Source organism: Centropristis striata, chromosome 13 (genome assembly GCF_030273125.1).
Source record: "Centropristis striata isolate RG_2023a ecotype Rhode Island chromosome 13, C.striata_1.0, whole genome shotgun sequence".
Lineage (NCBI taxonomy): Eukaryota > Metazoa > Chordata > Actinopteri > Perciformes > Serranidae > Centropristis > Centropristis striata.
Window position 1 is genome coordinate 18,343,013 of NC_081529.1, and position 72,089 is coordinate 18,415,101.

General features: G+C 39.6%; 2 protein-coding genes and 2 long non-coding RNA genes across 7 annotated transcripts in view; 3 read left to right on the forward strand and 1 right to left on the reverse strand.

Annotated features, from left to right (window-relative positions):
* Positions 1–501: 501 nt before the first annotated feature.
* On the reverse strand, positions 502–35,735 carry fbxl16 (F-box and leucine-rich repeat protein 16). Of its 4 annotated transcripts, none has more exons than XR_009395464.1 (8): positions 35,388–35,732; positions 17,479–18,193; positions 14,022–14,264; positions 11,673–11,938; positions 8,493–8,577; positions 7,973–8,036; positions 4,788–5,496; positions 502–4,595 (listed from the first exon to the last, which is right to left on the reverse strand). XR_009395464.1 is itself a non-coding variant. In XM_059347964.1 (8 exons), exons 3-8 carry the CDS (start codon positions 18,184–18,186, stop codon positions 5,348–5,350), a joined length of 1,515 nt encoding a protein of 504 aa, XP_059203947.1. In that variant the 5' UTR covers positions 18,187–18,193; positions 35,388–35,477; positions 35,553–35,735; the 3' UTR covers positions 502–5,347. The 4 variants fall into 4 exon arrangements, 2 of the variants coding, with proteins under 2 accessions (XP_059203947.1, XP_059203946.1); XR_009395463.1 differs by having other exon boundaries at positions 4,777–5,496; XM_059347964.1 differs by having other exon boundaries at positions 502–5,496; positions 35,388–35,477; positions 35,553–35,735.
* Positions 21,191–28,578, forward strand: LOC131983266 (uncharacterized). The gene is made up of 3 exons (XR_009395466.1): positions 21,191–21,606; positions 25,703–25,778; positions 28,282–28,578. It is a non-coding gene; the product is annotated as an uncharacterized LOC131983266 (long non-coding RNA).
* On the forward strand, positions 32,795–40,645 carry LOC131983265 (uncharacterized). Its single transcript, XR_009395465.1, has 3 exons — positions 32,795–33,525; positions 33,610–33,692; positions 40,595–40,645. It is a non-coding gene; the product is annotated as an uncharacterized LOC131983265 (long non-coding RNA).
* Positions 40,646–55,644: 14,999 nt separating this feature from the next.
* smg1 (SMG1 nonsense mediated mRNA decay associated PI3K related kinase) overlaps positions 55,645–72,089 on the forward strand; it is a 49,755-nt gene continuing 33,310 nt past the window's right edge. Inside the window, exons 1-16 of the mRNA XM_059347626.1 lie at positions 55,645–55,867; positions 57,190–57,338; positions 61,690–61,842; positions 62,552–62,688; positions 64,135–64,193; positions 65,195–65,408; positions 65,618–65,743; positions 65,824–65,896; positions 67,135–67,232; positions 67,443–67,616; positions 68,534–68,755; positions 69,033–69,134; positions 69,979–70,269; positions 70,519–70,649; positions 71,063–71,221; positions 71,907–72,025. Of these exons, the coding sequence (XP_059203609.1) occupies positions 55,791–55,867; positions 57,190–57,338; positions 61,690–61,842; positions 62,552–62,688; positions 64,135–64,193; positions 65,195–65,408; positions 65,618–65,743; positions 65,824–65,896; positions 67,135–67,232; positions 67,443–67,616; positions 68,534–68,755; positions 69,033–69,134; positions 69,979–70,269; positions 70,519–70,649; positions 71,063–71,221; positions 71,907–72,025 (2,284 nt within the window). The 5' untranslated portion in view covers positions 55,645–55,790. The remainder of the gene's footprint in view (positions 55,868–57,189; positions 57,339–61,689; positions 61,843–62,551; positions 62,689–64,134; positions 64,194–65,194; positions 65,409–65,617; positions 65,744–65,823; positions 65,897–67,134; positions 67,233–67,442; positions 67,617–68,533; positions 68,756–69,032; positions 69,135–69,978; positions 70,270–70,518; positions 70,650–71,062; positions 71,222–71,906; positions 72,026–72,089) is intronic.

The following is a 72,089-nucleotide window of genomic DNA, read 5'->3' on the forward strand; positions in this document are numbered from 1 at the left end:
CAACAAAAGGGTGAAACATCCAAGGGGTATGAATACTTTTATAGGCAGTGTATGTGACTGAGTGAGTTACCTACTTTGTTTAGGGAGCCGGGCTGGGGGATCAATCATTATATATTGTGATTGTTAACTATTTTGTTCATTATTTTTCTATTTCTTATTATTTTCCTACATTGTGATTGTTTCTGAAATTGTTTTGGAAGCTTAGGAGCAATCTGGAACCAGAATTTCCTCCGGGATTAATAAAGTTCTATCTTATCTAATCGTTCTTATCTTAACACAAATCCAAACCACTTGATGACTTCATCAGCTTATGACACTTCTTGTCAACAGACGTGTCTGTGTGATGTTGATATGAGTCGGCGTCTGTTTTGTATTGAAATAGTCTGGAACATCAAAGCCGTAAAGCCACTGATCATTAGCGTCCATACGGTCCTCAGTCAGGCACAGGTTGGCTAAACACACTCAAACCCAAAGAGCACACACATTCTGCCAATTTCAACATTATCAGTAAACTGTCAGTATTTATTTTACTGCTTACTTGTACTTAAAGTTGTGCTGTACAAGGGTTGTAACAAAACGGTGACAGATGTAGACCAAAGACTGCAGACAGGAGTAGAAGTGAACGGAGTTATTCGCCTTAGAAAAGGTTTGTTGTGAGCCGTTTGGAGCAGAGAGTTCATGATATGTTAACTTACATTTGAATCCTTTGGAAGCTCATTAAAAGGAGCAGAGTTGTTTGTGGAGAGCACATGTGTTGGACTGGGGCCAATTAGTGACTTATCAATTCATTATTGACAACTCTTTAATATTGATATTTAAATTAATTACATTTTTACACATGAAAAATGTTGCATGCTGTTCTGACACTGTAAAATAAACAAAAACAAAGTAAATGATTGCTTAATGAAAAAACATTTTGTGTAGTAGTTATTTAAAATAATCTTATTAGACCTTTTAGTCTCTAGCATCCCGATCAAAGACTTCAGTAGAAATGTATCAGATGCAGCCAATTAATAATACATAAATGAGGACAGTGAAACTCTTGGTTACAGGTTTGGCAAAGTTACTCTGCAGAGGGAACAAGTGTTCTTCTATGTGATGACTCTGGTGGATAGTTAGTCAGAACAAAATCTGTATCTCTGCACGCTCGCCATCCTCAGCTTCATATGTATCATGATATCATCATAAAGTTCCAATAAAGTCTTGAGCTTTTCCAGCTAGTGAGCACAGATCTAAAGCTAGCCTGCTGGATCATGCTCAGACTGTTTTAATTTGATTTCATTAGTCAGAAATAAGCTTCCAGAGAATCCTCTTCTTCCAGGTCTGGTCCTTTGTCATCTCAGCAGACAGTGTAAACATTGCTTAGCAATGACAGAGGTCAATCTCACACTTCAAATGCTTTTATGTATATCATACTCTGTATTTCCACATTCAGGACAATGACAGTAAATATAACTTGTCACCACTGTTTTGTCCCCGTATTCTTAATGATAGACCCGACAGCAATACAAAGTTGACACACACTTGCACAGAGGAAAATATATTCTTGCGCATTATGACGATTTAAAAACTTTTAAGTCAGTGTTAATGATGTTAATGGTCACTGGTGTCTAAAAGAGTGTATGTTAAATGTGTAATAAGTAGTTTATTATTTCACTTAGGGGTCTGAAATGTCAGAAAAAAAAAGAAAAAAAAAACAGCAATTAAGTTAATCCAGGCCCAAATTTGAAGCAATTCCAAAAAAACAAATCATTTGAAGAGTGTCTCTTCAATAAATAAATCACGTAAATAAGACACAAATTAATTTAAATAAATAGATAAATAAATAAATATACTTATGTACAACAAAGAGATTCAGAACAACCTCTGAAATGAGCCTCCTGGAAACACAACGCAGACCAACTAAAAACATGCATGGTCCGCCTGTCCGTACATACACACTCAGTCCGTTCAGTGCAGTCAGCGATCACTTGGAGGCAGCCGCGCACATTTCATGTGCTGCTGCAGATGCATTTGGCACAACCTAATACTGGCTGACACTGATCCAATCACTTCAGTTGGCAGTCAGCACATCTGAGGACACACAAGAGGCAAAAAGCAGCACGGCGGCTCGCTGTCGGGCTCGTCCATCTCCTTTAATATCAGACGATCAAAGACGACTACTGGCTTAAAGTCGTTAGTTTCTCCTTTATAACTTATTTCCATGTTTAATAAATACTTTGGTTCGTGGGAAATGTTACTGTTTTGCCTTCTCACCCCGAGTCAGACACAAGAGTTGCTTAGATGGCCGTAAACATTTTTCATATTAATTTCATGACATTTAAAGTCCCAGTGGGTCAGCTCTGTGTCAGCATTGGCCTTGCAAGCTTCCTTTTCAACCAATTAAATGCAGATTTTTATAAATTTGAAAATAATTGTGCAAAACTAGCAGGATGTAAAACAACTTCTTTCCCTGGGCTGTCAGAACTCTCAACGCCCACACAGGATAAATAAACAAAAATTAAACCAGGATGCAAAAACTGCATTAATAAATGACCACTGTGCAATAAAACTGATATGTGCAAGACACACTATCTGCCTCGTCTATAACATTTGTTGTATTTTCAGTGGTCCTTTATTTATTTTTATATTTATTTATGACATCACACGTCCTTGTCCTTGTTTTAGCTCAGTCTTCTACCATATTTTTAAATGTTTTACTAATGTAAAGTTTTAATGTTTGTTTTGTTGTTATGACTGATTTAACTATGCACCTCAAGCAGCAGTTGTTTAGTTGACTATATAATGACAATAAAGGCTATTTAATTTGATATTAACACAATAATCAACAAGTTTTATCGCAGCCATATAATTTAGTTTGCAGCTAAAGAGAACATGTTCAAGTGTGCAGTACATCTTTAAAGGCTGCTGCAAAATGTTGACATAGCACAACAGTCAACAGGTAGAAAAGCAACCAAAACAAACTCTTATTTGTGCAGGCAAACAGATTGCATCTACTTTCAAAGGCTGGTTTGCTTTTAAAAGGCATTTTTCAGTTTTACGTTCTGTATTTTATATAGCTTACAGCAGTGGTGGAAAGTAACTAAGTACATTTACTCAAGAACTGTACTTAAGTACAATTTTGAGGTACTTGAGTAGTTCCATTTTATGTAACTTTATACTTCTACTCAACTACATTTAGAGGCAAATATTGTACTTTTTAGGCCGAGATTTAACACAATAAATACATTGAAATTGATTCGACTTGTTGTTGTTTTTTTAATTAAATCTCATAACAGTATATAAAGTAGTTCAAATGAGCCCTACCTTGATCAAATTAAATGCTGCTTACATAAATGCATCAAAAAATTAATTCAATAATATATTTGGAACATATAAAACAATCTGAGTGTATCCATTCTGCACAACATGTACTTTTACTTTTGATACTTTAAGTACATTTTGATGCTGATACTTTTGTACTTTTACTTCAGTAAGTTTTGAATGCAGGACTTTTACTTGTAGTGGAGTAAATTCACAGTGTGGTATTAGCACTTTTACTTAAGTAAAGGATCTGAATACTTTTTCCACCACTAGCTGACAGTTATATTAAGAACACTGTAATATAAACGAGGACTGTAAAATGCTGCAGTTTAAACATTTAGTGTAGTTTGAGCAGCCTGAGGACAGAGAGGAACTGTGATGTAATGTCATTAACATTAACTAATTGAGCTAAGCTACACTCAACATGATTCAAGGACGTAAAAAGGCCGTTCATATGTCACTCGGTCTCTGGGGTTTGTAGGAAAACTTGTAAAATTCCCCAAAACTAAATTATCTTTCAAAAACTGCCACAATAGAACTGCTCTAATATGAAATACTAAAATCTCCTCGCCTCCCTTTTTTACGTTTGAAGTAATTTGACTTAAGCCGAGGGGGGTCACACGATGCTTTAGCAGCTTCAGAAACACAAACATTAAACATCATGAGTTTCTATCAGCATTTGAAAGATGTAGAGAAAAGGGAGATTCATTCTAAAACCACAATTTGGATCATTTGGAACTTCCTCACCAAACGAAAGGTCGCTTCTAAAACTCCCCCTGCAAACTGAAGTTATTTATGAGTTTGAGAGCAGAAGTAAGTCAGCACTGTCACTTAAAGCCCTATAGTCGCCTTCCTGATTATTTTCTTTTAGTCATGTGAGAAAAATTTCCTCCTCAGCAGAAACTTTCAGGCAGTAAAGTCAGATACTTTGTGCACCCTCTGCTTTCCATTTGACTAACTGCCTCAGCGACACGTTTCCCCTTTAAAAACACAACATTCACAGTTTACGACTTATCCTCCAGATCTGTAAATTAAATAATATGTGTACAAAAATGAAGAAGAAGAGAGAGGGGGAAAAAGTGAAACAATGAGCCAATCAACTCCAACACAAAAAAAATGTAAACTGTCGTTTTTCAAATTTTCTCCTTTTTTTTGTATATTTCTGATAAGACACAGAAATGGGAAAAAAAGATGGTGGTAATCCCAAAAATACGGGAACCTGTGAGTCCATGACACACACACTTCACACACAGAGGAAAAGGGAGAAAAAGAGAGAGAGAGAAGTTCCTTCCCTGTCGTTAAACCTCATGAACTGCGTCTCTCTGACTCCTGTTTGTCCAGCTGGCACATGATGTCTCTCTAAACAAGAGAAAATGAAACCTTTGATACCTTCTAAGAAAAAAAATAACAGCAGTTATATTACACAGAGTGATGGGAATAGAAACGTCAGTACTCATGGTCTTGAGGACTTACATTTGTTTCACTTATACAGTATGTGTGTGAGTGTGTTTACAGTGTATGAGCGCATGTGTGTGAGTTCCACCACTTAAGCTCAAACACAAAAGTCTTTATTTCCCTTTTCCTAATTTCTCTGCATCTGGATATGCTGCATGTCAGTCCCTTCAGTATCCATTCAGCTAAAAAAAACAACAAGTCTTTAGAGAAGCTCTCCCCTGTAAACAAAAACCTTCTGTTAAACCTGTAAAAAGAAACTTGCTGTCAGACAAGACGTCACACCAAGCTCTTCACTCCGGCTTCTTCCTAAATGGAGCTCAAAGGCCATCCCATCATCCTCTGGGGCTGGCATGTACCATCACCTGCCTCCCTGCCTCTCTGTCCGTCTGTGGGCCAGTCTACTCAATGGGGTGTGGAGGAGGAAGATGGGTGGGGGGAAGGGGGTCAGGTGATGAGGAAGGGGGGGGTGGTACGGTAGGAGCAGTTCAGGCTCCTAGGCTAGCATTTTTGAGAAAAAGAGTGAGGACGAGTAAGGAGGAGGAAGGTAGAAGTATGACGGTCGGTCAGTCAGCGGGGCGGGTCAGTGGTCTTACTCGATGACCATGCAGTGGGGCAGGTGCTGGGAGTAATATTTGAAGAGCTCGGCAGTGGCTCCAGGGCAATTGGTCAGCTCCAGCTCCTCCAGCTCCTGCAGCTGAATGAGGCCGGACAGACCGGTGGTGGTCAGCAGGGGGCAGCCTGGGGGGCACAGCAGGAGGGACAACAGTCAGCTTACAGAAAAGAAGAAGGGCACTTCTCCAGACAAAAGTGTATTTGCAGTAGGGATAAGCGTTTGGAAGAAACCTGCCAACTCGAGCATCTATAACGATCAATTAATCGATTAATCTATGTTTTCATACATAATCCAGTATGTGTAAAACCATGTATACATGGGCAAAATAAAAGATATACAGTCATGGAAAAAAGTATTAGACTACCCTTGTTTTCTTCAATTTCTTGTTCATTTCAATGCCTGTTACAACTAAAGGTACATTTGTTTGGACGAATATAATGATAACAACAAAATAGCTCATAAGAGTTAAAGCTGAGCCATCATGGAAAATGGCTAGATATGAGCTCTTAAATTAAACTCTTATGAGCCATTTTTGTTGTTATCATTATATTTGTCCAAACAAATGTATCTTTAGTTGTAGCAGGCAAATGAACAAGAAACTGAAGAAAAAGCGTGGTCTAATCATTTTTTTCCATGAATGTATATACAGTACTATGCAAAAGCCTGTTTTGGCGCTTTTATTTTGAAAGGACAAAAAGAGACTTCCTGTCGATAGTAAAAACTAACTCAAGTGAGGTGATACTGTAAAGATGACGTCAAGGAGTTCAACGTTTTATGTTTTAGCCCCCGAAGAGGCATGAGGTTATTTTTCACAGTAATCTTGCATATTTAAGTGTGTTTTGTGTTTAAACAAGTTTTGGATAAAATAAAATTCAGTAATTCATGCTAGCAAGGTTTGATACAGTAGGCTAGTTTTGCTCTAATTAATACTCTTGTATTTCTGTGTGTTTTATAATTGTTATTGCAACTTTCAGTTTGCAAACTGTAGCTTTATCCAACTTAATTCTCAGCTCATTAGCTTATTGCCGCAGAATTGAAAGCTCGGCCGTGTTTCAGTTCATTGATACTGATACGCAGTCAGAGATAAAATGAAAAAAATACACAGATCGATTAAAAATTCAACACGATCGACCAAATTCTTAACGACCATTAATCGATCATCGATTAATTATTCCCATCACTAATTTGCAGTGTCACGTCAAGGTAAGCTAAAGAATAAATGGGTTCATTTACTCTATTCGAACAAAATCTGATCATTACATCCTGAGGTCTCTTCTGTGCAAAGCTGACACTTGTTTTACGAGGCCAAGTGTGGTCATCTAGGCCCTGGGTTTCTCTATCAGGGCACTAGATGGCACTATAAGGTTTCAGGACACAGCACAGAGTAAGGTTACATATAATTCACTGCTAAATTGTGTAAAGTAGAGGTTCTCAATGTTTTTACAAGATAGACACAATACTGAGGGCCCCTCAAATTAATAGTTACAAGCAGACTAAATACACATTTGTTTTCATTAGCATTTAATTAGGTTTTTAATTTTCCTTTTATTTAAATTGTATATCCTTTTAATTTTAATACATTTGCATTATACGTTTGTTCATATTAATGTTTTATATCTAAAATAACCTACTTCATGTTATCGAACCTTATACTGTATGCCTTCATTATGTATTTTTGTTTCTTAGGTCATATATGACATTAAAGCACATTAAGTCTACGCCTGTCGCATGAAATGTGCTATATAAATAAACTTGACTTGACTAGTTAAAATAGTATACTATGACAGAAATTAGTAAAAAGAAAAAAGAAAGAAAAAAAGAACAATAGGCCTGAAACTAATATTTGATTAATAAAAGAAATATATATGATACAATACAGTAAGTATGAATTATTTTAAACAATAATGAAAAAATAAAAAAACTGAAAAAAGAGCAATAATAAGTCTACCCTGGGACTTGAATAAGATTATTATATTAAATAATATACAATATAAAATATATCAAATTGTATTAATATAAAATAATAAAAAAGAGCAATAACAAGTCTGATCTGGGACTTAAATATGATGACTATTTTAAATTATATACAATAAAACTGTACTAATATAAAATAATTTTAAAAAAGGAAAATAATAGGCCAAACCTGGGACTTGAATATTGTGATTTTTTTAAATAATATATAATAAAATATATACAATTTAAATAATATAAAATTATTTAAATAAAAAAAAAAACCAACAACATCACACAAATAGCAAAATAATAAAAGGCCTTGCACGGCCTTGACTTGAGTATGATAAAGTTGGAAAAAAATAAATAAATTGTGTCTATATATGTGATGACGGATAAAAGTCTAAACTTTGATATTCATTTATTATTATTCATAAACTTAATCTGAAAATGTGTCAGGGAGCCCTGTAAAAAGAGCACATTTATGGGCCACAATGTCACAAAATCTGTACAAATAATAAATATGTCTTTACTTGTTATGTTGGATATGCATAACAGTACAGTGTTAAATATTTTAAAGATTAATATTTTATGTTTCAAACATGCACTTTCAATGCACTTTCCTTGAAAAGATGGAGCAATAAATCATACCTGCAAGAGACAGTAGGCGAAGACTCCTCATTCCAAACAAATGCTGCAGACCAAAATCTTGCACCTGCACACACACACACACACACACACACACACACACACACAGAGCATTACCATTAAGGATTGCTATAAGAAAAACAATTGTTCATATCGATTAATCACTAAAGCATTAAAGTTGAGGCTATTTATATCTAAAACAATAACAGATTTCTCGAATTATCTCAAGCTCAAACTCAGGCACTGTCCCTTTTCAGTCCCAACCCAGTCACTGAAATACAACGTGTGAGTCTTACAAAAGGTGGCGCTTCAGTTTTCTATACCCTCACCAAAGATGCCATTGCATCTAAACTTGATGGACTTTCATGTTTTAGATACTGTACATTGCCAAATTGTTTTTCAATGATAAATATTGAAACATCTGTTCTGTTCCGTGTCAGATTTTCACGATTGATAAACTCTTCTCATGCCAGTTTAAATCTTGTGTGTGTGTGTGTGTGTGTGTGTGTGTGTGTTGTGTTACCTGACAGCACCAGCGCAGGTAGAGACTCCTTAATGAAGACATGGTGGACAAGTATCCCAACCCAGTGTCTGTGATCCGCACACACCTGAAAGTACACATCAAACACAACAATATAGCGGAGTTAAAAATGACGTGGTCTTATTGATGGATGCTATGAGAAACAAACTTTCACTCTTATAATAAACTAACATTTATGTACTGATTCTATAAATACACTCCCATCTCTGGATACACACTTATCTTTTAGAGGTGTGAATCATCAGAGGCTCCAAGATAAGATTTGATCCTGACACTTGAGTCACGATACGATATTATTGTGATTTTAAGCATTTTGTGATATGGTGAGTATTGCGATACAATATATCGCAATTTAACTGTTTAACTGCATTTTGTAAGAGAAAATTCTCAGTCTGTTCATCTCACTTCAGTCTTTTTATTTCTCCACAATGAGAGTCAAACCCACAGACTGACCAACAAAGTATTCAGTCAAACTGAACTGAACTGCTACTCCTATCATAGCTATGACGACGACACCCAGCTAATCTTCTCATTTCCTCAGTCTGAAACACGTGCAGCAGCACGTATCTCTGCATGTCTGGCCGACATCTCCCAGTGGATGTCCTCGCACCACCTCAAACTCAACCTGGGAAAGACTGAGCTACTCTACCTCCCAGGGAAGGGCTCTCCCACCACTGACTTCCACATCACTGTCCAGAACACAGTGGTTGCCTCCACAGAAACCGCCAAAAACCTTGGCGTAACTCTTGACAACCAACTGTCCCTCTCAACAAACATCACCGCCACCACCAGATCTTGCAGATTCTTGCTGCATAACATCAGGAGAATCCGCCCGTTTCTCACCCAGAAGGCAGCTCAGGTCCTGGTCCAGGCACTGGTCATCTCACGCCTGGACTACTGCAACTCCCTCATGGCAGGTCTGCCTGCCAAAGCCATCCGACCTCTACAACTCATCCAGAATGCAGCTGCTCGATTGGTCTTCAATCTTCCCAAATTTTCACAACACAACACAACACCCCTCCTCCGCTCTCTCCACTGGCTACCGGTGGCTGCGCGGATACGCTTCAAGACTCTAGCTCTGGCGTACTCTGCTGCTAACGGTTCAGGTCCTACTTACATCCAGGACCTTGTCAAACTCTACACCCCTGCCCGTCCTCTCCGCTCTGCATCAGCCAAACAGCTGGCGACTCCCACCCTGCGTGGGTCAACTCGCCTCAAAACCACTTCCAGACTTTTCTCTGTCTTGGCTCCCAAATGGTGGAACGAGCTCCCCACCGACATCAGGACCTCAGACAGCCTGTACATCTTCCGCCGCAGGCTGAAGACCTATCTCTTCCAACAATACCTCGGTTAAGTCATGGTCACCTAACAGATATATATATATAAAAAAAAATTATTCTTATTCTTTTCTCTTCTTTTCTTCTTTAACATATAGCACTCCTTAGCAATGACAGTTAGCTCTTAAAGTTATCTACTTACTCGATTCCTATGGTCTATGTCTAGTACCATCAGGTTGAATGCACTTATTGTAAGTCGCTTTGGACAAAAGCGTCTGCTAAATGACATGTAATGTAATGTAACTGATATCAAACATGTATGGACGACAACAACTGCAGCATTTTATCAAACTTTCAAAAATTTTAAGCTTCACTGCTCTCAATTTTTCTGAATGAAACATAAAAAAAGCCTAACTTTGCAGCGTTATTTCAACAACTTGCCGACACAATATCCTGACACATGGTGCCTATAGATTCCTTAGATCTTCTAGTTTCATATGATACCAGTATCTCCAGGATATTCCCAAAAGTGAGCCCGCTACAGCTAGTATCATGACGACCCTCTGTCATATTAAGACAAGCACAAAATTAATGTTGGCTTCTGTTTAACTTTGAGATGTGGCAGAGTGTATCAGTCATTATTACCAGTGTGATTATCAAGGTAATCATGAGAATTACTTCCATCATACTTCAAAGATATTTCAATAAATCCTTGCTGCTGTTACTACTTCAAAAAGTAAAATCAACTGAAAAAAAACATTTGTCAACAACATTTGGAAATATTTACTTTAGCCCAATCTGTCCCTGCATTTCCAGCCTGCAGCCTTGTTGCTAAAAAAGGAAACATCTGCGAATAGAGTTGATGAGCGATGACTGTTTTAAACTGAGCTCAGCAGAAGTCACAGAGAACACACCTCACTGCCTTTCTATCTGCAGAACTACAATAAGAGGCTCTGTGCAGACTGGCCCTCTGTGTATCTACTGTACATTACAATAAGCACCACAGTTAATCAATCCAGTATATCCAGATACAGTACACTATTCTTTGCTACAATGCCTAACAGCAGTAATTACATTTTTAGTAGAAATTCAGTTATAACTAATAATTAACTCCTTGATGTCTGTTTTATCTTGTGACAAAGTTTTAGATTTCAATTTTGCTTTATTTCAGAGAAATAATGACATTTTGGTCAATTGCAGTAACTCCAAAATCTAACTCAAAACAAAAGCAGGCCGCAATAATTCCATTGATTATGATACAGTGTAGCCTTGTATTTCTTCATTGTGTTGAATAGTGAAGACAAGAATAATTGAAATTATACGTTTATTTGAAAGAGAAATTATTATCTAGATAGTGATTAAGTAAAAAAGTGAAATAATTATATTGAGACTAAAACATAACATTACTTTATAATATTAAGTCTTTAATACACAAATCTTTGAATAGAGTTGTTAAAGAAGCTGAAAGAAGACAACGACATTGTAGTTACTGCTCTCTGTTTTTGCATTACTATTATAACCTTTCACAGCAATGCAAAACCAGAGTTTAGTAACTATATTTTTGGGGTCAAAGGTCAAATGTAGAAAGAAGTGTCATATCACTTACCTACCTATAACCCATTTGGCTGGCCAGTTAAAAAATGTTAAAACACACACAGTTTTTCTCAGTTTTACCCTTTGCTTTGTTACTGCCGTTAGGCTTTGTAGGGCAGTATACACACATACACACACACACACAAACACACACACACAAACACACACACACACACACACACACACACACACACAGTATTTGAGTATTTATTATCTACTTGACTTGACTTTAGAACTCTAAACCTCTCGGCACATATCAGAGACGACCATGAGATGAGACAGACACACTGACCTGTCCAGCACCAGCTCTTCCAGTTTGTGCAGGTCGCAGGCGATGTACTCCAGAGCCATGTCGGTGATCCGAGGGCACCAGGACAGGTCCAGGCTGCGGAGCTTACGCAGGTTCTCGGCGACCAGCTCCACGCCGTCGTCGGTGATCTTGGAGCAGCCGGAGAGGCTGAGGGCGGTCAGGTTGGGGAGGCTGTGCACCATGTTGACCACTCCGTGATTGGTGATCTCCCAGCAGGAGTGGAGCCGCAGAGTGTGGGTGGTGTAGCCCTGCGGGTGGAAAAGGCCCTTTTAGTTTATTTGATTATGTAAATGAATAAAAGCAGATTGATAACAACCAGGGGCAGTTTATTATTATGAAGGATGAGCCCATCACAGGGCGCTATGTGCAAAAATCTACTTCTGCAAGGGTATTTTTGCCCTCTGACCTTTAAATACACTGTGCCACCATCTGTTTTTTATTTTTAAACCAGCTGCTGCCACATTTTGTTTCTCACAATCTCAAAATAAATCCATTAATTTTAATGGACACATATTAAATAGATAATATACAAAAATCAGAAACTTAACATTATTTGTGTTTTCAGTTAACTTGGTCCCTTACATGTTTCATTTCATTTAATTTCTGTCTTTAATTAAACCAGATGAACACCACACATTATCATTAAGATCAGAATGTATATATATATATATATATATATATATATATATATTGAAACTTCAGATATATATTAAAAATCTAAGAATATATATTGAAGGTTTTAATTTAAGTTTTCATATATATTCTTGCTGGCCCAGAAAAGACTGAATTCATCATTATAGCCATCGCACAATGAATTTAGCAAAACACCAGGGGCCTCATGTATCAAAGAGTGCGTAGCTTTCATACTGAAAGATGGCGTACTCCGAAAACTAGAAAATTACGTACGCAAACTCACCTCCACATGTATCAAACTGTGCTTACACCAGGTTCAGTGCACCTTTCCTTGATACATCCCAACCAGCGTGGAACTGAGCGCACATGCACGAGCCACCAACCACGCCCGCCTCCTCCCGAAAATTAATATACAGATGACTATAAATTGCCGGCATGCCCGCTGATTATTGACAAATTAATGGCAAATCAATTTACTGCCACTGCGCTCGAGGTGGACGTGGTGATCTCCGGGGTGGAGGCAGGAAAAATTAGCTTTTTGGTGCCTCAGCTCTGGGATCAGCAACAAGGTGTCACTGTGGCTGTTAACGCAGCCGGATCAGAGACCTGCACCAGAAGGGTCCCTCAACACACGCTCATTCTAAACTCCACCGTTGTTAATTTTATTCAGAACCGTTAGAGCAGCCAGTGCGTAATGCCTGCCAAAATCATTTTTACGCATCAGTTTATAAGCCACACTTAACTTGTTGTCCCAATTACACATCACATACGGGATCAAATATGCATAACGCCTGACTTATTCTTTTTTTTTTTTTTAATATATATTTTTATCCCACGATTTTTGTAACCCATTTTTTTTTATCACCCAGTTTGTCCTATCTATCTTGATCCTGGGCGCTACCTCGTCTCTGTCGGTCTGGGGAGGGCCCTGAACTGAGCACATGCTTCCTCCGATACATGTGGAGTTGCGGACCGCTTCTTGACACCTGACAGGGGGAGATTCCCCGGTGGGACGCCTGACTTATTCTGAAAGGATTTCCCACACATGTTTTTTCTCCGGAGAGAGGGATCTTTGTGTCATGGATCGCTGTGCACCTGCAGCGTTAACATCGCCATGTTAAACCAAAGGGGAAACGGTCGGCGATCGGCACTTTGACACAGTAATTAAGGCAGGTTATCTGTGAAAAATGTGTGCGCTCCATAATCAGAATCACAAGACCTTTATTGATCTCCGGAGGGAAATTCGGTATATAGCAGAATATATAGACTTAAGAAAATATACAATCTTAACATCAAAACATATAGACTTCAACATACTATCATTGCACAAGTAAGCAGCAGTACGCAGGTGAAGTCTAGAATATGATAATAGATGAAAAAAAATCATCTATCCCCTCATATTTAGAACGGGTTATTGATGGTGGAAAACGGCATTTTCCCTCCATTTTACAAGAGCTATGAACTATAAAAATAATGTCAGTTGTGTGTAGTATGAGTTTAGACATGAAACACGTTTTAAATAGAGCATAAAAAACAGTAGTTTCTGCCAAACAAAAGTTTGCGGTACCACCGCACATTCTCACTGAACCTCGAAAGGTTGCTTTTATTGGCTCTCGTCTTATTTTATTGCAACTTTTAATGTCTTATCGCCCAGCCCTGGTATCAGTGAGTGTGAGTGTGAGTGTGAACAGTCTCTACCTGTTTGGCTGTGAAGTAGGCCATGGCTGTGTCAGTCACATGGTAAGCCTGCAGGCTCAGCTCTGACAGGTTGGGAAGGAGCTGTGAGATAGCAGCGATGGCGTCGTCCGCCACGTTGATGCAGTCGCTGACACTGAGCGAGGTTAGCCGGGCGTTCAGACTGGACCACAGGCCGGCCTCCGTGAAGTCGTTGCAGCCTGACAGTTCAAGGTGCATCAGGCCTTGCATCTGCTCCAACATGACCTGCAACATAGAGGACACGGGTTGACCTACTGATGGAGCTGCTTGGATGTGGTTACAGAGAGATAATCATACAGAGGTTACACTCGCACAGCTTCTTCCTCTACAGTCTGCTCTGATGATCTGTTCAAACACAGGAACCCCGGTGAAGTTAGAGTCTAGAGTTGGACAATGTTGTCATCTGCATGTGCAGCTTGAATCGAAAATACATATTCCACTTCGAAGTGATCGATATCGTCTACAATAATATTGTTAAGCTTGTTTTGACGATGTGCAATTTTACATTTTTGAGTGTTTATAATATCTCAAAAAGAAAACAAGCGAAAGGCAGATAGACGGTAGAGGAAGGGTGCATGAAAGTCACCATTAGTGTTAGTACTATAAGTCAATATTCAGAAATTATAATGTGCCACTTATTTGCTCATGCTTGTATGCTGCACAGTTTACCTCAGAAGAAAGTACCTGAATGTTTAACCCATTTAATGTCTCTACATTGAAGTTCAACTAGGAGTCTCTTGAATGCTTCAGTTTCAAGAAAATAAACAGAAGTTGTTGTTCTGAAACATTTTGTCCATCCATAGATGTCATGGTAAGCAAGAAGAATTTTAAAAGCTTTTTTTTGGTAAAGTAATCACATTTTAAAGGATATCATCAGACTATCTAAAAAAATAATTGAGATTTTTTTTTGGCCCATATCGCCCACACCTAATTCCACCACCTATAATCTCAATAGGTTGTTCCAAATGGAAAAAAAAGAAAGAAAAACAATTCCTGTTCTTCCTGATCCATTTATGTTGGTGTTGACTCTTTCCTCTTAAAGATGCTGAGCAAAAGAGTAACATTGTTAAGATTGCTCAGGTGTTCCTGATTAATTCCAAACCAGGTAAACAAAGATTTTAGTAGCTATAAAGTATTTGGTACTTTGAAATGCAAAGCATGCAATACAGCTTTGTTTAAAAGAGGTGGGAATCAGCGATTTTATCCCGATACTTGAGTCACGATACAATATTATTGTGATTTTAAGCATTTTGCGATATGGTAAGTATTGCGATACAATATATTGTGATTTAACTCTTTAACTGCATTTTGTGTCCACAAAATTAAATTCAATCAATAATTGTTTTGTCAAATAAGAGAAAATAAGAGAAAATTCTCAGTCTATTCATCTCACTTCCACAATGAGAGTCAAACCCACAGACTGACCAACAAAGTATTCAGTCAAACTGAACTGAACTGATATCAAACATGTATGGACGACAACAACTGCAGCATTTTATCAAACTTTCAAAATCTTTAAGCTTCACTGCTTTGAATTTTTTTGAATGAAACATAAAAAGCCTAACTTTGCAGCATTATTTTCGTAAACTTCCCAACACAAAATGACGCACATGGTGCATATAGATTTCTTAGATCTTCTAGTTTCATATGATATCAGTATCCCCAGTATATTGATTCATGGCCAGGCGGCCATGAATCAATATAATATTGCCACGCAAAAAGTCACGATACACTGCTATATGGATTTTTTCCCCACCTCTATTGTTTACCTTAGCATTCTTTTAAATATGTACTGAAAAGTGCATATTATAAATTACATAACAAAATTATATATTTTTTTACAATGCTGCTGCCTTGTCACAATTCACTATTACATAGAACAGAATAGTGCCGCTAATGGGATAAAATAAAATAAAGTTTTTGTGAAGAGCAGCAGGACTTAATGGCCTTTCATAATACAGAACTAAGTTTGAATTATTTTGAAACCATTTATATTAAATACACTATATTCTTGGAGCATCAACGTCTATCACACAAAACTGTTATTGTTATTGCTTTCTTTTTTCAAATGGATTCTCCTATTTAAGGTGCAGCAGAATGGTAATGCACAAATCAGAACAGGAAAGGAAAGTCCATATATAGATCCTGCAGCCAACAGTTCCAGCTTTCTCCATGGCAACCAACCACTCATCCAAGAATAGCAGCCTAGCCTAGCAGGTATGAAGAGCCATCTCAGAAACACTATTATGCCTCGTTTGTTCCTAGCAATGGAGTATGACAACATACATAAACATAGAAATGATGAGAATAGAAGTAAAGATGTGAACACTGAAATGACCATAAGGTTTAAAGGCTCATAAGGCATATTTTACTAGAACTCTAATTGCATCAGTACAGCAGCAATTCTCACATTCCCTTGCTAACACTAACACTATTTTCATTCTCAAATTATGTAAATTTTCTTTTTTTGCAATTAATTTGTGGCAAGCATTAATGAAACTCAACATTTCCTGTATACATTGCAAATAAAATAAAAATAGATGAAACATTGAGCCACTGGAATGCTTTTAATGTAAAAACACCTGTGCATAAAGTGTTGGATCCCATTAACAGAAGCCAAAGCAAACTGAAAGAGAACAGAAATAATAATTCACTGTATTTGTGAGAGGAGAAACTGGGAGCAGCAGAGTGGTGAGTAGGACATGAAGACAATGTTGTACTGAGTTTCTGCTGAGGAAATGGAAACTATACTTATTTTCAAGGCAGAGCAAGGCAGCAGGCAAACTTATAGGTAGTTTGAGGTTGAGTTTGTATTATCATCACAAAATGATTACAGCTTTATGCCCGGCCGCATTGATTGGTGTGGCTGCTCACGCCTGTGGCCGACCACTGCCACTATTTTGTTGGTGGGACTGCAAGTAAGAGCTGAAATGCTGCAGGGAAGGTGGTTGGCAAGCCACAAAGAGACCTCTAGCACATACATATTTAACAGTGCTGTGCTTAGGAAAGCAAAACAGATATTTGTAGATTCTTTACATCAACTGAGTTTGAGTTGCTCCAATCTGGCTGTCGAATCAGGGCCCCGATGGAAACCACCGTATTTTAAATGTGTTCACCTGCAGCTGCTGGTTCCAGCCCATTTGCACAATTGTTTGATGCTGTATGTTTTCATTGGTATAAAGTGTTTTGTTAGTATATTTATTACTTATGTGTATTTATGTATATTCATAGATTGTATGTTTTTATGTGTGTCATGTTTGTGTCGTATAGAGAAGCCAAAGACAAATTTCCACCACGATGGACAATGAAGTCTAATCTATCTATCTATCTTTAACCTCCCAGGCACTCTGAACTACCCACCATGTGAAACTTTAAATTTCTGTAAGATCATTGACAGGTTTCATCCCACAACCTCTTTTTCACACACATTCTGACTCACCTCCAAACCGGCATCTGTGATGGTCGACCTCTTGAGGCTGACTGAGCGAACACCTTTCTTGGACAGCGGGTAGTTGTCAATGAACTCACAAATGTCCAGGTCTGAAACACCCACTAGGCAGAAAGACTGGAAGCCACGCAGAGCAAAGGCCTGCAGACTGACAAACTCCTTCTCTCCGTTGGGCAGCAGGGTATATAGCTCCTTGGCATGCAAGATGGGTGTCACGCCCTCCCAGAACTTGGGCTGGTACAGCACCTTGCGCCATGTCTTGCAAACCTGCGCGAGCACACATTTTTCAGCTGTGGTGAAGTACCAAAGCAATCGGTTGAGCAGCTTCTCATCCAGGACGAGCTGGCGCTCCAGCAGCATGGGTTTGGGTAGAGTGAGAGGGGGAAGCTGGCGAAGGGATGGCTTCAAGCCCACCAGAACCTTTCCGGGCTCCATGTCAGAGCCCAAGAGAGAGGCTGCCGAGTTGGGCAAGCCCGGGCCGTCCAGGTGGTGGTGGTGGTGGTAGGGAAGGGAAGACGGTGGAGGTGGCAGGATGGAGGGTACTGAGGAGGACTGGCACAGACGGTTCTTGGCAGCAGGTGTCCCCTTGGTGATGCTCGCGCTGCCCAGGCCGTTGGGCTGGCTGGGGGGCAACTTCACCATACCGTTGCGAGTCACGCAAGGAGACTTCAGCTCGCTGGGGGTGGACATGTTCAACATTTGGAACCTAAAGAAAGAGAAAGGAGGGCAACAGTGTGTTAATAACTGAAAATTTGGGTGCAAAGACCAATTTAAAAAGGATGTGGTTTGCAAAGACAAGACTTTGGAGCAATGACCAGATTAACAATACATAAGCAAACATTCATTCATTATCCTTAACCGATTTTCCGCACGTGGATTGCAGGGGGCTGGAGCCGTTCCCAGCTGACACTGGGTGAGGTACACCCTGGACAGGTAGCCAGACTATCAAAGGGCAGAGACATAAGGCGCGTTTCCAGTAGGGTAAAAAGTGGCAGCTGGGAAAGTTTCAGGCCACACCCTCTCAAATGGCCGCTCACTTGGCATGTCTCCATTACAAAAAAAGGCCCCAGAGGGATTTACGAGACTCAGGAGGTGACGTATGGTTTTCGATCGTCACGTAATCTCTTAGCGACACTTTCGACCGTGATGTCACATACGTGACGGATTTAACACAGGAGACGTGCCAAACGTAAACAATAAGGAAGGAGCAGCCGAGATTGGAGGAGCAGAGCTTGCTGTGTTTCTTGTCTCTGTGTTCATGCACATGGCGGCAATGAATATGATAATAATACAATTATTGTTGTGACTACTCGCTACTTTGTCAGCTTTTAACAATGGTGTGTGTTGTTGTGGCGTTGAGTACTATTTCACATCCCGCTTAGCATTCTATCCAATCAGCAACCAGTCTTTTTTCAGGAGAGAAAAATGTCCCTGCTCTTTGACAGGGCCAGAAAACGGCCGGCCAAATGGCCACCTCACATTCAAATGAGGGGCATTTCAGCAAGGGAGACACGCTTCATTCAGGGTATTTGACTATAGTGGAAACGCACCTACAGAGACAGACAATCTCTCATTCACACCTATGGGCAATTTAGAGTCTCCAATCCTAAGGGCATGTTTTTGTACTGTGGGAGGAAACCGCAGGACCCAGAGAGAACCCACGCTGACACGGGGGGGAAATGCAAACTCCACACAGAAGAGCTGCAAGCCGTAGTCGAACCGACAAACCTCTTGCTGTGAGGTAAGAGTGCTAACCACTACAACACCGTGTAGCCAACAAGCAAACATTTAGCTTCAACTTCAACTTTCCTGTGTTCCCTACGAAATGTCTACAGCTTTCATTCCACAAGAGATAACACTAAAGTGGAGTACTGTAACCACTGATTGGGGCGAAATTACCTGTTGTTCAAATTATAATACTATGAATAAAATAATGCCATAAATCAGCATTAAGCAGTAATCAACTATCAATTCCATACTGCACCTTTAAGTGACTGGTTCAGCCAAAAGCAGACATTAACCAGTTACCTTTACAACCTCCACTTACTATATCCAATGTGCCCAGGGCTTTCAACCACATCTCAGTGAGTTTGCTTAGTTGTCTGGTGCCAGTATTTGAAGGGAGATGGCCACTCTATTCTCTCTATTGTCACAATACAGTTTAGATTAGATTTCATTCATAGGTCACAAGCAATTAACCAAACTCCATCCACTAACTGCACGTGCAGTTGAAAGCTCTTGAAAAGAAGTGTGTAATTGGACCTTGAGTTATTTTCCAAGCGAATATTTTTCCAAGGTTAAGAGCCAATTTTCACTCTCATGTATGTCAAATAAATTCCCAGAAAATGTACCATAAAACACATAAAACTACAAAATGTTTTATCTAAAAATACCTCCACTATTTCAAATAATCTATTCATAATATACAGGCATGGAAAAAATATTATTGTTTTCTTCAATTTCTTGTTCATTTTAATGCCTGGTAGAACGAAAGGTATATTTGTTTGGACAAATATAATGATAACAACACGAATAGCTTATAAGAGTTTCATTTAAGAGCTGATATCTAGCCATTTTCCATGGTTTTCTTGATAATAACCAAAACCATCATCAAGAAAAACAAGGAAAATTGCTATATATCAGCTCTTAAATAAAACTCTTCTGAGCTATTTTTTTGTTATCATTATATTTGTCCAAACAAATGTACCTTTAGTTGTAGCAGAGATTAAAATAAAGAAGAAATTGTAGAAAACAAGGGTGGTCTAATATTTTTTTCCGTTACTGTATAACAAAGAAAAGTGGTCTTACAAGGAAATATTCAGCATATGACTGAAAACCAGTCATATGTCAGTGGAGACAAAATGTAAATAATATCAGCATGCTGGTTGAATAGGTGGCCTATGTTTGGGTTATTTGCATTCAACAGACTCGGACGCTGTATGCGAGTGAAAACACATCATGGTGTAAATGAATGCTGTGGCCCGTGGCCTCATCGAGTCTGTTCTCTGTGATCTCACTGTATCAGCAGCAGGAGGACAGCTCACAGGCTCAAACCGCTCAGTTATGTAACATGCTGACTACAGGGCTTCACAGAAAACAGCATCCCTCTGCCCCCCTCTACTCACACAACCACCTACACTTTGAACACCTGCTACATCCATTTTACACATGCATCCATATATCTGTACATACTGTGTGTGAGTTATCATCAAGCACTTTTCAATACGATGACATCCAGCAGCTAGCATTCTACGTTTTTATCAGTTTCAAGTATTTGTTGTCAGTCCCTTAGCAGATGGAGCCTGGCTCTGCCTTCACTGTAGCATCACCGAGCTTCATCCATTACATAATATAACAATGTTGAAAACTACATGGCTACAGCAAGCACTGGGAAGCGTTTTTTAAAAAGCCGACGCGTTTCACAGCAATGTCAGGCAAACCCGTGAAGAAACCGAGACATAAAATTATATTCGCGCACCGTCTAAACATAAAATGTTGGAAATAAATTATAGTTAATGAAAGAGCTACACACAGCTACAGCTAAATCTATATTTACCATTCCTCCGTCTGTTATGTCATGTGGCTGTGGTGTCTCTGTCAGGCAGGGAGGTAGGAGTGCTGAAGCATCCGCGAGCTCTGCTGCCTGAGACCCGCAGGAAGCAACAAAACCACTACCTCCGGCTCTTCACAATAAAAGCCTTAACTCCACACATCTAAACAGACTACTGTTGAAACCAGGCGGCAATCTCCGTGTCTGAGCATGGAGGCAAACCAGGAAGTACCTTAAGCTGCATTCTACCGAAAATTCCAGTTGGGGTAAGTTTGGCTGCAAAAAAAATCTGTCCATTAATTTCAGTGCCAAATGGCGTGGCTACCTTTGATTGACAGGTGGCTAACAGGGTGAGCCATCAGGGGAGAAGCAGAACAATGTGTCAATAAAGTTATACATAACGTTATATAGATATCAAAAAGGACGTTTACCGGTTTGGTCTCATAAATTTGACCCTTTCACACTGTATTTTCACTTAATGACAGTTTATTTAAACGTTTTGTACAGTAAAAATGTCTTGTTCAGCGTTTGGTTGGACACTCCAAGGAGTCGCTGTTCATTTTTCTGAGGTGAGTAACATACATTTTGTTTTTTGCCAGCCAAAACTAACATCCCAGTCAATGCTACAGTTAATGCTAACATGAATTAGCAGCGGCTTCACTCAGTCAGGTTGAGGTGTAGAGAGGCGTGTAGTCAGTGTCGTCAGATCCCTCTTGCTCACAGTCCCACACAGTCCAAATATGGTCTGCTCCCCGTATCGGAAACAAGATGGTGACGTAAGATGGCGACGAGTGTAACGCTGAACTCGAGGCTTCCAACGCGCAGTCCACAAACCAATGGGTGATGTCACGGTGACTACGTCCATTATTTATATACAGTCTATGATCTAAACATCACCTTGATGATAAAGAAATGCTACTATAATAGCACCAGTGGTGGAATGTAATAAGTACATTTACTAAAGTACTGTACTTAAGTACAATTTTGAGGTACTTGTACTTTAATTGAGTATTTACATTATATGTCACTTTATACTACTACTCACGCCCGCCGATAGGGGGGGACAAACGGGTCTGCTGTCCCGGGCCCAGGGTAGGGGGGGGGCCCAGAACTGGGCCCTCATTAAATTATGGAATGATTAAAAAAATAAAATGAAATAGGCCTATTTGTGGAAAAAATATGTAATATTTATTTGAGTTGTAAGCTTTTTATTTATTTTCTTCCTAATTGTCCTTGAACTAGTGGTCAAGAACCCCCCCACCCCCAACACAAAAATGGTTTGGCTGATCAAACTTTGATGTTGCCGTTTGATTTGAAGTTCGCTCAAAATGTCCGGTAAACACAAGTCCGGTGCTCAGAAACGGAAAGAAAAGAGAAGAAGAGAAGAAGAAAATGGAGGCCTTATTTTATGAACAAATATTTTTTAAAAGGTGGTGACGGTGAAGCTGGGACTAGTAAAGTGAACGTAGAGCAAGGTAAGAAACAGCGCAGCCAATGTTTACAGCCTTGTAACGTAACCTAACAAGCTCGCTCTAATGTTAACGTCCATTAGCTTGTATGAAAGCCTGACACAACACGTTATCTTTGACAGAAACTAAGTTTGGTAGCTCCGTCAGAGAGGATGAGACAGAGAGGGGAGAGATCCAGCAGCTGTCAGGTGACAGAGAGAGTGATGCGGGAGGAGAGGAGGGAGAGAGAGAGAGAGTCATTTATAGTTTATTTATTTAGTCAGTTATTTTCCTGCTAGTGCCAGAATTCCAATACATATGAAGAGTGTATTTAGCAACAGCGCATGTGTAGTTTGTTAATCTTAACCATTATTGTCTCTTGTCAAAGAGAGATGTGAGGAGAGGAAAGGAGAGGAGAGGAACAGGAGAGAATGTTTTTGCTTGCAATGTTTTATTAAATTAATATTTAATTTATTTTTAAGAATAAAATAGATACATAAAGCTCATAGCACAAATAGGCTATCTGCAAAAAAGCTTTTTGTAAATCAGGGATATTATACTTGAAAGATGGGAATTAGCCCCTTATTTCAAAATATACACTCATAATCTGCAGGGTAAATAGCTGCACATTTAGTCATGGCTTATAAGGAAAGAGGAGAGGAACAGCAAGAGAAAAGGAGAGATCTGGGCGCGGGGGGCCCATCTAAGATAATCTCGTCCTGGGCCCAGGCAAGACTGTCAGCTGGCCTGCTACTACTACACTACATTTTGTTAAAACTTACTGAAGTAAAAGTATAAAAGTATCAGCATCAAAATTTACTTATTACGTATTAAAAGTAAAAGTACTCGTTATGCAGAATATCCACACTCAGATTGTTTTATATATTCCAAATATATAATTAGACTAATAAAATTGATGCATTTATGTAAGCAGCATTTCAATTTAGTAAAGACAGGACTCATTTAACTATCTAATAAACTGTTATAAGATTTAATTTTTAAAAAGTCTAACCACTTTAAATTGATCATATTTATATATTATGTTGAATCTCGACCTGAAAAGTAACTAAAGCTGTGAGCTAAATGTAGTGGAGTAAAACTATTTCGTGACTTTTCAGATCAAACTAATCATACATACAAAAAACAATGTCACACTGACAACAATGAATGCAAATGCCAAAGCATGAATTCATATATGAGTAATCAGGGAAAATGTAGTATATAGAACAAAGTATTTAGGCCTTGGTTCATGTTGTCCTTTTTTAGATATGCCATATGCTTGTTGTAAAGCCCTTTGAGGCATATTGTGATTTGTGATATCAGGCTATATACAAAAAAATGGAAATAAATCATGATATAAAGTATACCATAATGTATTATACATATTTACCCAAATATTTAAACCTGACTATTCACATTCACACATGTAGATACATATGTATCTACTGTTCATTCACTAACTTAGTTAAACTTATCATTCAGTAATCAAACTGACTATATTTCAGTTCGGTCTCCTCTGTAAAGGTAACTCTCAACTGCTAACAGGACTGTCACTGGGCTAAATAAACTGTGGTGAGGAGTAGATCACTATCACTGTGTTTACTGCACAGAGCCTGCGTGTAAATATTACAACACTTCCCCACCAACACAGTCTTACTACAAATACTGATGGTGGGTTTCACTGCAAGAGACCTCTGTCATGAGGCAGAGGCAACACGTGCTGTAAACAGAGCCGCATGAATCACCCAGTTCTACTTTCCCTCAGTCCATCTGAATTCCAGGATTCACATAACTGCTGTATAGGGCTTAAATCATCACCCACACAACCAGGAACACTGACTCCTCGTCCCACACTGTCACTAAAGACCTTCATCTGACCTGGGGGGTGTGTGACTCAGGAGGTAGAGTGGGTTGGAGTTTTTTTAATCCCCTGCTCCTCCTGTCCAAAGCCCAGGATCACCAACAAACCTTCACATCTACCCATCCGCTGTAACAGTTGAACTACACCCAGAGCCAGATTATGTAATTTAGAGAATGTCCTCACAGAGGTAAATACACATTAAAATGGCTTTTTCCTCACCTGGATGTATGAGGATTTTGCCAGGCAGATTTTGTGTGATGTCAGCTCTGTACCATACCCTATTCTACCTATATTAGTCCATCAATCTTCAGCTTGGATCCATGCTACTTGTGCCCACAAGCTCTGCATGGAACTTAGGTGTCATGATTGACGACCAACTGACCTTCAAGGTTCATGTGGCCACAATTGCCTGATCTTGTTGATTCACCCTATACAACATTAGGAAGATCAGACTCTACCTGACCAAGAAATCCACACAACTCCTGGTACAGGCCCTCGTGACATCACGCTTAGACTACTGCAACTCTCTGCTGGCAGGTCTCCCTGCATGCACCGCCAAACTTCTGCAGATGGTCTGGTCTTCAACCAGCCTAAGTGAGCACATGTCACTCCCTTACTCACCTCTCTACACTGATTCCCGGTCGCAGCCCGCACCAAACTCAAAACCTTGTTTCTTGCTTACAAGACAGCAACTGGCACAGCTCCTACATATCTGAACTCCCTTGTTCAGGTCCACAGACGCTTCCACACACTATGCTCTTCGAGCGAAAGGCGCCTGGCTCCTCCGTCGCTGAAGGGTTCTACGTCTCAAACTAGACTCTTCTCCTCTGTCGTTCCCCGGTGGTGGAACGAACTTCCAAACTCCATCTGATCTGCTAAGTCCTTATCAATTTTCAAAAAAGAAACTGAAGACCCAGCTCTTTACTGATCATCTACACACATAATTGACACACAGAGCAATACAAAACAATAATTGTTGCACCATCCGCACTCACTACTGAGAAGCACTTACGTCCTAACAGGACTCAACTTAGTCTATGCCACTTATTGTTGCTTATTCTTGTGTTGTTTCTTGACTTCATCCTTGCTTGTATTGTATGATCTCTCAAATGTACGTCACTTTGGATAAAAGCGTCCGCTAAACAACATTGTGGATTGTAGATACCCTCCACCCCCTGTTAGTCTGCAAATGTATTTATGCATGAGGCATATGCTGAAATTAATGTCAACTGTGAAATTACAGGTATATGCCTGTCATTGGTCGCATACAAGCGCCAGCCGCTGGGTCTGAACAGTGAAGGCTATTTGATCCCTTAACCCCTCTGCATTTTTTTAACTGTTTTTTTTTTCTTTCAGAGGCTGACTCAAGGATATAGAGAAGATACTGGTATCATATGAAACCAGAAGATCTGAGGAATCCATTGATACCATGGTAAACATGTCATGATACCATTTTTGGAAGGGGTTGAAATAATGTGCCAAAGTTTGGCTCTCTTAATGAATACATGGCGATTTTCAGGCCACTAAAGGTATCTGAATGATAATGGTTTCTATGGATAGCCAAAGGACCCTCTCTACATACATGCCTACTTCAATGCCTGCTTTATGTGTTTTTTTGCCTTAAGCTGCATGTTATCATCATATATTTTCTCATGCATTATTCTCGCCTTTGAATATTTCTGTATACTACAGTCAACAGCCTGTGAATGACATAAATTATATATATATAAGTTAAGACATTCAATGAACCCAATTGTATTAATGTGTAATGATTTTAGTCCCCAAAGTAGCAATGTCGTTGTAGTGAGAGCATTTCTTGAAACTTGACCTCAGAGTTTAAAATGAGCTGCTCTGACCTCTAGGATAATCACAGCCTCATAAAACTTTAACTTTAAGCAACTGTGATTGCTGGAGCATTTTTTTCCTACTGCAGAGGGATAATGGATGCAGCCAAACCATTCACACCATTTATACATCATTGTATCGTCGCATAAATAATGAGATGGTGAGATAACAGTGTTATTCTGCTGTTTGGCATCCATCTGTGTCAATGAATACAGTGTTAACTCAGACTTGAATAGCAGGCCACAAAGGTGCATGTTGTAAAATGTAAATGTAAAATGTGTAGACTGTGGGAGGAAGCCAGAGTACCCGGTGCGAACCCACACTGACACGGGGCAGCTGTGGCTCAGTTGGTAGAGTGGGTTACCCACCGATCGGAGGGTTGGTGGTTCAATCCCTGACCATGGCAGCCTACATGTCGAAGTATCCTTGAGCAAGATACTGAACCCCAAATTGCCCCCGATGCTGCGTTCATCGGTGTGAGAATGAATTCCCAATGGTGGCAGGTGGCACTGTTTAGGGTAGCCTCTGCCACCAGTATGAATGTGTGTGAACGGGTGAATGAAAGCAGTCTGTAGTGTAAAGCGATTTGAGCGACTAGAAAAGCACTATATAAGTGCAGGTCCATTTATTATTTACCATAACATGCAAACTCCACGTAGAAGAGTGCAGGCCGGAGTCGAACCGGCTTCAAGGTTGGACGTGTCAAGTCAAGTCAGATTTATTTATATAGCGCATTTACAGACGGCTGAGCCGCACCAAAGTGCTTCACATAAAAGTGCAAGAAAGTGCAATAAAATACAGAATTGACAAAACTGACAAAGGTAACAAAGAAAACAAAAAACAAAACAAAATTTAATTTAAAATAAATTAAAAGAAGATGGGATATTTTTTAAAAGCACTGTGGGATTACTAGGGGACACTATTCCCTAGCACTTGCCGGAGGAAAAAAAACTTTAATAGAAGGCAAGAGAAAAGAGGTGGGTTTTTAAGTGGGATTTAAAAACATTTAGTGACTGCGCTGCACGGATGTGGAGGGGGAGGCAGTTCCAGAGTCTGGGGGCTGCTACTGAGAAGGCCCTGTCGCGACGTGTGGTGTCTTCAGAGATGGTCTTCTGCAGACCTTGGTTGTAACGAGTAATTATTGGAGTTACTGGTTGCCTTTTTTTCCCATCTGGTAAAACCACCTGGTTCTACCGTCTGACCATTCTCCTCTGAACTCTGGCATCAACAAGGCATTTTGGCCCAGAGAATTGAACTTTAAAGTTCGATTTTAACATCAGCAGCTCGTGTCCACCACGTCCACATGCCTCAATGCACTGAGTTGCTGCCATGTGATTGGCTGATAAGATATTTACCTTAAAAAGCAGTTAAACAGGTGTACCTAATGAAGTAGCCGGGGAGTGTAAGCCTTTGTTTCAATTTTCCAGTTTCCGTTCATCTCAAAACATCAAACAAAACCTGGGTATGCGGGTGGATTAACACCTCAAGGAACTAAGTGTCCTCGCCTTGCATAGCTTGTCGCGTTGTCTGGGACTAAACCGTCAACACGATCAGGTTTAACTTGATGAGGAAGGTGGGTGGACACCCAGCAGGATGAAAAAAAAGACCTGACAAAGGGCGGATGAGCTCATCAAGAGTCAACAGCCATCCACATCTGGAGAGGAGATGGACACCACCAGATGATCTTGTCTATTGAAACACTTATGATGATTACACCAGACAGCCACATACCGGATCGGTCGTGGCCCGGGTAAACAATGACCTCCATTGCAACACAGGATGAAATCGAAAAACTGGCTCTCGGATATTGCAAGTTGGACGAATATGACACATAAGATACACATCATCAACACAAAACATCATAGAGCTCCTACGGCCACTTGGCTACGGATTATGATGATGATGATGATGATGATGATGATGATCAAACAAAACAGTAATAGCTGTAGGGCCTGGGGACATCTCTGTGCATCTACCTGACCCGAGACCATGACTCAAGTTTTCCAAATTCACTTTCTTTTCTCCAGTTAGGCACAAGTGAGCTTTCTTAACATAAACTGAACAGCACCATCTATTGTGTGTCTATCCAGGGTTACACACCAGGTGATCTGATGGATCAGAATTAACCTTCAAGTGGGAAGAAAGAGTTGGTGCATAATAGGATGGTGTCTAGTGTATCTCCTTCAGTATTGGCCTCCTACTCTACTAATGTAAGTCTGACCAGAGCTGTTTTTATTATGCTTCTCTGCTTATGTTTTAGTATCTTCTTTCTCGTGTACCAAGAGAGAGCACTGGCCTGTGATTCAAGAAGTAATCATGGTGTGTAACACTTCATGCAAGTTTTCTATACTTCCTTTAAAAACCAACATGAGTCACTATACTATAAGTCCCCTTTGCAGTTAACTCTTTCTGTCCTGCTACATAAAGTCAGTCAGTATTTGTTTGCATTAACCAATATTTTCTGACAAAATTTGGTTGTTGCAAACTCAACAATGGTGCTGTAGCAATTTGAGTGGAGCTGGGTTAAATCTGGATTTGGAATGACTTTGAGGTCTGTGATCAAGGGGCCGAAATTCTCATCGATGTCACCTATGTAAAGATTCACTGTTGGCCTCTGGTTTTGACATAATTAGGTTCTACAAGAGTTGTGACTCCCTATGAATAAGGCTGGGGGGTATATCTGTATTACGAGTTATACCAATGTATTTTAGAAAGAGATACTGTATGTAGTTGAGGCTGTAGCTGGCTCAATTTAGGAATACACTGGAGATATATCATATGAAACTAGAAGATCTAAGGAATCTATAGGCACCATGTGCGTCATGATATCGTGTGGGGAAGTTGTCGAAAAAACACTGCAAATTTAGGCATTTTTTCTATGTTTCATTTTCAAGCAGTCATGTGACCTCTGACGTCATGCTATCTCAATGAAAATGGGCTCTCTGGGTTCCCACAAGTCTCCTCCTTACATACATGGCAACATTTTTGCTGATAATATGCAATTTAAGAACAACAGTTTTTTTTACAGTTTTCCTGTAGTTTAAATTTGCTATGTCCGCCTACTGTTGCTAGTTCCTAACAAAAACACAAACAATGGTTCTGTAATTTGTAGGTTTTTTGGTAAACACCTACAGAAAACAGGTTGATGATGGATACTTGTGACGCTGAGTTAAAACTAAACACTTAGCACGTTTTGTTTAAAATACCGATATATATCGTATATCAAAACACATGTCTTGGCATAAAAATGCCAGGACATGTGTTTTGGTCCATATTGCCCAACCCTACCTATATAGTAAAGATGATATTAGAAATTCTCAAACCTTCAACAGATAATGCATCAATTGCAGCACCACCATTCCAAGAGGTATCAAAACCATCAACATGCACTGATCCCTTCTTTGGCCACAACACAACAAACAGTGGAGTTATGTCATCAGTTGAAGTCAGCATTGCAGTCAGCTTCAAAACAAAGACACAAAGACATGACATTACATGTGAAGTACGAACTGTATATATGTTGTAAAACAGTGAAAAAGTATTGCATTTAAAGAGTAAAATAACACAACAAGGCTCAGGCTCAGTCTGTGCCCTTACAAAGTAATATTTTTAGATAATTTCAAGTGGCAATTTAACATTATAGAAGTAGTCCTGTGTTTCTGATGCCTCTGCTGCATTTTTACACGTGATATCATTCTGAGATTAGCTGTTGGACACCTTGAACAGAACACTCTCAACTCCAGTTACACTTCCAAACATCATGGAGTGTGCTCCATTTGGGTTGGGGTTAGGGTTTTACTTTACATTATTCTGATCACTTCAAGGGCTTCCTGTCCATGTTGTTTCAAAAGGTTTCTTAAAAACTGCAAGCTGAAGGGGTTTTGGGGTGAATATGCCATTACCCGTCCCCCTCCATTCCTCCACACGCTGCTGTCAAAAAATGCATAAAACCGAATAAAGTCAGGATATAACAGCTCTACACCTCGCTCAAATCTCGTTTCATTGATTAGACTCCAGTTTTGCGAACTCCTGACTCCAATTAGGTCTTCAACCTAAACGACAGAAGAGGTCGCATGTCAGAACCACAAATTGTGGTACAGCGTTGCGTTCTTAAAATAGCACACACCTTGCACACTTGCGGCTGTAAAAAACGCTGCAGTTTCTGTGAATTTAGGCTACAAAACCACTGACCTTGGCTTAGGGAGAAAAAACTTCCTGGTAAGGCGTTATAAAAGACAGTTTAAACAGTAAATAAATGTACATAAGTGATGGAAGTGAAGTAGTTACAAGGGTCACGTGACTACTGCAAGTTACGTTCAAAAACGTGATTCGCGTAAACAACGTAACTTAGGTTAAAACTCATTGACTTTTGTTTTCACACGGGACGTGAACCCGCCTCTTTAACTTTGTTTGGCTGTCAATCACTATTAAGTCAAGATGGCAGAGGACGCCTAACAGCGGATGGTGAAATACGTAAATATAGCTTCTTTTTCGCTGCCTGTACACAACGACCTTTACTGACTTTTTTGAGGGGAGAACAGGCTGACTTTTCCTTGCCACTGTAATTCCTTTTGGAAGATTATAGTAAGGTTACCAGGTGTACAAACGTGCTGCAGTTTCATCACCTAAATCCAGCTGAAATAAGTAACAAATGACCGGGTCCTCCCATTCTTGCAATGCTGGAACTACCAGGATCCAACCCACAAGAAAGTAAGTTTGCATATTCTGTTGTTGAGAAAGTCCTACAGACAAGCTGCCATATAAGAGCAGTGCCACATGATGGGAGAAGAGTGAGAAGGCCCAGCCTGGCTTATAGTACGGAGCACTCCAACATGACCCACACAGTCCAATCAATCTGTCTGATGCTACAATTGATCATTCATGACAAACTGAGACACTGTCTTCCCCGCTGGGCTTATCTGTGTCAGCAAAGCAATAACCCATCATGATAACTTGAAATGATATCAGTAAGGATTAGGCATTAAGAGAGATGAACACTCACTGCAGCCAATCAGTAGCCACTCAGCTCCAGCAGCCATTTTTGTTGTGTTCACTGCATTCCCCCTGCTCTGCCTGCAAGCTACTTCTCACACTGTTTCTAACATTTTTACTTGATGAATACTTAGAAATATTAAGCGCAAGAGCAGCATTATAACTGGGGACATAGCCAAATTATATTTTGCTCTGAAGAAGAATTCTTAAAGCTTCTACTAAGCCTCTGGGAAGCCTTGGATTCAGCTGAAAGCCTAGCATGTAAAGAAAACATTTTATGTTACAATCTGAAATAGGAAACACAGCTTCTGGTGCTAATGTTGGAAAGGAAGTATGATTATCTAGATTTTTGCAGCATGATCAATGATGGAGGAACCTATACAATCTGTTGCTTTGCCACAAATCTCCAACAGATTGTAAGATGTCTCACCTTGTCACCTTAAATATGCAAGATTCTGATCGGAGGTGATCAGGCTAACAGCCAGGGGAATTTGGTTCACAGATGTAACTGCAGGGTCTGCATGTGATCCTAAAGGACAGTAAACACCACTCAAGATGACAGGATGAGCTTTGTGGGTCACACGAAAAAGAAAGCTGTCGGTCTCTGGGGACAAGCCGCACTTGATAAAACATGCTTTTAATGTTAGTTACAGCTACAGTGGGCTTTGTAAAGAAACCGAGCAATGGAGCTCCCAAGGTTGGGCCAGGGACTAGCAGCTCATTCAGATTTTTACCTCTGGAAGTGAATGAACTGGTATGCTGCAGTTTATGGGTCTTAGCACAGTATGTTGCAGCATGCTCTGTGTCTTTACTTTGGCCCTTTTCTTTGCTTTTTAGGTTGCCTATGACTGCCTCTGGGTTCCTGTAATTGGGGCATGACCTTGACATAGAGAAGGGGTGTGGCATACTGCTGAATACCATCCACACAATAGACAGTCCACACAAACTATGTATTGTCTCCTGGTACTGTTTGGAGCATTGTGCGACCTTCTTCCATGGTTGTAAATCTATTTGCCGTTATTTTTCCACATTTTCTCCACAGTTCTTCAGACTATGGAGAGCTGCATGGCCCTTCAGGTGGGCCCAGTGTAATGACAGTTGATGGGGCTTGACATAACGTGGTGAGGGAAGCCATAGGGAGTCTTTGATTTGTTGTGTGAATTAACAATGGTGAGAGCATCTTCATTTTAAATGAACAATGATTTGAATCTCTCAATGTGGCAAGAGATTCTCCAGTGCAGTGCAGTCTGGAAAATTTCTGTGGGTCCTCTTTGGGAAATTCAGGAGTTGTTGGTTTGGGACCCCTTTAAAAATCTTCTCTTGTGTTATGGGCTAACCATTACTGATCTCAATGCAGTTATCTTTCTCTGTTTGAATTGGTATTGTTGTTGTAGTGCTTGGTATTGTGTGTATTTGCTTCATCATGAATTGGTTTTGGCTCATGGTATTCTGGACTCAATATCCAAAGCTCTTAACCAGGTTTCCCAACCTGGTAAATGTCAGTTTTTTCATGGGGGGCCATTAGGGACTTACATACATGACAAATGAGAAGTACTGAGTATTTTCTCATTTAATTCGTAACATCAGTGCAAAATTATCAAAACTGTTTCAACTGTTGTATTGTTGTATGCTAATAATAATATATCTTCAAGAGGTAAATCTTGACCTTACATTGGCGCCACAGATTTATCGGAAGATATTTGACATGTAAAATTTTTGAGGAAAAAAAAGTAATTTACACAATATTCTTGTCCTAGGCTTTGTGTACTAGTACAGTTTGTTAAGCATAGTAAACCGAGTGGTAAAGTGCCGTGTAGAGAATATATTCCCTTGAAATATTTTACATCAAATGAGACTTTTGAGCCAGTATGTGTTGTGAGTTGTGATGGAGATGGTTCAGGTGTCATTTTGAAACTAGTAGAAGAGATAAAGTAGTACAAATACGCTTTCTAAGAACTCAGCAAAACGTGCATCAAGTTTATTAAATTCCGTAACTGAGAAATCAAGAAAATGTAGATTATCTATAGTGCCAGAAAAGAAGGTTGATATTGGACAATTCTGATGTCATCAAATAGCAACCTCATTAGGTACACCTGTTCAACTGCTCGTTAACGCAAATATCTAATCAGCCAGTCACATGGCAGCAACTCAACGCATTTAGCCATGTAGACAAGGTGAAGACGAGCTGCTGGAGTTAAAAGCGAGCATCAGATTGAGGAAAGAAGGTGATTTAAGTGACTTTGAACATGGCATGGTTGTTGGTCTGAGTATTTCACAAACTGATGATCTAACAACCATCTCTAGGGTTTACAGAAAATGGTCTGAAAAAGAGAAAATATCCAGTGAGTAGCGGTTCTCTGGGCCAAAATGCCTTGTTGATGTAAGAAAGGCAACACTAACTCAAATAATCACTTGTTACAACCAAGGTCTGCAGAAGAGCATCTCTGAACACACAACATGTACCACCTTGAAGCAGATGGACTACAGCAGCAGAAGAATTAAGTGGCCGGTGAGTGTATTTTATACTGTAACTACAGCTACAAGTACTTATAGTCAGCATCAGAAAATCTTGAATTTATTTTGCAACATTGGAAAATCTCCTCTTATCTACGCTCCAGGGCTGTTATCATTTATTTAAGGGGACAGTTAACCTCTACTCTTTAGCTGTATAGGGCACTGCAGAAATGAGTTTCAATGTTAGCATGTTAGCTAATTGGTGTTAGCTCAATGAGGATTTTGAATGGGTTGGTGGTTAGATGCCTGAAATAAGGTCTGTAGTTAACACAAGCTGAAGAGATGTTCACGTTTTGTTGTACGACATAAAATATGTTCATAAATACCCACACTTTTACCACACTTTTCCTTGAAAAGGCAGTTGCTAACAAGTGGCGAAATGAGGCTACGGTGGTTGTTGGGACATTAAACGGCATCACGCCGGACACGGACAGTAACTCTCTCTTCAGTCGGCCTCTAGTCATGTTCAGTGCTCTTGCAAACTCTTGTAGATTGTTGATTAGATTAATAAACAATATACTAGGCTACAATTTCACTAGTTTGTCAAAACTGCTGGTTAGCTTGGCGCAGACTGTCTGAAACATAACGGTCAAGTTTAGCATAAAGATCCCAAAACTGTCGATTTGAAAAAGTTTGAAAAAGTTCCAATATCCACTGCAAGAAGTAAGTTAATGTGTCAGCGTGTCTGCTCCGTGCTCAACTTACATTCTGGCCAGAGCTTGTTTCTCTTCACCAGACAGAGCTTTGTCAGAGAGCATCAGGTTCTCTGGATAATAACTTGTCAATCTGCACAACTCAACTCCAACTTAGTTACTCCAACTTATAATTTCAGCGCTCACTAAATATCGACCGAGCGGGTCACTATCTTGAATCAAGTGCCCTCAATTATAGGATAAGAACCCTGATGATGTCATATTGATGTCATCAGGGTTATCTCAGTTTGGGCTTGGAGACTACAATCATACATTTATTACAGAAAGGAGTTACAAACACACATAGAGTTTGATATGGGATCCAACTATAGCCACTACTGAGTTGCCATATAGGACGTACCTCCAACAGTAGGTCAGTCATTACAAACTTCTACTTTGCAGCCAAGCTGTTCAAATCCACAGTAAATCTACAAGAAATGAGAAATGAGATGGGGTTTTCCCCAAGCCATGAAGCTACTTAAGGAAAAAATGAGGGTGTATTGTATGTAAAGTGGTGAAGTCAGGACCATTAAATGTAATCTTTCATGTCATGGAGCACCCAGAAAGTGACGGAGCATCTTGGGTGGAACCACCACGACCACCACCACAGCAAAACACAGACACCAGCTGGTTGAAAAAAAAATGACTGAAAAGAAAGAAATCACATCGCTGCACAGATGAGAGCGACAGAGGTGGCGTCACTGAGATACGCTGACGTCATTGTGTTTGTTAATAATACGCAGCTCGATGCGGCTGATCAGCTCGGTCTCCCAAAGGCCCCACCGTGCACACAAAGAGCTGGAACACCAAGCGCCATTCACCCACATCAGTCCGATCTCTCTGCAGGGCGGAGGAGACCGCAGTGTGGATGCTGCTGCTGCCATAACCCCATCAACACCCCATCATCCATCACAAGCACAGACATGCTACATACACGTTCTGCACCCATGGACGCATCTTCCTCGTACGGCCTTTTTTCTCTCGCAGCATCCCCTTACCTCTCAGATGAAAATTCACTCGGACATTAATCCATGATCAGCGCGCTGTTATCGCTGCCTCTCGATCACGTTTCTCCCAACGATGCGGCGCTGAGAGAAATAAATAATAATTAGAAAGGCAGCCCTGCCCGTTATGTCCTATCGGGAGGCGAAAGATGCGCTCACCGAGCCCATAAGAGCACCCAGGTCCAAAATCAGAATCAGTCCAACGGAGAGAAAACCGATGCTCAGCCTCCTCTGCAAAAGCGCTCAAATCGAGGCAAAAGATCCTCGCTCTCGTGTTTTCGATCGCCTAGTCCTCCTCCACAACAGAGCGGCCCTCTCTTTCTTGTAATTTCTCCTCCACAGACACACAGACACACACGCACACACGCAGAGTGGAGCAGCACTGTCTCATTTAAAGAGATAGGACAGGGCAGCTGGAGCAGCGCTGTGCACAGAGCCACTCTGTCTGCTTCTTATGTAACCTGAGCAGCAGCTTCTGATTGTTCTGCAGCCCAGACACACTTACACCATAAACGAACCACAGTTACCTGCTTCACCTGCGTGCATGTGCATGCGTCTGTGTGTGTGTGGTGGAAGATTTAATCTTCTCCTTTACTTAAGTAAAAGTACTAATACCACACTGCAGAATTACTCCACTACAAGTAAAAGTCCTGCATTCAAAACTTACTGAAGTAAAAGTACAAAAGTATCAGCATCGAAATTTACTTATAGTATCAAAAGTGAAAGTACTCATTATGCAGAACGGACCCACTCAGATTGTTTTATATATTGCAAATATATTGTTGGATTATTTTTATTGATGCAGGCTCATTTAAAAACTACTTAATATACTGTTATGAGGTGTAATTAAAAATGTCTTATCACTTTAAATGTATAATTTTTTAATGTTAAATATTGACGTGAAAAGTAACTAAAGCTGGCAGCTAAATGTAGTGGAGTAAAAAGTACAATGCCTCAAAAAGTCCCTCAAAATGATACTTATGTACAGTACTTGAGTATCATGACTGTATGAATGTACTTTAAATACAATGTTGTTGTAATATTGATATATCTTGACCCATACAATGGTGCCTCAGATTAATTGGATGATTGCTTCATGTTTGAAATAATAATGGATGACTGAAAAAGGATCATTCCAGTCATCCAGGCCATCCATAGTTAGAATGCCACACGCTTGCACAGATACACTGAGTTGTACTGCTTTGCTGTTGACCAGTGACAGTTAGACAAGTGCAGCAATTAGAGTTCAGTCCTAGGCTGTTTAGTTCATGTTTGTATTGATCTGGCCATCGATTAGTTCCAAATACTTTTCACATGAACATGCAAAATTGTGAACAGTCAAACATACAAACAATGCAAATATTTACCTTTTATTTTCCCTTTTGTTTGCACCAAATTCAGCAGCTCTTTTCTATAAACCCCCAGGACATTATTCAGGAACTACAGGCCTGAACAATAAATAGTAACCAAATTCTTTACAGGATGCTATCCTCTCCATGCTGGGCGGATAGGGTTCACATGATTAAATCATGTGATGAAAAAGTCTATTTTGCAAGAAAAAGGTGAATTAACACTGTGTCTACCAAACTGATTTCTTTAAATCAGTTTAAATCTTTAAATCTTTCTTTAACTTTTTTTTGTTTTGGTTATTACAGCATTTGATCAGAACCGTCCCTGCCTAGTTATCAAATTATGTAATACAGGGCTGATGCACCTTGCTTTACACAGACTTATGCGTCTAGGGGAGAGGTCATATTGACCCCGGATACAAGATGAAAAGTACAATTAATTTTTGTGTAAGTAGAAACAAACAACAGAGAACAGGACTCCAGTGGACAAGGGATGTGCTCAAACATAGTAGACAATGTTTCACTGATGTCAGGTCCTTAATGTTAAACCTTACAGAGGATTGGGGGACTTTTTAAGGGGGGATAGCAGGTTAACACACCACACAGAAAACCCTGAAGATGCAGCTCAGTTGTTCTAGTCATAAATATCATATTAGAAATGATAAACTGCATGTGATAAGCATAAAGTGTTTGTAAAGGGACTTATAGGTACCGATAGAACCCATTTTCATTCAGATATGCTGAGGTGAGAGGCTTTAAATAAAGCTGTCAGTTTTCCCTCGCTCAAATTTAGCCTTTGGACCATTATTTTCCTTTCCAACAGAGTATCATCACATGGTTGGTACCAATGGATTCCTTACATCTTCTACTTTCATATGATACTGGAATTTATCTATTTATTGCTTTAGTAGCTAGTGTTTACATTCCTATTGATGCAAATTGAAAAACTGCACGACAAGAATGCACCATTTTTGTAAGTAACGCAACTACTCTAATTACACAAATGATTCATTTAAATGTATTTATTGATTGAAACTGAACTCAAATAGAACCATCAGAAAGAGAGAAAATCAGTCTTTATTGAACCTCTCACAGTATGTGACCACTCAAAGGCCATTGCCTGTGATATGAGGTCACAAGTAGACAATGATTTATTTAAAAGGGTAATATTAGAATCACTGCCGTGGACCTCCTTCCGGGGGTTTGCCCTGTTATGGGCATCACCTCGATAAGGAAGTGATGCCATGGCTCACTGCCTCTCCTCCTCTGTTTGTTCTGTATCTTACAAGCGAGCATAGCGCGGCCGCCTCTGACTCTCTCTCCATTTCTTCCTTTGTGTGTGTGTGTGTCTCTCTCTCTGAGTCGAAAGAAGTAGGGAGCTGGAGAGCGTTCTATTTATAGAATCGTACCCGCCTGTTCAGCTTCCCACCCCCCTTCGGCAAGATGAGATACACCCACAGACACACACAAAGCATCCGTGCACAGCTTGCATGCAAGCACAACACACAGGGCGTTGCACGATGATGCACGAAGCCTCACACACACACACACACACACACACACACACACTCAAACTCAAACAGAAAGTGAATTCATGCATTTACCTTGTAGATACAAAAACACTGGGCAAACATGAACAAATGCAGCCGTAAAACTGTCAAAGCCTTATAAAAAGCCAGAATTAGCCACCATAGTGCACATACTATAGCATTAATAATGCAGGGATTCCTCGTGGAGAAAGAGGAACACTCCCTGTAACGGATAGAGGGGGAGGGGGCTTCCACTCCTTTGCACCTTCTACAATGTAGCATGACTATGATTATATTCATTTTTATCTATATGATATTGTCCCCTGTTTGTGTGTGTGTGTGTGTGTGTGTCTGTGTCTGTGTCTGTGTGTCTGTGTGTGTGTGTGTGTGTGTGTGTGTGTGTGTGTGTGTGTGTGTGTTTGTGTGTGTGTGTGATAATAATAATAACCATAATCTCCCACAGATAAACACTAAAAGTACCATCTTGTTTGCAGCTGCAACAATCTGCAGTCTCCTTTCTCTGCCATGTGCATGTCATTGTGCAGTAGAAAGGTGTGGTTTAACACAGAATGGAAGTGTTTTTTAATGCTTTCCTATCGTAGGTTCCCTTCCTGTGGACGTTCCCTGTAAACACTCACAGTTGTGTTTAAATTTAGTGTTTATGTTGGTGTGTGCAAAACAAAGTAAGAAGACTGAAAACTTAAAGCTAATAGAAAATAATTAGCTGCAGCTATTGATATCATGAACAGAAGTTTAACAGAACTGTCCAATTTCACTTCACTGAGGTCCATCAGCCTCCAGACATACTGATATTTACCCCCAGAAATTTGAGGACAAACACACCAGAATTTGATAATGATGACAACACTTAATACTGACTCAAACAATCAGATTCTTCTGAGATTCGGGTCAGACAGGGGGAGCCACCATACCAGTGACAGTGGAGCCCTGCGATGCATTAAAAGGCACAATGCACCAGTGGATTTGGGGAAAGCACTGCTTTACACTAAAAGGAAGTTTTAGACATCAGTCCCCTGAAGCAAGGGTCTTTGTGATATGCAGGTGTACGCCACGTACTGACTAAGAAAGCTTCAGGATTTCTGTACACACTGAAAAATACCCACTAAAAATAGCTCAGTGTGTAGTGTGCAGTAACATTTAATCTGGTGGTTGTGCTGGACTTCATCCTATTACTACAGGTGCATTAAAATACATTAGAATATCATGGAAATGTCCATTTCCAGTAGTTCAAGTCAAATAGCCCAAACCAAGTATTAATTCATGTAGATGGACATACTTTTCAGAGGCCAACATTTCCATATTAAATATACTTTTTAAAATTGGTCTTTTGTAATATTCAATTTTTTTGAGGCACAAAATTTTAGGTCTTTATTAAATGTAAGCTAAAATCATTATAATTAGAATAAATTAAATAAATTAAGACATGAAATGTTTCATTCTGTGTGTAGTGGATCTATATAATGTGTTATTTATACTTTTTGAATTACATTACTGACATAAATAAACTTTTCTATGATATTCTAATTTACTGAGATGCACCTGTGTACTACTATGATGCTCGTCATGGATGGTAAATGGTAAATGGTAAATGGACTGCACTTATGGCCACCTGCCACCATTGGTCCTGCTACAGACGCTTCTGCTTTCATTTCATTTTTACTGCGACTATGACGATTTCCATTAGGCATATTCCTTCTATTATTACTGTTACTACCACTGTTATTGGACTGTATCTGCCAGCACCACATCTACCACCATTAGTCACAGACTTCATTGTAGGCTTAGTGCTATTATTGTTGTCTTTGTTCATCTTGTTCTTCTGTCTATCTCTCCCCCTCTCAACCCTCCTCCTGTATCCTCCCTCCCCCTCTCACACTCTATCTACTCTATTCTACTATGTTGATCTGTTCTGTACAACGACATCTGGGAGGGGGATCCCTGCTCTGTTGCTCTCTATGAGGCTCCCCTGCTTCAGGGTTTTTAAGGAGTTGTTTCCCTGGCTGCTGTGAGGGCAAAAGCACAAAGGGTGTTGTACCCTATACAGTCTGTGAAGCCTTTGGTGGAAAATCGTGATGTGTGATTCTGGGCAACATCAATAACATTTAAATAAATGTAATTGAATTTACTCAGGAACTGTACCCTAAGTACAATTTTTAGGTACTTGTACTTTACTGAGGTATTTCCATTTGAGAAACTTAACACTTTTACTCCATGACATTTTAGAAGCAACTATTGTACTTCTTACTCCTCTACATTTAGCTGCCAGCTTTAATTACACTGTAAAAAAATCTGTTTAATTTAGGGGAAAATACCGGCTGCTGTGGTTACCAGAACTTCACCATAAAAAATACAGTGAGTGGGTTTTCTACTGTAAATATAAATGTAAATATCAGCAAAAACTGTAATTTAGAGTTTGAGAAGTCCCTTTAGTTTTCAGGTAATTGTGTCCTTGTGACATTGTGGTATTTCTCCTTTAATTTTACATGAAAAAAACTGTGTGTTTTTTACAGTTTTAAAATGTTGTACTATTCCTTGTTTTACGATAATTAAAAGCATCTACTACGGGGATATTACGTTTTTAATTTTATGGCCTATTTCTGATGCAATTTGACAATGTTTTACTGTAATTTCTTCAAAAAAATTTTTTTACAGTGTACTGGTTACTTTTCAGGTAAAGATTTAATTAAAAAACTTTTCTTTTTTTTTTAACTATTATTCATTTTATAAATTAAACCACATTATATTATTTTGGAATATATATAACAATCTGACTGGGGCCCTTCTGCTTTACAAGTAATTTTACTTTTGATACTTTGATAAGTACATTCCGATGCTGATAGTTTTGTATGTTAACTTATGTAAAGTTTTGAATGCAGGATTTGAACTTGTAGTGGAGTAATTAGTGCTTTTACTGAAGTAATAGATCCTTTTTTTATTTACCAAAAACACAACACAAAAGGGCAACAACATCCTAAAACATGACACTGTCAAGCTCAGCACAGAACAAAATAATAAAAGAAATAAAATAATAACTCTGTCAGGCACTGCACATCATCCTGTGCAATGAATCACATTATCACAACAACAGGCATCATTTAAAACAGTTTTCTATTATGTACATTAGTGATATGTACACTAGGAAGACCAAGGAGAAGGTAGTTTAAGCTCATAGTTCCAAGCATATTCTGCAGGACACTTTTACACTATTTTTGTAATTTGGAACAAGACCAAAGGCAATGTGTGAGGGTGCCAGTGTTTATTTTGCATTTAAGACACTATGTGGAGAAGGAGGGCTTAAATGTGTAGAGACAAGCAGGTGCTAAATGTTCCCTGTATGCATGGTGGAATGAAACTCATTACAATTACGTACATTTACTCAAGTACTGTACTTAAGTACAATTTTGAGGTACTTGCACTTTACTTGAGTATTTCCATTTTATGTAACTTTACACTTCTACTCCACTACATTTAGAGGCAAATATTGTACTTTTTACTCCACTACATTTAGCTCACAGCTTAAGTTACTTGTTACTTTTTTGGGTCGAGATGTAACATGACAAACATGATACATTTAAAGTAATGTAGACATTTGTTTTAAAATTAAACCTCACAACAGTACGTTAAGTAGTTAAGATGAGCCCTGTCTTTACAAAATGAATATGGTTCTTACATAAAAGCATCAATACAAATAATGCAATAATATATTTTGAATATATAAAACAGTCTGAGTGGGTCCATTCTGCATAATGAGGAGTTTTACTTTTGATACTTTAAGTACATTTTGATGATGATACTTTTGTACTTTTACTTCAGTAAGATTTGAATGCAGGACTTTTACATGTAGTGGAGTAATTTCACAGTGTGATATTAGTACTTTTACTTAAGTAAGGGATCTGAATACTTTTTCCACCACATGTTATATGTTATTGTCCCATCTTTCAATGCAGCCAACTATAATAACACTTCTGATCCCACCACGTGTGTCAGTGTGCCACATGTGTGCTGAAGTAGCATCAATTACACTTTATAACCATTACACCTGAAAATGGGTGGACAAAACGTCTTTCAGTCTCTTATATTCTAGCAATATGGTTGCATGCTTTTCTTCTCCAGGCGATTTCCCATTTGACTCCTCTTTTGCTACCTTCTCCATCCTCTATTTCCAAGCCCACTGATGTCACCATGGTTCAAACTGCAGGTCAAGGAAAACAAGCTATTTCTGGCTGACAGCCGGAGGAGTAAGCCCTACACACAGCTGTGTATGTGACTGAGTGAGTGAGGTACCTACTTCAGGGGGCAGGTCTGCTTGATGCTGCTCCTCAGCTGTATACGTCTGCAGTGTGCTCCTGTTTTCAAACACATTGTCATCGGCCTCAGAAGGACAGTGCTTTTACTTTACTCATTGCATTTGAAAGGTAATTATTATCATCCAAGCACAGGGTGGTGCAAAAGCGCTATTCAAACTGGGAGCTAGATGTGAGCCCCAAGTATATCATGCCATCCATACTGTCTCTGTCTAAGTGAAGCGCAATCTGCTCAGACAGCTGTTAAATCACACAAATATCTTGCTGTAAATGTATTTTGAGCTTATTAGTCACATGTTTATTGATTAATCAAGGCTCCTGGTCTGTCTGTGAGCTTCATGTCATCATAAGCCCCTTTCAAAATGCCGTCCCGCTAAATTGCTGTGAAGATCTGTGCTGGCTTTTTGCCTTAGGGCGTTTTTTTTTATTTTTTTTATTGTTTTTTAAAAAGCAATGAAACTATTTACAGTGTTTATTTATTTTATTGTTCTTGTTTGCTTATTTATGTACAGCACTTTGTTGCGGCTGTGGTTGTTTTACAAATAATGTTGAGTTGAGTTGAGTTGAGTTGAGTTCATATCCCGAGAAGGCGTGCCCATTCATAGTGCACTCCTGTTTCGCGGAACGTGCGAAGCAGCTGTGCTGCACAGTAGCACAGTGCTAATAGGCTACACAATTAGCTCTGTAGCAGTACAGTGTGTGTGTGCTGTAGCAGCTTGTGTTCAGTTAGCAACCTCCATTTGTTTACAATCAGCGGTAGACACTTTGTATACAGTTAGCATGCCAGTTTGTTTACAATAAGTGGCAGACACTGTACATAGTTAGCGACGGCAGCCGCAGTTGTTGTTCAGCTGCTGAACTGTGATTCGATGACTGTCGGACCAAGTGGGAGGTTTGTGTTAGACGTGACATCAAATTTACTGCTTCGCCGCGATGGCCCGTTCATAGTGGTCCCCCTTTCCAACAGGACCACCAATTTTCTGCCTCAGTGACCTCTGGAGGCGGAAAATTGGTGGGATCATTTGGTCCTGGCATCCTGGCATTCGGGCGCTTTCATAGTGGAGGCGAGACGTTACAGAGCTGTAAATGTCCCGGCATGAAACGGCACTATGAAAAGGCCTAATATATGTGAATATTGATTGATTGTTTTTATTTCCCTGCCCCCTGCAGCAAGTGAGGTAATCTGCATGTAGAGAAACAGCAACACAAACAGACAGTGGTTGAGTTCAAAACACATATAAAGTAGATATTAAATAGCTGTCTGAGCAGAAAGCGCTTCACTAGCAACACAAAAATAGACTTGACGCCTGGGAAAATGTGGTTTTGTGCACTCAGTAGGGACTGACACATTTAATTGATGGAACCAAACTGAAACCAGTTCCATGTTGGTGGAAAAGGGGAAACTGACTTTTGTTTGAATTACGTACATTGTGAATGACATAAAATATTATGAAGAGTTAAGTTGAATCATACATTTGCAAAGCATTTTTTGCATTTGGCTGCAATATCTTTTACTGTAAACTTTCCTAAAAATGGACAATTTGCAACGATTTTTGTCCACCTAATTATGTTTGTAGTGTGACATTTCACAATAGCAATATTATCGGGGTAATTAATTTTGTGTCAGTTTTTACATACCTTAATATGAATTATGAAGTGTCGGTTGGATACTTTTTTAAGGGGGGGGGGGGTGTCCTCACAGTATAACCACTACATTAAAGTAGACTACGCCCCTGCACAGACGCGAGCTGTCTGTGGAGTCACCTCACCTGATCAATGCTCTACACACATTTTGAAAACATACCATTATTTGGGTTTTTAAGAAAAATCTACTCTTAGTCAAAACTGTGTGAAGATGAATGAACGAACACTAAACACGTGCGCTCATATGAGAGCATGCACTGCAGCAGTGGAGATGACTCAGCGCCTAGCGTTGCCATGGAAACACTGCCTCTTTGCAATCAGTCTCTTAGTAACTGTGCGGTTGCTGAGGCAGGAACCGGAGTGTAGGGGTGTGTGTGTGTGTGTGTGTGTGTGTGTGTGTGTGTGTGTTGATGTAGATGGCTAGTTCATTGAGTGGATCATAAAATTAGAGCAATTAGAAACGGATAACTTTCCAATTAACTTGGGTTTTTTTCACAAGACTTTGAAGACAAAAATAACTAAATAGTAACGGGCAGATATGATCTGGAGAAAAGGAATTAACAGAAAACCTTCTGTGTTAAACCTGTCAGATCCACTTTTCCTAATTCACCAGTTATACATCCCTGTTAGAAATTAAACACTCTATCATCATGTGATCATTACCATGTTGCAGTAAGGGTAAGCAGCATTATAAAGCAATATACCAAATTCCTTTTCCTTTTCTCACATTAATCTGCTTTATTGTTATTGCGTAACCCTAGCGCTCTGGTGGGATGTGGAGTAAGCGTCTGACAGGACAGGGGATCCCTGATACTATGACAATAAATACTGTGAAGAAGGCGTTAATTTAATAACATGATTTAAATAATCCATTCTCCATTCCATGGAACCAGGACAAGGCCATGGAACCTCATTTAACTACCAGAGAAGGTAAAAAAAAAGCATTGCTTTATTGATATTTCTTCACATGGGTAGGAATTTCTTTGGAGTGCCCAAATAAAACTAACAGAAAAAACTTTTTTGTCACATACAGATGATCATCTATTACTGTGGAGGAGATGGTGGAGGTCATTAGAAGCCTACCATCTGGCAAAGTGCCCAGCCTAGATGGATTTACGACCAAGTTTTATAAATGTTAGGCCATGGAAGTACTCTTGGATATGTATATGGAGGCCTTTGTAACTGGCTCCCTATACCCTCATCCGGAATGGAGGCTGTTATTACGATTATCTTAAAGAGCGGTAAAAACGTAGCCCCCAAACATAGTTAAGATGATAATATCAGACATATAATTAACATAATGTGAGCCAACCATAAGATCATTCCCCAGCAGCCGCCAGAAAAGGCGTTCGACAGGGTTGAGCGGCTGTTTTTGTTCTGATTCTGTTTTGGCAATTAATTTATCACCTCAGTGTTAACTAATGGCCTGGTTTTCAGGCAGGGCGAAGGAATTTCCCCTAGGTCTTTTTGCACTGGCCCTAGAACCTATGGCGACAGCTATCCGTCTGGAACCAACAATCTCAGAGATTCAAATCAGCCAAACAAACCACAACTTCATGCTATATGCTGATGACATCCTTGTCTTTGCATCCTTGTCATGAGCCTGTGATCTCTCACCTGTCAGGGTACAGAGTAAACTTTGAAAACCTGGCATTATATACTTGGGGGTCACTTTCTCCCCTAAATTAATAGGCCTGGCTAAGGTCAACATTGAACTTCTGTTGACTCATTTTGAAGCATTTTTGTTGAACTTGGAGAACAGTTGCTAGGCATAAAACGAATATGGTTTAGTTCTACAACTAGAACTGGACAACATGAGAGTGAGAAGCATCTGACTGAGCTGCAAAATACTGAAAGATGCACACACAGATGTACACACATATACAGTACAATGAAGAAGTAATCAGGCCCCTTCACTTTTTTATTTTTTTATGCAGCCTTATGCTAAAAATCATTATAATTGATCTATACCATAATGACAAGGCAAAAACAGAGCAGATGTGTATTCTGAGCCTTTGCTGTGACACTTAAGATTTAGCTCAGGTGCTTCAAATTTCTCCTGATCATCAACTTATTGTACATGATCTGGAAGGCACAGGTCTGTCTCTATAAGGCCTCACAGCTTACAATGCAATATCAGAGCAAAAACCAAGTGATGAGGTCAAAGGAGCTAGATCTGGGGAAGGCTACAATCATGTTTCTGCTGCATCGAAAGTTATCAGTACTAGTCACACCAACAGGCCATAAACTGACTTTCATATTGAGAGTAAATCTGGGATATTCAACTCATGTCATCTTAGTGTTTTGTCTGGTTTCTTCATGTTTCCTCTGGTTAAATGAAGACCTCATAGTATGTGTTCCTTTTAAACCTCTCCCTCTGTTTATTTTTATGTTTGGTATGTCTCTACCTCTGTCTGTGTTTGCCCTTTACACCAATAAAAAAAAGGAAAGTTCCCAAGACCACAGTGGCCTCCATAACTCTTCTTCAGGGTCAGGGACTGAGGGAACTTTCAGGGTTCAGGGAAAGTTGAATGGAGTAAAGCACAGAGATACCTGGTCCAGAGAGGTCAGGACCTCAGACTGGGACCAAAAGTCACTTTCCAAAAGGACTACACAGGAGTGGCTTAGGGACAACACAGCTGGACATATCAATAGAGAGAGACAAATGGTCCCCGTCCAACCTGAAAGGCAGAAAAAACTTGTTGCATCGTTTCCAAGAAGGCTGTAAATCAAATCAAATAGGGGTCTGAATACATTTTCAGTTTAATATTTTTATTTTGATCCTCCATTTTAATATATTTGCAGTTATGGAATGTAACTAAGTACATTTACTCAAGTACTGTACTTAGGTATAATTTTCAGGTATCTTACTTGAGTATTTCCGTTTTATGTAACTTAATACTTCTACTACTACTATTTTAGAGGCAAATATTGTACTTTTTACTCCACTGCATTTAGCTGACAGCTTGAGTTACTTTTCACGTCGAGATTTAACATAAAAACATCATAAATTTAAAGTGATTAGACATTTTTATAAATTAAACCACATAACAGTATATAAAGAGGTTAAAATGAGCCCTATCTTTACAAAATAAAAAAATGCTTACATAAATCAATGTAAATATTAATAATCTAATAATATATTTGTAATATATAAAACAATCTGAGTGGATCCATTCTGCTGGATGAGTATTTTTACTTTTAACACTTTAAGTACATTTTGATGCCGATACTTTTATACTTTTACTTAAGTAAGTTCTTAATGCAGGACTTTCACTCGTAGTGGAGTAAATTCGCACTGTGGTATTAGTACTTTTACTGAAGTAAAGGATCTGAATACTTTTTCCACCACTGCATACATCAGCCTATGAATTAACAGAACAAATAAAACAATTTATTACACCGAATACATGAGAATAATGCATGATGAAACACAGGATGAGAATATACATGTCCATTATCACTACAGACCCATACATTTGCAACAACAAAAAAACGTCCAAAGCATGAGCAAACATCCAATCAGTGTCATGTGGGTAATTAATTTTAATAATAATGAGAACTACAACCACCAGAAAAACAAAAAAAGTCTTCAACTGAAAATCACATAAATAAAAATATCTCTCATGTCTGTCAAAAAGCAGCAGCTGTAAATCTGAAAAACAAACCAGCAGAAAATGGCAGAAAACGTATAACCCTCCCTCTCCCTCCTGCTCCTTCCTCTTTGTCTCCACTGTCCCTCTGCCCCCCTCCTGCACAGCATTCATGCCTCTTTTTTTCCTTTTTTTTCTATTCCATTCACTGTGCTATGCTACCAAGCAAAGCTACAGCAGCTAACAGGCCCGGCTAACCCACCCACAGCAGGCTTCTCCTCCACACAGAGCCCTGTGTGTTTGGATGCATTGACGTCATGACTGACGCACGGCAGCCTGGAGTGGCCGGCTCCATCAAAGGCCTGTATGCTCAGGCTTGAACAGAGATATTATTAGCCAGCAGAGGGAGAGATACACAGAGTGAATGGGAGGAGGGGGGAGGGAGGGCGAGAGGGGATGTGGGGGGAGCATTTTGAGTGAACAGCAGAATAATATGCTGTCACTGTTTGTTCTCAGAGTCACAGGAAAATAACTGGAGATATGACTCCAGATCGTGCAGGTAGTTTATGTTTTTGCTATTTTTGTTATTTGGTTTACATTTTACATGAATGAAAAAGCAACAGATTACTTGTTTACAGGGCAGCTGGAGCCTGAAGAGGCCTTTGATTGATTACACACAGGCAGCAACCTCCAGGTCTGAGCAGTGAGGCAAACCAGGAGGAGCCTTAAGCTGCATTCTACCAAAAATTCCAACAGGAGGCGCTAATAAAGATTGCAGAAGCATTTGGGTCCATTCATTTCAATACAAAATGGGAAAACTTTTCACTTGATTTATTACCTCAGAAAAAAGTTTTTGGACAACACTATGGTCTCAAGGCTAGTAAAAAATCTTCTTCAAGACAATTTGATGTTAATAGTGTAAATAACGGCCCCATTTAGAAGAAAATAGAAGATAAAGAATCATATGATTTGGGCGTGGCTACCTTTGATTGACAGGTGGCTAACAAGGCGAGCCATTATTAGAAGACAAGAAAAGCAATGCATATCCACAACACTGTCAATAAAGTTTAAAAAAAAAAAGAAAGAAAAGAAAAGAAGGATGTTTACCGGTTTGGTCTCATAACTTTGACCCTTTCACTGTATTTTTACTTAATGACAGTTTATTCAAACATTTGTTCATTAAAAATGTCTTGTTCAGCGTTTGGTTGGACTAACAGACAATCCAAAGAGTCGCTGTTCATTTTTTCAGGTAAGTAACGTACATTTTGTTTGCTAGCCTAAACTAACATCCCAGTTAATGCTAACATGAATTAGCAGCGGCTTCTCTCAGTCAGGTTGAGGTGTAGAGAGGCGTGTAGTCAGTGATCAGATCCCTCTCGCTCCTCCACAGTCCAAATAAGTCTGCTCCCCGTATCGGAAACAAGATGGCAACGAGTGAACGCTGAACTTGATGCTTCAAACGGGCCACAAACCAATAGGTGACGTCATGGTCAATGCGTCCAATATTTATACAGTCTATGATCACTCTCACCTCAAGGTCCATTTAATAGAATAATAATTATAATGATAACAGAAACCAAAATATCTCAATAAACATTGTTTACATTTTATTATAACTCCATTTTGAATCATTTCAATCAGTATTTAGCGCAGTGGTGTTCTTTACCTCTCACAGATCATGTTCAATGAGAATAATTCATTAGTTTTTCATGTCATCACGCCTTGATAGTAAACACTATGCAATGTTTAGAACCAGAAATACACAAAAGTTAACAGGTGAAAATGAGCAAGATGCATGTGTGTGCATCTACACAGCACATTTTTTATGTTGATTACACTTATTAAGCCAAGTAGAAGAAGTTTAAAAAAATACTTTTAACTATTTTTTAAAGTTGAAATGAGTCAATTTGACCCGCAACATAACAGGAGGGTTAAAAACAGCAGCTTACAATGAGAATGATGGCACAAGGCTAAAAATTATTCTTATATATATATATATCTATATATAGATATATATACATATATAGATATATATATAAAGAAAAACAATAAAAGACAGAGCAGGAGCAATCACAAGATATTCTCAGATACACAGGAAAAAAAAGGTCAAAGGAGTAAAAAAGTAAAAAGGAGTGGTGATACAAAAGCATTACATAAAAGCAAGTCTAGAAAAGTGGGTTTGAAGAAGCGATTTAAAAGAAGTTACTGACTCATTTAGTAAATGTTTTGGAGCTTTTGGATCATATCACATGACAATAACAACTTAACATCTCGTGGAACTGAAGCTGTTCGAGTTGTAATTTAAATTTCATCTTTTCATTTTTGACCTTGGAATCAGCAGCATATGACATCCAGGGTTCAGTGTATTCATCCATTCAGTTACAATACAGTTAACTTCAAGGTTATAATTAACTTCAAGGATTATATCAAAATATCAGTTTTCAGATATTTAATGATATTAGGTTATTTTTGTCAGCCACTACAACCAAGGCTGATGTGCCTCTACAACAACATCAGACAAATGTCCTGAGAAAATACACTTCTTTTATTTTACCCACACAAAATACAATTCTGAGCAAGCAAGATGTTTTTTTTGTTTGTTTTTTTTAATGTCATTCTTACAGAAGAGGAATAGGGCCAGGTTGGAGAAAACAATAATGAGAGGAGTAAAAAAAATAATTTCAGTAACCACTTCAAGAAAAAAATCTAAATGCTGAGAATAAAGCAGAAATACAATGTTGAGAATAAAGGTTTGAGTTGGGTAAAGTAGATTGCAAGTTACAACCTGATTTTCCTCAATACGTCTAATATATGTCTAAAAAATTCACATAAATGACATAAAAGCAGATATTCCTGAAACAATACTAACACGAATAGCTGATTTACATGTAGAGGAATTTTAGTTCTGCTACGCCCTTATATATTGTGGTTATTGCTCATTTTAATGACATTGATGAAAATATCACTGTTTTCAGAGAAACGGCACGTCTCTCCGAACAGTTAGGTAGACTGTAGGCTACAACCTGATTTTCATTTCGACTTTTTTCTCGAAGTGCATAATGAACATTATTTATTATTTTTCACCTGGCCCTAATCCTCTTCTGTACATTCCAGATTTGGGGGTATTGTTATATTATTAAAAAAAAATAATATCACACTTTACGTACAAAGTGCATTTCACATGCAAAATGAAGCTCAAACATTAAGACTAAATCAAAGGTAAAATTGATGTATTCGAAGTATAGAAAATATATTCGTATGATAATCAAAAATGCATACATAGGGGTTTAGTCAATGAACACGTAAATGCTTGATTCATTACACTCCCTATGAGGTACCAGCCTACTACTCATGCAGTATACTGCTTCAGTATAAACAGAAATATATATTGCCTGTAGCATCTGTGATGTGTGAGTGGCTTCACTGAAAACATGAAAATGAGTGAACAGATAGAGACACAAAGTTGAGTTCAACTATATAGAAGTATAGGGGCATGATGTGTGGAGTATGACAATCATAGGTCAGCTTATGAAGAGCACACATGATGAGATATGTGCTTTCAAATTTAATACACAACCCATATAAGCTGATGCTAGTGTTGAAAGCTTACAGGGTATTAATGAAATGCTAAAATAGACAGAAAAAAATGCCTCTCTCTGCATTAGTATGGACATGACCTTAGACTGCTGAGTGAGTCATCTGTCATAATGTGTTGCTGTACTTGATTAAACTGTGCAAGAGGTAGCACCATGATGTGAAAAAAGCAGCTTTAAACCCCACCGTGTGAAGGATGAGTAGGGAACACTGCTCACACGACACCAAACACCTGATGCTGAGAGGAGACTATCGAAGCATGTTCTATCAGGGTCTGATACTTGCTGTCATATCATTAACTTGCTGGCTGACCATTATTTTGTTTCACTGCAGTTCATTCCTCAAAACACTGTATAAGAATCATATATGTGACCAGTGGTTGAATGTAACTAATTACATTTACTCAAGTACTGTACTTAAGTAAGTACAATTCTGAGGTTCTCGTTCTTTATTTGAGTATTTCCATTTTATGTAACTTTACACTTCTACTTCACTACATTTTGAGGCAACTATTGTACTTTTTACTCCACTACATTTAGCTGACAGCTGTAGTTTCTTTGCAGGTCGAGATTTAACCCAAGAAAGTGGTTCATTTTAGAGTGATAGGACTTTTTTCTTTTCTTTTTTTAATAAAACCTCATAACAGTATATCAAGTAGTTAAAATGAGCCCTACATTGAGAAAATTAAAATGCTGCTTACGTAAATGCATCGATATTAATAATCTAATAATGTATTTGGAATATATAAAACAATCTGAGTGGTTACTGTACTTAAAGTACATTTTGATGCTGATACTTTTGTACTTTTACTTAAGTAAGTTTTGAATGCAGGACTTTTACTTGTAGTGGAGTCATTTCATGTGGTATTAGTACTTTTACTGAAGCAAAGGATCTGAACACTTCCACCACTATATGTAACCATGTTAGCTTACTTAATGCAGACAAGGTCCACAACAAAATAATTTATAACTGATATGACTGTATCTGCACCCACAACTTTAGTCATTCGTACTTAGTGAGTCAGTGGGTTTAACAATAGAGAGCCTGTAATAATAAGCGATGATCTACAAACTGATATTAACACCTATGATTAACACCTACACTATCCATCCATCCATTATCCTTTACCACTTATCAAAACTCGGGTCGCAGAGGGCTGGTGATGATCCCAGCTGACATTTGGCGAGAGGCGGGGTACACCTGGACAGGTCAACAGACTGTCGCAGGGCTGACACAATGACAATGTGAAAAAATTTGAATTATCACCTGAATCAGCAGCTTGCCTCAGCTTTACAGAGCTATAGAGAGTATAGTTCAGTGTTTAGCTGTCTGGCTGTAAGTTTACTATTTTGGTTCACTCTCACCGCTCTCATAGTGTTGTTTTCAGTGAAAAAGCTTCATATTGCGGTAGATGGATACCTTGAGACACAAGAACCTGTTCACCTGTTCAAGAGCACACTGTCCCAGATCCTCGGCCTCAGCGACCCTCTGTCACGGCTGAAAGCGAGGAACGTCTCTGTTCTTGAAATGTGTTCAGGAGAAGTACACACAACCGAGTTCTATTGGCCAGTTACCAATGACTAGACAGGCCAACAGCTGTCAGAGTCTCGTTTGAAGGTTGTGATACACAATGTGTGTGTTGTTCTCACAGACACGTATCTATGAACTACAAAGCCTAAACATGATAACTTCTGTGGGAAGACAAACCAAACTGTCTCAGGTCTGTCTGTGGGAAAGACGAAAGCTACAGTGGAGAAAAACACATTGGCTGTCTGCCTTCTTATAATCATTTAAATATAACATATGTATGGCGATTTATTTTTTTCCTTTGACATATATTTATATAGGGCTACACGCTGATGTAGTGGTTAGCACTCTTGCCTCACAGCAAAAAAGTCGCAGGTTTGGAGGTTCTGTGTTCTCTGGCCAAAGACATGAAGCTGAGGTTGGTGACTCAAAATTGCCTGTAGGTGTGAATAACAGGGTGAGTGGTTGTATGTCATGTGTGGGCCCTGCAATTGTCTGTACCCTGCCTCGCGTCCAATGTCAGCTGCAATTGTCAGCCATTCAGGATAATGAATAATAGTATACATTTTTCAAACTTAACTTGCCACGTGACCGAACTCCAGAGGATTGAAGCCCTGCCCTCTGCCAAACCATCTCACCAGTCTGCACTTCACATCACAGCCTAAACCATTTATTTGAAATACAGTGACTGATCAGTAGGGTTGAGTTCAATGCAACGAGTATCGAGTACAGATGATGTAAATGTATGAGAGTGTAATGTTGGTCAGGGAAGGAGAGAAACGCCAGCTTTACCCTCAGCATCAGGTTGTGGTGTGAAGTCACATCATCCTAGCTGACTTGTGTGAAATATAAGCCTGGTCTCTGGAGTGTGTCAGGAAGAGTCTTGGCGGCAATAAGGCAGATGTTGCAAACCTAACTGACTCATTATGTACTACCATGTATACCTGGTGTATATATGTTGCAAAACATGTTATAGAACTGCAGATACAGAAACTGATGATTCTCTTTTGATCTTTTAATTGTGTTGTTTTGTGGAGATCCGCAGTAAAGCTGACTTTTGAGTTGACTTTCTTGATTTTTTAAAGTAGATTGGGACTGTTTTGGGGTTGTGTGGATGAAAACATGAAGCTGACTATTTGCAGGGTGGTTGATCTGGTAGTGGTAGTTTAATTCTGTCCGTTCCGTAAATATTTTTTTTAATAAATAATAGATGTAGCAACTTCTGATCAACCCATATCAATTTCAGGTTTAAAATGTCAAGGTGTGGTTAATCACTAAACATCCTGCCCGCTTTTAATTAGAATTGGGGGTGGGGGGAAGGAGATTTTTAGGGGGAGATACAGTCCTGTTCACCTGCTATCACCCCCTAAAACTCCACTGGCCTCCACCCTGAATTCAATGTCAAAGGGGGTGGAATGCTAAGGGGTTTTAAAAGATGTAAGTATTTTAAAATGATTCTAATTGTCATTAAACATCATAATAAAAAAAGAATGCTCCTCAGCTCGGAACTCCTCACTTAGGGCAACAAAATGCTCATAACCCATGCATCGGTTAATTGGCTGTGGCCTGTATTTGTTATCACTGAAGTAGGAGTCCCTCTGGTGGCGGCATGCAGAGATCCATCCCAAAAATCTTTTACCTGTGCTTGTAGTCATGAAATAAACATGTGACAGTAATTTCCTTGGCTTTGCTCCAGCTCATTTAATTTCAAATGAAATCATTAAAGAGCTGTCTTTCAGCATTAAGGTTGCTCGGGGGTATTAACATATAGGGGAGAGTGAGGTAAGATGAGACACTTTTTACTTATGTTGGTCCCGAGGCAAGGCAAAATGAGACAGAAGGAAAATATAAACATCTACCCTTTTCAGGATGTCTTCTGTCAGTTGAAATCAGTTTTCATCTTTGACTAAGAGCCATAAAAATATGACATCTAAAAAATAGACAAATTTAATTTTATTCATATATACTGGTGTTGGGCGCCGCACACTGTTTTAGATAACATGTTTATCTAGGCCTATTCAATTACCACACAGTGGCATTTTGAGCATCAGACTTTTTCTTTTTTCAGGTTCTCACATCTTTTACATGTGTTCCTATCCAGAAACTTCCCCTGGATGTGCATCTATCAAAGCAAACTATTTTGCTTTGATATTCATTTATGCATTCTTTTATGCAATTATGCAAAGTCTGTTTTTTTTTGCAAACTGTTCATCCCACATTTAAAAGTACTAATACCTCACTGTGAAATTACTCCACTACAAGTAAAAGTCCTGCATTCAAAACTAACTTGTTGTACTTCCACCACTGTATGTAACCATGTTAGCTTACTTAATGCAGACAACGTCCACAACAAAATAATTTATAACTGAGATATGACTGTATCTGCACCCACAACTTTAGTCATTCGTACTTAGTGAGTCAATGGTATTAACAATAGAGAGCCTGTAATAATAAGCAATGATCTGCAAACTGATATTAACACCTATTGTGTATTTGTGTAATTAAATAATCATAGTTTTCTGTTAACTTGTAAAATACACTAGACTTCTCCGTATTTCTTTCAACATCAACCCTGTTGGAGTGAACTGACTCCAGGAGATGGCAGTAATGCAACGTCAAGGATGCCAACGGCCGTGAAATCTCGAAGAAGAAGAAGAAGCAGCAGAAGAAGCAGACGAAGAAGAAGAAGAAGAAGCAACACTACCATAAGCTAGCCATAACGACGAGTTGCTAACCAATTTGTGAGACTTGACAAAACACAATAGTAAAAAATAAGCCTGAGGAGCGAGCGACACGTTTACCGCGGCCAGCGGGTCATGCAGCTCTCTAAAAGGTAATGAGCCGTAAAGCCTCGGGGTCTCGGCTCAGCGGCGCCCACAAACTGCAGCCACACTGGAACGACTGGCAACCCAGGTTGGTGCTCTCCCCCTCAGGAAGCTGGTCACAATGACCCGCTGCCTCCTCGGGCCTACGCTCTATAGCTCTATTAAGTTGTATCCACGTAGGAGGGAAATACTTCATGTCTCTGGACTATAACATTAAATGCTCACAACGACCTGTATGTCTTCTAAACCTTGCTATTGTCACAGCTTGTCACAAAACGCTGTTGACTGCTGAGCCTGGTGCTAACATTAGCTCATTTTGTTTAGACAGCATTGATTAGCTAACTAAATGTTGCCAGCTCTCTGCCAACCCAATCAACGCTAATGACTAATTGACAACAAGCGATACATGTTAACAAAAATGGTAATGACGTCCCATAAGCTATGAAGAACCAATTAAGTGGCTTTGAATACAAGGTGATACCTATTCTTAATGAGCTGTATTAGTTTAGCGAGTTAGCTTCACCGCGCTCCTGGTGGCGCTGGCTAACGGTAGCCAGTTAGCAGGGGAAGAGAAGAGACGCCACCCTGCCGTAACGTTATTAACTTCCAAAAGAACTTCCGGATATATGTTTATGAAACATTTACATACACGTGTGTGAAAGTGGTGGTCTTCTGACTGTACGAGTTGATAATAAATAACAGCATAAGTCGGCACAGCAGTAATGTGAGCATCAGACGCTTGACTCACATGTGTTACGTTCCTCAAGACAGTTGTAACATCAGATGTCACTGTTCAATCATTAGTTTAGAGGGAGGGGGGACGTACTACCTCAGGGCCCCAGTCAGCGGCCCTAGAGGGACCCTGGTTAACTTTGTGAATATTAGCCTGTCGAAATTTGAATTCATAGCACCACCAATGCACAACATGAACTGTAGAGGAGTCTGTATGGATCCTGCGTCTTGACAGAGGGACTCTGCGACAAAGTCTGCGAAGAGCACCTTTAATGTTTCGAGCTGACATTATGCTTACAGTGAACATATTCCTGGGCAAATTTGAATGTCGGTGCCATAACGTTAGGAAATATCTATTGCAAAACAGATTTTCATGTTTCCTTCATTATAGGACAGTGTCAGACCTGTTGTATTTCTATTCTATTTATATTTTTCCTATTCTTTAAAGAAGTGGGTGGAACGCAATTGTTTTTTCTTGTAGTTGAGGCAAAGGACGCTCGGTGAGAACGAGCACAGAATCTGAAGAAGAAAGCCTGGGTTAACGGAGAAAGTTAATAACCACCATTGTGGTACCCTTTATCAACTCCATGGGATCAAATAAGGGTCATTAATACTTAAAGTTTTCCAACGTGAAACCGTAAAACAATTGGTCTCTTTTGTTTCAATCCATGTATTTAGAGTTGACAGTGTGTCATCCAGCCAGGACGGAGTGAAGTCCACAGAACTCTGTTCAGCAGCGTTGTACGACGTGTTGCCCTCCAGCTGCCCCGACCAGCCAGCGGTGCCCAGCGATGCCTACGTTGCTGCAGATGCACACCAGGAAGAGGGTGAGGCCCCCCAGCCTGAATTTCTTACTAAGCATGTTAAGTTTGCTCTGATATAATAATGACATAAGTGTCGAGGAACTACACACTAAATTATGTTTTTAAATTTTGCATTGTGCACATGACAGATTGTCATAAAATCAGATTTTTCTGCTCAAAATTGGCTTGTATCTTTCTGCTTGGATTTGAAAGTGGGCTTCAGGAGAATTCTTTGGACCTTGCCTAACCAGGACAAAAACAGGTTGTTACCTATGTAAATGCCCCTCCACCTGACTGTGGTAGCTGTGGCAAGTCTATAAAGCAGAACACTGGCAAACTGTATCCCTTGTGTGAACTGCTGGTAAGGTTAGCATTAGCAAGCCTGATAAGCACTGGAGAAAAAAACAACATACTACATGAACAAGATATATTTCCTTCAGTGACGGTAAACACAACACATGGGCCCATCAGTGGGTGCACTCCTTTTCACACAGCCAGCAGGAAGGAGTATTACTATCAAATGGAGGGCAAAACGTTTGCTGGCTGGAGGAGGTGTCACCTTCAAAAAAAACCAATGATTTGTTAAAGAGATAAAGGCTTAAAAGAAAATATAGTAGACAAACCGACTTTTAATCAACTTTAGATTGCATTGATGTTGTGGTTCAACCATGTGGTTGAGGTAGGCGTACACACACTTGAATTGAGTGGAGCATCCGGCGTGTGCGCCTGCTGAGAAGCCGTTTATTTGTGTGCAGACTCCGCCTACTCAGCACACCACAGGCATATGCTAGCGTGGTAATGATGCAGACCCTGTAACTTCTGTATTCAGGGCATAACAATATATTTAGTGGTGACAACAGTAACTTTTTACTTTGATGAACAGCATGGCTATAGCTTCTTTATAGATCTATTCTGCTATATTGGTGTAATGAAGAGTCACTGAGCATGTTTACATGGACACTAATAAACTACTTATCTGATTTCTGAGTTACCAGATTAGTTTAAGTGCTCTTGTAAACAGCATAAACGGATATTCTTTTTAGGACAAAAGCCTTGTCGGATTATGTGAAATCCAATAAACACAACTAGTATTCCGTTTTGCGGCTGGGCTAATGACATCCTTCATCACATCACAGTTTGACAAATCTCGACATACTGAAATTCTCCCTCCATTTGTGATCTGAGAATTCCTTGAGCACCACTCCACCAATGGCAGATGCTTGCTGTATAAATGCTTCTTGCAAAGCTGACAACTCCCAGATAAGGACAGCCCTGACTGGTGGGACCGGTGTGTGCATGTAAATGTAGTCAATGTTATGCTGGCTTTGTTTTGTTTTTTACACAGAATCAAACAACAGTGGACTTAGGGGTGGGCGATATGGCCCTAAAAGATTATCACGATATTTCAGAGTATTTTTGCGATAACAATATTCTTGACGATATTAAAAAATCCTGAAAGATATATAGAAAATGATTTATTAGTCTGTATAAATAAATAAAAATCGTACAACAAAATAAAGATCAATCATAAATCTAAATGTAGTGTAAATTGCAAATCTCAGCAGTTGCCAAATACAAAAAAATTACGCTTGACTCTTGAGTATTCGCAAATAAATAAATAAAATAACCGTCCAGGGGGAAATTTTGTACATTTTATAGTACAATGTGATCAATCTTATCCACTTTGAGAGCTCATTGTGAGCAAACACCTCACATAACATTTCTCAGTCAACATGCTTTCCACTAGGACATGGAGTAGGCAGTCAGTGAGAGAAAAATAGCTGGCTAGGGGGGTCTGGGGGCATTCCCCCTGGTGCTTTTTATTTCTTCATAAAAGCCCAAATTTGGTGCCTCTCACACATTCTAATGCCACTATTACATCATATACACTGATCTTAATCATTGTCTATTTTAATTAATTATTGTAAAGGAGAATAAGGGTTCTTCTATGTTTTATTTAAGCCATCTTATTTTGACAGTCTTCTTGTAATTTCTGTGGTGGATTCTTGCTCTTATTTTGAAAGCTGCATTTGTTTAGCGACAGGAAGTAATGGTAGCTTTTTGTGATTAAAACAACTTTAATTGTTAGCTAATGTTAGCTCACGGCTAACGAACGGCATAATGCAGCAGTGTGTTCAGACCGTTTGGACCTCTGACGGCCCGGATAGGTTGATAGTATTTAGTTCGGCACACGCACACAGAGAGAGGTGGGTCGGGGTTTTGACTGACAGACGGGTGACAGACACTGCTGAGCAAAGACACAGCGTAAAATAACTTTATATAATGTATAGTGTAGATTTACTTTCAGTAGCTTGAAATGTGACATTAGTGCAGCACATGAGACTCTGGCGGGCCGCCATAGTCTAGGTAATTAATAGGAAATCCTTACGCCACTACGTCAAGAAGTAGGGAATGTTGCCAATATCATGATATGCATTTTTTTTACCCATAAAAAAATTATACCGGTATAATCGTGAACGATACGATATGGCACACCCCTAAGTGGACTATTGCTGCCCCCAGAGCAAAAGGGTCATCAATTGTAAACAACAATGTTGGTTTCTTGTGTGTTTGCAAGCCAATCCACACCGCCCAACCTGCAAAAGTATGAATTAACCAACCAGCTGAACCCAATCTGTAAATTGCTAACTTTATGCAGTCATCAGAAGACTTTGTTTGGTCCAACATGCCAGCTGTCCCTCTTACAGAGGCTCAGTTACAACTTCTGTTTTTGGCAGCGAAAGGGAGTAAAGGTGCACAAATCCTGCCTCGAACAGGCTGTGGGTTTAACACTGATACTGACAGCCTCTACTCTGTTTTGGGCCTGGTTTGTTTGTTTGTTTGTCTGTTTGTGAACAGGATTACAGAAAAACTACTGGCCTGAATTTTGTGAAACGCTGTTGCGAGATACATTGTGAGATAGGATTTTTTTCCCCTGCAAATTTCATGTGAATGTCCCCTCCAAAGAGGTCAGTGCTCTGAGTGCCCTTCGAGTTTTTACTTCTTTTGCTCTGCAACTGCCAAAATTTGTGTAAACTGATCTTACATGAGATCTCATCAATTTGGCCTATTTACAGTGGTTTGCAGTGTAATAAACTAAAAGATTATTAATTGAGTGATAATCTTGCGTTGTGCTGTTGCTGTTTTTGGGTTCATCTGATGGTATTCGATTCAGATTTAAGACATGTTAGAAGTGGAGCAGAAATGTTGCATTGGGTGACTCCCCAATCTCTATGTGGATGACATATTTGTTGAAGCATACTTGAATATGTCTTACTACTCCATCAACTGGTATAACCAAATAGCCTGGATGTGGAAGCCCATACTCCATCTGTCCCTCCATGCACAAGTCACATCACATATTTAGGTATAAATATTTTCCCCAGGCTGTAAGAGCTTCTTGGACTCTGTTTCACTCTACTACTACTCAAAACAGTAACTGATGACCACCTATGCTGGATGGATAATCCCCCAACTATCCATTATGGGCAGAGTAGCAACTGTCTCCCTAAAACACATTATTTATTATTACAATGAACCCAAGTTAACCCACCCTCCCCTGGTTCAAATGTCTAGATTTAATCAACACTAAATTCTTCTGGAAATCCAGGACCCCAAGAATTAAGTGAACAATGCCACAAGAAACAATCATTCACACTTTTTCAACTACTCTGGCAAATCAACTTCAATACATCTATAAATGGATCCACTTGAATCAATCAAAATTCCTTGTTTCAAAATAATAACTATAGCCCCAACTCAGCCAGCCTGGTGGAAATTCCACAAAATCACAAACACCACTTTGACTCCAACTAAATCCACTGGAACAATACTGATTTTTTTGAGGAACCACTTCATTTCTGCGCATGGACAGATGTCTTTCATAATAACGTGCTGGTTTCCTTCCCCCTTATGGTCCAATACTCAGGAGCACAGAATTTCTAGAATATATGCAACTTTATTGATCTAAAAACAAAATGTAACATTACAGCCACAAACCTTGATCATCCTGCCTCAAGTTAATATCACTTGCTCAAAAAAACCTCTCCAAAATATACAGAATAATATCACAGTCTGACTAAACACTATTCATACCTTCAATAGCATGGAAATAAAACATATTTGTTAATCCAAATGCCAACTTATTGATGCAAAAACATATACTTTATGACAATAATGCCAAACATATAACTGGTAATATAGAAGATACTTATTAGAATATAATTACAATTCTGTAAGAGTTACAATATAATGCATTATACTGACAATATTACTATTCCTAATAAATATTGTCAATATTTGGCTTTGTAATGTCAGACATGCTTATGTCCTCTCGGCTTTCACGTAATGCGTCCAACATTGTTTGTCCTTTCAGATGGATATGAAGCTGGTCAAGGTGTCTGTGATACTACATTTGGTTGGAAGTCGGTGGGGCAAGAGTTGAGGCCCAATGACGTGACAACGGATTTGACTCCTTTTCAGCATGGAAACCGTGCTTTAGCTTCAAAGGACATGAGGAAATCGCAGGGTAAGCTCTGACAAACTCCCAGTATTTTAAGATATGATTTGGTGATGCAATAATAAGATGTTATAAGATAGGTTTGTTGGATTGAGGTGGAACGACGAACTGTATTTCTTTCAGGGCTATAGCTATATATTAATATGCAACTTTGAAATGATATTGAAAGAAAGACCACAGAATACCTCCAGTTAGCTAAATTAGCATCCTCATTGGAGCTGGGAAAAATTAAGATTACTAGATGCATCTGCATTCTGTCTCAGAAGATTATGTCTCAATCTGAAATACACAACCCTCCATCTAAATCGAAATGGATTCATGAGATGCCTAGAGATTCTTTAAAACGGAAAGATTTCTGCTCAAAAGGTTTTCCTGTTTATGTCCCGTAAACTGTTTACAAGACAGTTATACATTTCAGGAAACTCACATATGGCAAGGTTCAGTGTCTCCTTCATTGATTTGCATTGGGGATTGCATAGAAAATAGTTCAACTCTGGCAGTGGGCTTGTTGGATTGCCTGCACCTACATACCTACCTTCCTGCCAACTCGCCGCTCATTCAAAATTAATTTCTAGCCACGTCAAATGCTCCCCATCTGAAAAGACCTTAGTGGTGATGAGCATTTTGAGCCTGCATGTGGCATTATGTGACGAGACAGAATATTAATGGCGTAAGAGTGTCAGTGGGTTGTTACTGATATGCAGTGTTATTGTTGCAGACAGAGGGATGGCTCACTCAGAGGAGTCTCGGCTGGCCAACCTCCTGCGCCGAGTCTCCAGGGAGGATGATCGCGACCGCAGGCTGGCCACCCTCAAACAGCTGAAGGACTTCATCAGCCACGGAGAGAGCAAAGTGGTCAGTCAGATTGCATAGATATTTGCTTCCTGCTTCCTGCGAACCCTGAATAACACACCTGCAGAATCTTTTTGAATGGCCACCAAGCCAGACAGCACTGACAATATTTAGTTGTGTTGACTATGTGCTTGGGAAAACTGGATTGAAATATGAATGAATGAATGAATGAACCCTTTATTGTCATTGCACAGAGTAACAAGTACAACGAAATTGGCCAAATGTAACAATTACTGTTGAATTGTTGAAGCTTACTCTAATTTGAAAGTGAAAGTGTTTGTACTCATACTGGGTCAACATTAGGGAAGACCTTGTAGACTGACCTAACCACACTGCATATTCATTATAGGTGTGAATCCCCAGAGGCCCTACAATACTATTTTATCCCAATACTTGAGTCACGAAACAATATTATTGCGATTTTAAGCATTATGTGATATGGTGAGTATTGCGATGCAATATATTGCGATTGACATGTTGTTTTGACAAAATCATCTCACTTCAGTCTTTTTTTATTGCTCCACAATGAGAGTCAAACCCACAGACTGACCAACAAAGTATTCAGTCAATCTAAACTGAACTGATATCAAACATGTATGGACGACAACTGCAGCATTTTATCAAACTTTCCTCAACTTTAAGCTTCACCGCGCTGATTAACATGACATCAGAGGATGACTGCTTGAAAATCATTATGAAACATAACAAAACTTTGTAACGTTATTTCGACAACTTCCCTACACGATATTTTGACTTGCATGGTGGCTATAAATTAGATCTTATAGTTTCATATGATACCAATATCTCCAGTATATTCCTAAAATTGAGCCCGCTTTAGCATCTGGGAAAAAAACGGCGAAAATGCTGACAGCCTGCCGCCTGTTGGAATGCTAAATATCGCAATACTATCCTGTATCGATTTTTTTCCCCCACCTCTTATATTTATCTTGTTATTCGATGCATTGTTATTAGGACGATCATGAGTAGGGCTGTGATGATATAGATTTTGGTAAGCTGGCGAGTTACCTGCACGTAGATCCCTATGCAGTCAGTCCTAATGGACGATCAAGGTAGCTCCTTTCTGCGTTAACCTTTGGTAAGACTTGGTTTACTCAGCTGAAATAGGCTTGCACCCAATATAAATTGTTTTGCTCAAATCTTTGTTACCTTAAATCTCTACAATGGAGGGGGCCAGTTACAATAGCCATATTTATGGGAAATGCAACGGGATGTAATTAACTGGAATACCCTTAAAGGATCACTGTCTCGCTGCAGTCTCAGTGAGTATAAAAATGTTAGTCATGCAATGTTCACCCAGTGTTGTTATCAACACCTTTATAAAGCTGAAAGTCGGCCTAATTTGAAATGAAATGTTTGTAAAATAGAATCTAGACACTGACAAATGCATTGCTGTCCTGTTACTTACTTACTGTATCTCCTCCTGCACAGACCCTGGTCAAACAGTTGGACACCATCCTCAGCACCTTAAATGACATTTTGAACGAGAGGTAAGATTAGCTCAGGACTACATCCTGGACACACTGGGGAAAAGGTGTTGGGTGGTACCTCAGAAATTGAAAACCCTGTCTACGAGGCAGGTGTTCTTGGATACATTTTTAGAACTGGGGTCAGGCTGTGTATAGACTGTATATAAAGATGGCCCAACAGCTTCCTGGAAGTGAAGCCAACATATCTTGATCACCTCCTGGTGACTATGTGCAATATAGGTCTTAAACCCCATTTTAGTTAGTTAGAACTGGTCCTTTTTCTGAAAGTTTGAATTAATTATTTTCAAACATGAACACGTTATCATGGCACTCGACTGAGCAGACTCTGGCTCCAAATGACGTCACCAATGCAAGATGGTACTCTTTTGTACATTGGGTGGAATTGGGTCTTTATACAGTATGGGGCAGAAGAGGGAATCTTTTCAAACGGTTAGAAAGCATATCTTTTGAAAGATTATTTAGTTGTGTGGATAATTATGTGGATGTTGCTGAGGTATCTGAGGGATAGCGTCTGCCTGAAAGAATGCATGAAAGTACCGTGCTGTCCATTATTTTTAACTTTAGCTTCTGAGAATTCAGGTATGAATCACAGGTATGACAGGTAGATGACCTGTAACAGAGATGGACATGACACAATGATCTGGAGACAATCAAGAGAGCAGTGTTGGTCCTGAAAAGTAGACAATGAATGAGGAAAAGGACCGGTGTTAGTAAGAACAAAGCAGTGATTCATAGAATTAAAACAATATCAAGTTGTTTCAGCAGTTGCTTTCTAAATCAAAAATAAACCACATTTTGGCAGATCTTGTGTAAATACGACAGTCTGTTAAACAGACACACCACAACATCAGCACGCTGCTCTCTCCCAAACGCAAAGACCAGTGTAAACTCTGCTCTCACCTTTTAGTGCGTCCCCTAGTTTTGCAACAATGAATGCTTTCTGCTCATCCCATATGCCATGTGGTCTTTAACATGTATGCCTCTGGTGTTGACGTTTGCAGCAGTAAGCTGCTGTGGGAGTTGCGTCAGGATGCTGCAGCCTGTCTGGGCCTCCTCTGCACAGTGCTCAGCTACGAGGCCGAGCGTATCTTCAAGTGGCTTTTTCTCAAGTTCACTTCGAGCGGTCGTGACGAGGTAAAGTTGCTGTACCTGGTGGCAGCACAGCGTGCTCTGGAGGCTGCTGGAGAGAAGAAGGCCTTCTCTCACGTCATGCAGGTAACCACACACAGAGGCTCCAGCTGACTTCAGTTGAGCTCCGGCTGAGCTGGGCTTTCTTACGAAATCATTCTGATTTGAACAACTTCATAAAGATGTAGCACGTATATATCATGCTAGCACAGAAGTGGAGAGTGTATATTAGCTGGTGCCAGGTAAAGGCCTGGTACATTGATTATTATCAGGACTGAGTGTTTTATGTGTTTCAGCTGGTGATGAGCAACCTGCAGTCCATCCTGGAGAACGTGGACACACCTGAGCTGCTTTGTCACAGTGTGAAGTGTATCCTTCAGGTGGCTCGCTGCTACCCACATGTATTCAGCACCAACTTCAGGGTGAGTGTTTTAGCAGGGATTTGTATTGTTGCATGTGTTTGAGATACAAAGGGTCAACTATGGTGTTTGTTCTTCCACAGGACACAGTGGACATCTTGGTGGGATGGCACATTGACCACACACAGAAACAGGCGCTCACTCAGCAAGTTTCAGGTCAGTTGGAAATCTTATTGGAAACTTGTGTCTGCTGTTGATCCAGGTTTTTAGTATATTTTTTTATTGCTACATGGCAAATAAGTTACCAGTAGGTGCAGTAGATTCTCAGAAATCCAACAAGACCCAGCATTCGTGATATGCACCCTCTTAAGGCTGTGCAATTGGGCAATTAGTTGAAAGGGGTGTGTTCAAAAATATATCAGTGTGGCATTCAATCAGTGAGGTCATCAATTTTGTGAAAAAACGGATGTGAATCAGGTGGCCTCTATTTAAGGATGAAGCCAGAACTTGTTGAACATGCATTTCTCTTTGAAAACCTGAGGAAAATGGATTGTTCAAGACATTGTTCAGAAGAATAGCGTACTTTGATTAAAAAGTTGATTGGAGAGGGGAAAACTTATAAAGAGGTGCAAACAATTATAGGCTGTTCAGCTAAAATGATCTCCAATGCTTCAAAATGGAGAGCAAAACCAGAGACATGTGGCAGAAAACGTAAGACAACCATCAAAATGGATGGAAGAATAAGCAGAATGGCAAAGCTCAGCCAATGATCAGCTCCAGGATGATCAAAGACAGTCTGGAGTTACCTGTAAGTGCTGTGACAGTTAGAAGACGTCTGTGTGAAGCTAATCTATTTACAAGAATCCCCCGCAAAGTCCCTCTGTTAAAAAAAGGCATGTGCAGAAGAGGTTACAATTTGAAAAAGAACATCAACTGGCCTAAAGAGAAATGGAGGAACATTTTGTGGACTGATGAGAGTAAAACTGACCGACCTACAAACTCTGAATTCAAGCCACAGTACACAGTGAAGACAGTGAAGCATGGTGGTGCAAGCATCATGATATGGGCATGTTTCTCCTACTATGGTGTCGGGCCTATTTATTGCATACAAGGGATCATGGATCAGTTTGCATATGTCAAAATACTTGAAGAGGTCATGTTGCTTTATGCTGAAGAGGACATGCCCTTGAAATGGGTCTTTCAACAAGACAATGACCCCAAACACACTAGTAAACCAGCAAAATCTTGGTTCCAAACCAACAACATTGATGTTATGGAGTGGCCAGCCCAATCCCCGGACCTTAATCCAGTTGAGAACTTGTGGAGTGACATCAAAAATGCTGTTTCTGAAGCAAAACCAAGAAATGTAAATGAATTGTGGAATGTTGTTAGAGAATCTTGGAGTGGAATAACAGTGGCACAGAATGGTGACACTTCTCCCTGTCTGTGTTTAGGCTGGTTACAGAGTCTGGAGCAGTTCTGGGTTGCCGACCTGACTTTCTCCACCACGCTGCTGGGACAGTTCTTGGAGGATATGGAGGCATATGCAGAGGTAAAGTTTGTCTTAAAGCATGCCACACTAAGTTTCTCTACAGCCAAGGTCTAATGCCAGTTATGCTCATCACAAAAAAATTCTAAATTTGTGAGAAGTAAGGAATTATGTTTGTTATTAACACGAAAACTACTTTAGAGATCTTCATGATTAAATCCTGCCACATAGAACTGATGTGTGAATGAACCAAAGCGTTTGTGCTCTGTTTAGGATCTGAACCATGTGATGTCTGGGGAGGTGCTGGATGAAGACATCCCTCCTCCCTCAGTGTCCCTCCCCAAGCTGGCAGCTCTGCTGAGGGTCTTCAGTACTGTGGTCCGCAGCATAGGAGAGAGATTCAGCCCCTTCAGAGGACCCCCCATCACTGAGGCCTACGTCACTGATGTAAGAGCCACACCGAGAACAACTTGACTCGGCGCTGAGCAGTATCAGTAGCAGTATCAAAATATGTTATTGTAGCGATGTGGTGGAAACACATGGTGTCCATAGAGAGTTTTTGTTTCTTGATACAATACTCGAATGGTTTAACATTTATCTGACCTTTATGACTACAATATCAGATAAAAATTAATTCTTTGTTTTGATTCAAATGGATTCTGGAGTTAAATCTGAAGCTAATATGAGGCTTTTAAAAAGTAAAGAGGTGATTATTCAAAGTAACCAAATTCCTTCTCTGTTATTATAACTCCACTGCAATTCAAGGAAACACTAAGAGGTAATTTTGTACTTAAAAAAAAAAAAAGAACCAAATATGCTCTGTATAAGACAGATTTTTATATTGGCCATTAAGTTAAAAAAAACATTTTCATTGTTCCGATAATGGAATTTCAGCCATTTATCACTAGCAATAATGCAGAGCATGGCTGCAGACTGGGGATGCCACTCCAAACCCCAGATGGTTAAGGCAGTCTTTGATTGATTGATTGATTGATTTTATTTGACCATTCTTGATATAAAAAATATGAAACAGCAACCTGTGTCATACGTAATATAAATAGATAAAAAATAGTCAGGGATGACACAATAAAGCCCTAAGGCTTATTTCCATTGTGGTCCTTCTTTTTGTAACAGAAAATAAACTTAAAAATAGATATAGGTTTTATACGCTTTATACCTAGAGATAGTGAGGCTTAGGGCATTACTTAATGCTTTTCAAGTTTTTACATCATTATCATATGTTAAATCAATGATTACTTGAGAGGCAGGGACAATTATGATCTACTTTACTGCTACTTTTACATTTAGAAATATACATTTATGGTATCAAAATCAATTTTTTCATGTGTTCTGTGTGTCTCCAGGTTCTGAACCGGGTCCTCGCCTGTGTGACCACAGCGAAGCAGGTTCAGTTCTCTGAGCCGGTTCTCACAGCAGGGAACGAGTGTGTGGGTGTGTTGCTGGCCAGTGTGGAGCCCTGTGGTCAGCTGATGGAGGGGATCCTCGCCTATGGCCTGGACCAGCTGGACTGCTGTCGGGCTTGTGGCCCGGACTACAATCTGGCCGTGCTCAGCCTCGTCACTCTGGTAATGCTACTTTTACATTTTTAACACACCTGCCCTTTGTTTCACTTTATGCTAAACCACAGTACTTATTTTGGCAGTGGAGCAGCCCAAAACAATCTGGTTTCACTTGTATAATTGACCTTATACTAGACTTCTCATTGGACTTTGCCCCATCTTTATTTTTTCTCATTCCTCCTACAAAACTGTAGCACAGTCTTACAAAGCCTTACCTTTTTCAGAGTGGCCTGCCAGACAGAGAAGACCCATGGAATAACTTTGACTATGCATTTGCTTTCAGATTGTGGACCAAATCAACACAAAGCTGCCTGCATCCTTTGTTGAGAAATTGTTGGCACCTGACTCCCAGCTGCTGAAGCTGCGCTTCCATCGAGAGAAAGAGGTGTTTGTTTGTGTTGCTTAATCAAAAAACTCTGTGAAAGTTTAACATGGTGAGCTGCAGCTTTAATTTAACCCTCCTGTTAGGTTAGTTTCTCAGAAACAACGCCATTACTAACCATCTCAATCAATATTTAGTACAATGGTGTTTTTTCCCTCTCACAGATCATGGTTCAATGAGGATGACTCACTCGTTTTTCATTTAAAAATGCATGCTAAAAATTTTATGTACATTGGAACGACCTACATATAAAATACAATATAATATATATAAAATACATTACAATAAGTTAATTTTTTTCTTTTATGGAGACGGGTGATATGTTAACACCAGTCACCTCTTCTCTTCAGGCTCAGGTTGACCATTGAACAGTATAATATAAACATGCAAATATGTGAAATTAACCATTTTCATTTTATATGTAGATTACACTTATCAAGCCAAGCAGAAGAAGTTTCATCCTGGAAAAATACCTTTAACTATTGTTTTTTATTTTTAAAACCCTGAAATGGGTCAATTTGACCCACAACATAACAGGAGGGTTAATGTTAGGCTTGGCTCCTGTTTTCTATACATGAAATACGCTGCATTGTCGCGACACTCTTCTGCAGGGATTTCCCATTCAGCCACAAAAACATGAGTGACAGTAACATTTATTAGAACTAAGGGGCACTAACCAGTTACACTGACCCAGAAGAGAATAATAATTACTGGGGGTGTGGTCAGAATGGTGGCTGCTGTTTTTATAGTTAAGTTTAGGTTGGATTAAAATTAAAATAAAACAATCTAATGTCCTTAAATGTTTGCTCTACAGAGTGATTATATGTGTGCGCAATCGACTCCACAGGTGATGTCAGCCGTCCACGGTGTGTACCAGGCACTGTTGAGCCTGAAAAACATTCCCACACTGGAGGCTGCTTATAAAATGGTACTGGGTGAGATGGCATGTGCTCTGTCCAGCCTGATGGTGAGCCTGGAACCCAGTGGGAGGGCCCCGTCACCTGAGGGGCCCTGCCCCAGCATCCAGCATCCTGTTTTTGCCTCCCTCACCCTCCCCCAGGACAAGGCTCAGTTCACCCTCCTCTTCGACCTCAGCACCCTCACCACCATTGGGAACACCAAGAACTCTCTCATTGGGGTGAGCCACTTTGCTTTTCTATACTGTTGATTAATAAATGGCACTGGTCATTGATGGTGACTGTAACCAGAACTCCTAACCAACTGTTGGTTTTAGCTAATAATATAATACCAAATGTTTAACAATGATGCTTAGGGTTATTCTGTCTGGGAAAACAAGTGGATTTGATGATAAACTTAACAAAAAGGCACATCATTGTGTCTCTTATGCATTTATACATGTTTGTTGAAATGTTTTTCATCTGTTTAGATGTGGGCGTTGTCTCCTACGGTCTTCGCTCTGCTCAGTCACAATCTCATGCTGGTTCACTCTGAGTTAGCAGTCTACTATCCTGCCATCCAGTACGCTGTGCTCTACACCCTGTACTCCCACTGCACCAGGTAACACACACACACACACACACACACACACACACACACACACACACACACACACACACACACACTTACTGTGAGCAACAACTACGACATTCTGAATCTTGCACACCTATTGAAGTGGCCTCATTTGATTGATAAGGAGCTGTGTTAACTGTTACTGTAATCTGACTTGCTGTTTGAGGACCAAAAGGCTATTTCTGGTGGCTCCACAAAAATGTTCCTCATACATGTTTTAATAGGAACTCACTCAGGAATTAATCAAGAAACCAGTAGATTTATCCTGTATGATATGTCGGAAGTTTTGATGGGTCACATCCAAAGTCAAGATTTAAGTCAATTCACTGAATAACCGTGAGCTGTTGAAGTTGTTCTGTGGTTACTGAATTGGAGTTTTGTCTCTTCTGTTTGTTGTTCAGGCACGATCATTTCATCTCATCCAGCCTGTCTTCGTCTCCCTCCCTGTTCGATGGTGCTGTCATCAGCACAGTGACCACGGCAACAAAGAAACATTTCAGCACACTACTAAGTCTACTGGGAGGTCTGCTGGGGAAGGAGCACCTCTACCCCGAGGCTAGGTTGGTCATCATATTAATTTACAACAATGAACTCAGGATTTGTTAAACTACAGTTAAACAAACAGTTAAACTATTAGTATTGAAATCATTTAATCAATGCACATGATAATTAACTAATTACTCACCAGAGTTGAGATCATAACTCTTTCAAAATTCTCAAGGAAAACAGTTTTATTCTGTACCCGAACCAATTGATTGCTTGGACAATTTTTTGAGCACCTACTCTAAATATGTATGTATACTTGAATTGTCGTCCATCAGAAATGAGATTGCATACATGCCTGAAACAAAATCATGGACACTCTTGTTATTCTTGCAAGCCTGTTTGCATATTTAAGCCTTTACAAAGAGTTTCACATACCACTTATTTAATGCATTTGATCTTAATCAGTTAAAAAAACAAATTGAATTGTTCAAGAGCATGAAAGAATATTTAAAACATCTAGGTTGCATTGGGTGTGACCAGTTGAGTAAAAGATTGACAAAGGAATGCATCACAAAATGTCTTAGCACAAGTGCCTTTTTAGATGTAATCATTTGAACCAAGGCAGCCAACAAGCTCACAAGAAGCAACTAATGTTTGGGTAACTAGTAGCTCTCTAACATTGACAAATATGAACTACATTTCAGCAAAGCCCAGACATTACTGGATACAATTTCTCTGATTGCTGTGTTGGTTTGTCAGGAGGCTGCTGCTGACCTGGGCTCAGGAAATCGCTGTGTTGATGAAGAAGTCAGACACCTACAGCCCCCTCTTCTCCCTGCCCTCCTTCAACAAGTTTTGCAGGGGCTTACTGGCGAACGGTGAGTCTAATATTGTTTTTCACCATGTGTTTCTATGTGATTTAATTTGATGTTGCTCAATGCT

Excerpts from the sequence above, each read along its gene's own strand:
- fbxl16 (XM_059347964.1), bottom strand. The coding sequence starts at position 18,186 with ATGTTGAACATGTCCACCCCCAGCGAGCTGAAGTCTCCTTGCGTGACT. Across the intron at positions 11,939-14,021 it reads CCTACTTCACAGCCAAACAG|GGCTACACCACCCACACTCT; the intron begins GTAGAGACTGTT and ends TTCCACCCGCAG. Across the intron at positions 8,037-8,492 it reads ACCTGCGCTGGTGCTGTCAG|GTGCAAGATTTTGGTCTGCA; the intron begins GTAACACAACAC and ends GTGTGTGTGCAG.